Source organism: Bubalus bubalis, chromosome 5, assembly GCF_019923935.1.
Source record: "Bubalus bubalis isolate 160015118507 breed Murrah chromosome 5, NDDB_SH_1, whole genome shotgun sequence".
Lineage (NCBI taxonomy): Eukaryota > Metazoa > Chordata > Mammalia > Artiodactyla > Bovidae > Bubalus > Bubalus bubalis.
In genome coordinates this window covers 89,742,411-89,814,499 of record NC_059161.1, presented here as the reverse complement: position 1 = coordinate 89,814,499, position 72,089 = coordinate 89,742,411, and the positions used below count along the sequence as shown (strand labels likewise).

The 72,089-nt window shown below is 39.4% G+C and overlaps 1 protein-coding gene and 2 pseudogenes across 4 annotated transcripts; all 3 read left to right on the top strand.

The window, feature by feature from the left end:
• The first annotated feature begins 16,214 nt into the window (after positions 1–16,214).
• Positions 16,215–17,232, top strand: LOC102415610 (annotated as a pseudogene).
• Positions 17,233–26,142: 8,910 nt separating this feature from the next.
• Positions 26,143–57,320, top strand: EED (embryonic ectoderm development). Of its 4 annotated transcripts, none has more exons than XM_025286193.3 (13): positions 26,143–26,653; positions 31,413–31,565; positions 33,237–33,329; positions 36,937–37,002; positions 38,309–38,434; positions 39,070–39,151; positions 42,015–42,106; positions 43,856–43,989; positions 45,988–46,093; positions 47,236–47,310; positions 55,746–55,904; positions 56,644–56,717; positions 56,986–57,320. In XM_025286193.3, exons 1-13 carry the CDS (start codon positions 26,540–26,542, stop codon positions 57,110–57,112), a joined length of 1,401 nt encoding a protein of 466 aa, XP_025141978.1. In that variant the 5' UTR covers positions 26,143–26,539; the 3' UTR covers positions 57,113–57,320. The 4 variants fall into 4 exon arrangements, with proteins under 4 accessions (XP_025141978.1, XP_006067390.1, XP_025141979.1 ...); XM_025286192.3 differs by lacking the exon at positions 26,143–26,653 and adding an exon at positions 26,801–29,335; XM_006067328.4 differs by lacking the exon at positions 47,236–47,310.
• LOC112585005 lies at positions 40,712–42,094 on the top strand (annotated as a pseudogene).
• Positions 57,321–72,089: the final 14,769 nt, after the last annotated feature.

The following is a 72,089-nucleotide window of genomic DNA, read 5'->3' as shown; positions in this document are numbered from 1 at the left end:
TCCACTTTCACTTTTATCAAAACTCTCTTTAGTTCTTCTTCACGTTCTGCCATAAGGGTGGTGTCATCTGCATATCTGAGGTTATTGATATTACTCCTGGCAATCTTGATTCCAGCTTGTGCTTCTTCCAGCCCAGCGTTTCTCATGATGTATTCTGCATATAAGTTAAATAAACAGGATGACAATATACAGCCTTGACATAGTCCTTTTCCTATTTGGAACTAGTCTGTTGTTCCATGTCCAGTTCTAACTGTTGCTTTTTGACCTGCATACAGATTTCTCAGGAGACAGATCAGGTGGTCTGGTATTCCCATCTCTTTCAGAATTTTCCACAGTTTATTGTGAGCCACACAGTCAAAGGCTTTGACATAGTCAATAAAGCAGAAATAGATGTTTTTCTGGAACTCCCTTGCTTTTTCTATGATCCAGCAGATGTTGGCAATTTGATCTCTGGTTCCTCTGCCTTTTCTAAAACCAGCTTGAACACCTGGAAGTTCACAGTTCACATATTGCTGAAGTCTGGCTTGGAGAATATTGAGCACTACTTTACTAGTGTGTGAGATGAGTGCTTTGCTTTGCGATGAGAATTTTGAGCATTACCTTACTAGTGTGTGAGATGAGTGCTTTTGCTTTGCGAAAAGCAAAGGAGAAAAGGAAAGATATAAACATCTGAATGCAGAGTTCCAAAGACTAGCAAGAAGAGATAAGAAAGCCTTCTTCAGTGATCAATGCAAAGAAATAGAGGAAAACAAAAGAATGGGAAAGACTAGGGATCTCTTCAAGAAAATCAGAGATACCAAAGGAACATTTCATGCAAAGATGAGCTCGATAAAGGACAGAAATGGTATGGACCTAACAGAAGCAGAAATATTAAGAAGAGATGGCAAGAATACACGGAAGAACTGTACAAAAAAGATCTTCACAACCCAGATAATCATGATGGTGTGATCACTCACCTAGAGCCAGACATCCTGGAATGTGAAGTCAAGTGGGCCTTAGAAAGCATCACTACGAACAAAGCTAGTGGAGGTGATGGAATTCCAGTTGAGCTATTTCAAATCCTGAAAGATGATGCTGTGAAAGTGCTGCACTCAATATGCCAGCAAATTTGGAAAACTCAGCAGTGGCCACAGGACTGGAAAAGGTCAGTTTTCATTCCAATCCCAAAGAAAGGCAATGCCAAAGAATGCTCCAACTACCGCACAATGGCACTCATCTCACATGCTAGCAATGTAATGCTCAAAATTCTCCAAGCCAGGCTTCAGCAATACGTGAACCGTGAACTTCCTGATGTTCAAGCTGGTTTTAGAAAAGGCAGAGGAACCAGAGATCAAATTGCCAACATCCTCTGGATCATAGAAAAAGCAAGTGAGTTCCAGAAAAACATCTATTTATGCTTTATTGACTATGTCAAAGCCTTTGACTGTGTGGATCACAATAAACTGTGAAAAATTCTGAAAGAGATGGGAATACCAGACCACTTGATCTGCCTCTTGAGAAATCTGTATGCAGGTCAGGAAGCAACAGTTAGAACTGGACATGGAACAACAGACTGGTTAGAAATAGGAAAAGGAGTTCATCAAGGCTGCATATTGTCACCCTGTTTATTTAACTTATATGCAGAGTACATCATGAGAAACGCTGGGCTGGAAGAAGCACAAGCTGGAATCAAGATTGCCGGAGAAATATCAATAACCTCAGATATGCAGATGACACCACCCTTATGGCAGAAAGTGAAGAGGAACTCAAAAGCCTCTTGATGAAAGTGAAAGTGGAGAGTGAAAAAGTTGACTTAAAGCTCAACATTCAGGAAACGAAGATCATGGCATCCGGTCCCACCACTTCATGGGAAATAGACGGGGAAACAGTGGAAACTGTGTCAGACTTTATTTTTCTGGGCTCCAAAATCACTACAGATGGTGACTGCAGCCATGAAATTAAAAGACGCTTACTCCTTGGAAGGAAAGTTATGACCAACCTAGATAGCATATTCAAAAGCAGAGACATTACTTTGCCAACAAAGGTCCGTCTAGTCAAGGCTATGGTTTTTCCTGTGGTCACGTATGGATGTGAGAGTTGGACTGTGAAGAAGGCTGAACCCCGAAGAATTGATGCTTTTGAACTGTGGTGTTGGAGAAGACTCTTGAGAGTCCCTTGGACTGCAAGGAGATCCAACCAGTCCATTCTGAAGGAGATCAGCCCTGGGATTTCTTTGGAAGGAATGATGCTAAAGCTGAAACTCCAGTACTTTGGCCACCTCATGCGAAGAGTTGACTCATTGGAAAAGACTCTGATGCTGGGAGGGATTGGGGGCAGGAGGAGAAGGTGACGACAGAGGATGAGATGGCTGGATGGCATCGCTGACTTGATGGACGTGAATTTGAGTGAACTCCGGGAGTTGGTAATGGACAGGGAGGCCTGGTGTGCTGTGATTCATGGGGTCACAGAGAGTCGGACACGACTGAGCAACTGATCTGATCTGAGATGAGTGCAATTGTGTGGTAGTTTGAGCATTCTTTGGCATTGCCTTTCTTTGGGATTGGAATGAAAACTGACCTTTTCCAGTCCTGTGGATACTGCTAAGTTTTCCAAATTTGCTGGCATATTGAGTGCAGCACTTTCACAGCATCATCTTTTAGGATTTGAAATAGCTCAACTGGAATTCCATCACCTCCACTAGCTTTGTTCGTAGTGATGCTTTCTAAGGCCCACTTGACTTCACATTCCAGGATGTCTGGCTCTAGGTGAGTGATCACACCATCGTGATTATCTGGGTCATGAAGCTCTTTTTTGTACAGTTCTTCTGTGTATTCTTACCACCTCTTCTTAATAATTTCTGCTTCTGTTAGGTCCATACCATTTCTGTCCCTTATCGAGCCCATCTTTGCATGAAATGTTCCCTTGCTATCTCAGATTTTCTTGAAGAGATCTCTAGTCTTTCCCATTCTATTGTTTTCCTTTATTTCTTTGCACTGATCACTGAGGAAGGCTTTCTTATCTCTCCTTGCTATTCTTTGGAACTCTGCATTCAAATGGGAATATCTTTCCTTTTCTCTTTTGCTTTTCACTTCTCTTCTTTTCACAGCTATTTGTAAGACCTCCTCAGACAGACATTTTGCTTTTTTGCATTTCTTTTTCTTGGGGATGGTCTTGATCCCTCTCTCCTGTACAATGTCACGAACCTCCATTCATAGTTCATCAGGCACTCTGTCTATCAGATCTAGTCCCTTAAGCTATTTCTCACTTCCACTGTATAATCACAAGGGATTTGATTTAGGTCATACCTGAATGGTCTAGTTGTTTTCCCTACTTGCTTCAATTTAAGTCTGAATTTGGCAATAAGGAATTCATGATCTGAGCCACAGTCAGCTCCTGGTTTTGTTTTTGCTGACTGTATAGAGCTTCTCCATCATACATATTCTTTTTCAGATTTTTTCCATTGTAGATTATTACAAAATATTGAATATAGTTCCCTGTGCTGCATAGTAGGTCCCTGTTATTTATCTCTTTTATATATAGTACTGTACATTGCTAATCTCATATTCCAAGTTTATCCCTCTCCTTCAGAGTTTATAGGTTAAACTTCATTTTGTGTAGTTTAATTATAGCTTTACACATTATTTGCAGTGACATAATCTGATACAATTAATTACCCTGTAAAGTCAGAATTAAAAAGAGAGAAAGCAATAGTCTTCATATAAGACATGGCAAAAGGAACCTTATTGAATCTATTTCCTCCTCTAAGAGAGAGTAGGGGTGTTTCTTAATGAAGAGGGTTAACCCTATGCTAGGGTGTCTGGAGGTTCATGACATTGTACAGGAGACAGGGATCAAGACCATCCCCATGGAAAAGAAATGCAATCAAGCAAATGTCTGTCTGAGGAGGCCTTACAAATAGATATGAAAAGAAGAGAAGCAAAAAGCAAAGGAGAAAAGGAAAGATATAAGCATCTGAATGCAGAGTTTCAAAGAATAGCAAGGAGAGATAAGAAAGCCTTCCTCAGAGATAAATGCAAAGAAATAGAGGAAAACAATAGAATGGGAAAGACTAGAGATCTCTTCAGGAAAATTAGAGATACCAAGGGAACATTTCATGCAAAGATGGGCTCGATAAAGGACAGAAATGGTATGGACCCAACAGAAGCAGAAAATATTAAGAAGAGGTGGCAAGAATACACAGAACTGTACAAAAAAGAGCTTCATGACCCAGATAATCATGATGATGTGATCACTCACCTAGAGCCAGACATCCTGGAATGTGAAGTCAAGTGGGCCTTAGAAAGCATCACTACGAACAAAGCTAGTGGAGGTGATGGAATTCCAGTTGAGCTATTTCAAATCCTAAAAGATGATGCTGTGAAAGTGCTGCACTCAATATGCCAGCAAATTTGGAAAACTCAGCAGTGGCCACAGGACTAGAAAAGGTCAGTTTTCATTCCAATCCCAAAGAAAGGCAATGCCAAAGAATGCTCAAACTACCACACAATTGCACTCATCTCACACATTAGTAAAGTAATGCTCAAAATTCTCCAAGCCAGGCTTCAGCAATACATGAACCATGAACTTCCAGATGTTCAAGCTGGATTTAGAAAAAGCAGAGGAACCAGAGATCAAATTGCCAACATCCGCTGGAGCATTGAAAAAGCAAGAGAGTTCCATAAAAACATCTATTTCTGCTTTATTGACTACACAAAAACCTTTGACTGTGTGGATCACAATAAACTGTGGAAAATTCTTCAAGAGATAGGAATACTAGACCACCTGACCTGCCTCTTGAGAAACCTATATGCAGGTCAGGAAGCAACAGTTGGAACTGGACATGGAGCAGACTGGTTCCAAATAGGAAAAGGAATACATCAAGGCTGTTTATTTTCACTCTGCTTATTTAACTTGTATGCAGACTACATCATGAGAAACGCTGGGCTGGAAGAAGCACAAGTTGGAATCAAGATTGCTGGGAGAAGTATCAATAACCTCAGATATGCAGATGACACCACCCTTATGCCATAAAGTGAAGAAGAACTAAAGAGCCTTTTGATGAAAGTGAAAGAGGAGAGTGAAAAAGTTGACTTAAAGCTCAACATTCAGAAAACGAAGATCATGGCATCTGGTCCCATCCCTTCATGGCAAATAGTTGGGGAAACAGTGGAAACAGTGTCAAACTTTATTTTTGGGGCCTTCAAAATCACTGCAGATAGTGATTGCAGCCATGAAGTTAAAAGATGCTTACTCCTTGGAAGGAAAGTTATGACCAACCTAGATAGCATATTGAAAATCAGAGACATTAGTTTGCCAACAAAAGTCCATCTAGTCAAGGCTATGGTTTTTCCAGTAGTCATGTATGGATGTGAGAGTTGGACTGTAAAGAAAAGTTGAGCACCGAAGAATTGATGCTTTTGAACTGTGGTGTTGGAGAAGACTCTTGAGAGTCCCTTGGACTGCAAGGAGATCCAACCAGTCCATTCTGAAGAAGATCAGCCCTGGGTGTTCTTTGGAAGGAATGATGCTAAAGCTGAAACTCCAGTACTTTGGCCACCTCGTGCAAAGAGTCGACTCACTGGAAAAGACTGTGGTGCTGGGAGGGATTGGGGGCAGGAGGAGAAGGGGATGACAGAGGATGAGATGGCTGGATGGCATCACCGACTCGATGGACAAGAGTTTGTGTGAACTCCAGGAGTTGGTAATGGACAGGGAGGCCTGGTGTGCTGCACTTCATGGGGTCGCAAAGAGTAGGACACAAGTGAGTGACTGAACTGAGGGTGTCTGAAAAACTGAGGGATAGTTTTGTGGTTGTCACAAAGATTGGGAGAGCTATTTTCATTCAGGAGTTAAAGCCAGGGATGCCAAATGCCCTTCAGTACTCATGACAATCCCCCACATACAAAATTACTTGCCTTCATTGCTAACAGCATCCACCCTGAGAAAGGCCATTAGAAGATCTCCAATGGCCTTTCCAGATCTAAAAGTCTGTTAGTGAATTCTAGGCACTCATTTGAACTAGTATTGCTTTACTATTCTAAATGTCAAATATAATAAGCAGACGATATCAGCCAACTAGGCATCTGTGATGGTTGATTTTATGTGTCTATTTGGCCCAGCAATGGTACTAACATTAACAGTCAAACATTATTCTTAATTAAACCTGTGATGGTTTTGGGGTGAGAAAGTGAAAGTGAAGTCGCTCAGCCGTGTCCGACTCTTTGTGACCCCATGGACTGTAGCCCACCAGGCTCCTCCATCCATGGAATTCTCCAGGCAAGAGTACTGGAGTGGGTTGCCATTACCTTTGGATGAGATTAACATTTAAATCAGTGGACTGAAAAAAAAAACTTTTTCTTTTACATTGGAGTATAGCTAGCTGATTAACAATTCTGTGATAGTTTAAGGTGGAGCATGAAGGGGCTCAGCCATACATATACATGTATGTGTTCTTCCCCAAACACCCCTCCCACCCAAGCCCCAACATAACACTGAGCAGAGTTGCCTGTGCTATACAGTAGGAACTTGTTGGTTATCCATTTTCAATATAGCGGTGTGTACATGTAGATTCCAGACCCCCTAACTATCCCTTCCCCCATCTTTTCTCCCTGGCAACCATAAGTTCATTCTCTAAGGCTGTGAGTCCGTTTCTGTTTTGCAAATAAGTTCATTTGTATCATTTCTTTTTATATTCCACATATAAGGAATGTCATTATGTAAATCAGTGGACTTTGAGTAAAGCAGATTGTCCTCGATAATGCAGGTGGGCTTCATCCAATCAGTTGAAGGCCTGAATAGAACAAAAAAATGACTGCCCACAAGCAAGAGAGAATTCTGCCAGCAGATGGGCTTTGAACCTGAACTGCAGATTTTGAACTTTCTAGACTTCATAACTGAGTGAGCGAATTCCTTTAAACCTGCCCCCCACCCCCACACACACTTCCTATTGCTCCCATTTCTCTGGAGAACTCTCACTAATATAGCCTCCTTGAACTTTGACAGAAGATTTAGAAAATGTGCAATGGATAAATGAAGTTAAAGGAAATTATCATGTTTACCCTAGCTATGGATAGCCATGGTCTCATTAAGTACACATCTCAAATCTTAAACATTTCAAGTATTTGAATTTTAGAATGTCCCTGAGCATTTTACTAAGCATGTTTTCCTGTGCACTTTTAAATTCAAGTACATTGTGAGGGCTTACCTGATAGCTCAGCTGGTAAAGAATCTGCCTGCAGTGCAGAAGACGCTGGTTGGATTCCTGGGTCAGGAAGATCTGCTGGAGAAGGGATAGACTACCCACTCCAGTATTCTTGGGATTCCCTTGTGGCTCAGCTGGCAAAGAATCAGTCTGCAGTGTGGGAGACCTGGGTTTGATTCTTGGGTTGGGAAGATCCCCTGGAGGAGGGAAAGACCACCCACTCCAGTGTTCTGGCCTGGAGAATTCCATGGGCTGTATAGTCCATGGTGTCGCAAAGAGTTGGACACTACTGAGCGACTTTCACTTTCACACTTTGAGGAGTGTGTGTGTGTGTGTGTGTGTGTGTGTGTTAGTTGCTCAGTTGTGTCCGACTCTTGGTAACCCCATGGACTATAGCCCATCAGGCTCCTCTGTCCATGGATTTCTCCAGGCAAGAATACTGGAGTGGGTTGCCATTTCCTTCTCCAGGGGATCTTCCTGACCCAGGGATTGAACCTGGGTCTCCTGCATTGCAGGCAGATGCTTTACTATCTGAGGTACTGTAATCCATATGTTTCTAATTATTTATACTTAACTGATCAAAATCTCTTTCCTCAGTTGTCACTCTGAGCCTTCTGAATGCTTTAGCTCTACCAAGTCTTTGTTCTAAGAATCTGAAGTCACTTTTTGCTCAACTCAAAGAAATGAAATACAGTAAAAACCCAAGTTGGAGTAAATTTGAAATGTATAATTTTTTAATTTAGTTCTTACTCCCCTTCTAGAGGCACATTTATTTTTACTTATCACATTTTCATTAGGAAAAGACTGCCTTGGACCTAAAATCTATTGAAGGTTTTAAAAACCTATTGACATATTTTTAAATATAGATCTTCAAAGGCAGCAAATCATTTTTGTATCAAGCTTATTTACATTAAGTATATTTCTTTTCTTGCCTTGGTTATATATACTTATGATGGACTACTATCAAGTTGAGTGAATCCAAGTGTATTAGAGGTTGGTTTTCTTTTCCCCTTTAAGTGCCTCAGGTAGTACTGCAAAGTCCATGTAATTTAATCTATGTAATTACCTTTTCAACACAAAAAACTTTCGTGGTGTTGCCTTGCTGCTGCTGCTGTTGCTAAGTCACTTCAGTCGTGTCTGACTCTGTGCAACCCCATAGATGGCAGCCCACCAGCCTTCCCGGACCCTGGGATCCTCCAGGCAAGAACACTGGAGTGGGTTGCCATTTCCTTATCCATTCCAACAAAACTAGCCCTATCTGATCCAACAGATGAATATTCCTGAGACACCATACAACAATAATCCAATACTGACACAAGAAATAGGAAAAGTAGATACTGACAAAGAAATTAGAAATGCAACTTTGCACCTCTAAGGTGCTAACTCACATTTTTAATTTAAATATGAGATCTCAGGACTTTTACCTTAGTTTTTACTCCCCTTCTAGAGGCACATTGAGAGAAGGACATGAGGGACACATTTAGTCAGGGCGCTGACTTTAACTTATAGATAGTAGTGAATTTCTTAGGGCTATTTAATAGTCTTTTAAACAATTTAAAGATTATAAATATTTTTTAAAAACCTCCTGTTTCTCTGTCTTTGATAGCTAAACTTTATTTTCAGAATTGTTCATTTATCTCTATTATTCCAGACTCTAAAATAGTAACAGTTAATTAACCTGGCAATGATTGTCATCTGTTTTTCGGAGAACTAAGCATACAATGTGAACCATGCCCCAGACAAAAGTTGGTCTTCAAACAGCTAGGTACTTAATGCTTAAAATTATCAAGTTAGATACAGAGATGCTTTTTAAGGGAATGAAAGAGAACTAAGCAATTTTTAAAAATTCATTTATTTGATTGCTTTTCAAATTAAAATAAACTTTTTCCTCAATCCCAAAGTAATACATGCTTATTAACAAAAATACAGAGAAGCAGAAAGAAAGAAATAAAGGATATACTCAGGTCCACTACCCACCCAGAGATAAACATGTTGACAATTCAGTGCAAAGCTATCTGGTACAGAGATGAACTCAGATCCCAGAGTAAGGCCGTATACTTTCAAATTTGGCTCCACCATTTACCCCTATTTATATCTGTGAGCTAGTGATTTAATTTCTCTGTCTCTTCTTCTTCATCTGTAAAATAGAGGTGCAAGGATGTGGTGAAGATTATGAGACAAATCATGCAAGGTCCCAGGCACATAGCAAACCTTCAGTGAACATTAACTCTTTGTTCAAATTTCTAGATCCTTTTGTCTTAGCATTTTCATCTAAGGACAATGCTGAGTTTGATTTACATTTGAACAGAGCACTGAGTGTTTCAGAAGATAATCACTGAAGATAGTTCAGTTCAGTTCAGCTGCTCAGTCGTGTCCGACTCTTTGTGACCCCATGAATTGCAGCACACCAGGCCTCCCTGTCCATCACCAACTCCCGGAGTTCACTCAGACTCACGTCCATCAAGTCAGTGATGCCATCCAGCCATCTCATCCTCTGTCATCCCCTTCTCCTCCTGCCCCCAATCCCTCCCAGCTTCAGAGTCTTTTCCAATGAGTCAACTCTTTGCATAAGGTGGCCAAAGTACTGGAGTTTCAGCTTTAGCATCATTCCTTCCAAAGAACACCCAGGGCTGATCTCCTTCAGAATGGACTGGTTAGATCTCCTTGCAGTCCAAGGGACTCTCAAGAGTCTTCTCCAACACCACAGTTCAAAAGCATCAATTCTTCGGCGCTCAGCTTTCTTCACAGTCCGACTCTCACATCCATACATGACCACAGGAAAAACCATAGCTTTGACTAGATGGACCTTTGTTGGCAAAGTAATGTCTCTGCTTTTGAATATGCTATCTAGGTTGGTCATAACTTTCCTTCCAAGGAGTAAGTGTCTTTTAATTTCATGGCTGCAGCCACCATCTGCAGTGATTTTGGAGCCCCCTAAAATAAAGTCTGACACTGTTTCCACTGTTTCCCCAACTATTTGCCATGACGTGATGGGACCAGATGCCATGATCTTCGTCTTCTGAATGTTGAGCTTTAAGCCAACTTTTTCACTCTACTCTTTCAGCTTCATCAAGAGGCTTTTTAGTTCCTCTTCACTTTCTGCCATAAGGGTGGTGTCATCTGCATATCTGAGGTTATTGATATTTCTCCCGGCAATCTTGATTCCAGCTTGTGCTGCTTCCCAGCGTTTCTCATGATGTATTCTGCATATAAGTTAAATAAGCAGGGTGACATTATACAGCCTTGACGTACTCCTTTTCCTATTTGGAACCAGTCTGTTGTTCCATGTCCAGTTCTAACTGTTGCTTCCTGACCTGCATACAGATTTCTCAAGAGGCAGGTCAGGTGGTCTGGTATTCCCATCTCTTTCAGAATTTTTCACAGTTTATTGTGATCCACACAGTCAAAGGTTTTGGCATAGTCAATAAAGCAGAAATAGATGTTTTTCTGGAACTCTCTTGCTTTTTCCATGATCCAGAGGATGTTGGCAATTTGATCTCTGGTTCCTCTGCCTTTTCTAAAACCAGCTTGAACATCAGGAAGTTCATGGTTCACGTATTGCTGAAGCCTGGCTTGGAGAATTTTGAGCATTACATCGCTAGCGTGTGAGATGAGTGCAATTGTGTGGTAGTTTGAGCATTCTTTACCATTGCCTTTCTTTGGGATCGGAATGAAAACTGACCTTTTCCAGTCCTGTGGCCACTGCTGAGTTTTCCAGATTTGCTGGCATATTGAGTGCAGCACTTTCACAGCATCATCTTTCAGGATTTGAAATAGCTCAACTGGAATTCCATCACCCCCACTAGCTTTGTTCGTAGTGATTCTTTCTAAGGCCCACTTGACTTCACATTCCAGGATATCTGGCTCTAGGTGAGTGATCACACCATCATGATTATCTGGGTTGTGAAGATCTTTTTTGTACAGTTCTTCTGTGTATTCTTGCCACCTCTTCTTAATATCTTCTGCTTCTGTTAGGTCCATACCATTTCTGTCCTTTATCGAGCCCATCTTTGCATGAAATGTTCCCTTGGTATCTCCAATTTTCTCGAAGAGATCTCTAGTCTTTCCCATTCTGTTGTTTTCCTCTATTTCTTTGCATTGATCTCTGAGGAAGGCTTTCTTATCTCTTCTTACTATTCTTTGGAACTCTGCATTCAAGATGCTTATATCTTTCCTTTTCTCCTTTGCTTTTCGCTTCTCTTCTTTTCACAGCTGTTTGTAAGGCCTCCCCAGACAGCCAATTTGCTTTTTTGCATTTCTTTTCCATGGGGATGGTCTTGATTCCTGTCTCCTGTACAATGTCATGAACCTCAGTCTATGGTTCATCAGGCACTCTATCTATAAGATCTAGTCCCTTAAATCCATTTCTCACTTTCACTGTATAATCATAAGGGATTTGATTTAGGTTATACCTGAATGGTCTGGTGGTTTTCCCTACTTTCTTCAATTTCAGTCTGAATTTGGCAATAAGGAGTTCATGATCTGAGCCACAGTCAGCTCCTGGTCTTGTTTTTGTTGACTGTATAGAGCTTCTCCATCTTTGGCTGCAAAGAATATAATCAATCTGATTTCGGTGTTGACCATCTGGTGATGTCCATGTGTAGAGTCTTCTCTTGTGTTGTTGGAAGAGGGTGTTTGCTATGACCAGTGCATTTTCTTGGCAAAACTCTATTAGTCTTTGCCCTGCTTCATTCCGTATTCCAAGGCCAAATTTGCCTGTTACTCCAGGTGTTTCTTGACTTCCTACTTTTGCATTCCAGTCCCCTATAATGAAAAGGACATCTTTTTTGGGTGTTAGTTCTAAAAGGTCTTGTAGGTCTTCATAGAATCGTTCAACTTCAGCTTCTTCAGCATTACTGGTTGGGGCATAGACTTGGATTACTGTGATATTGAATGGTTTGCCTTGGAAACGAACAGAGATCATTCTGTCGTTTTTGAGATTGCATCCAAGTACTGCATTTTGAACTCTTTTGTTGACCATGATGGCTATTCCATTTCTTCTGAGGGATTCCTGCCCACAGTAGTAGATAAAATGGTCATCTGAGTTAAATTCACCCATTCCAGTCCATTTTAGTTTGCTGATTCCTAGAATGTCGACATTCACTCTTGCCATCTCCTGTTTGACCACTTCCAATTTGCCTTGATTCATGGACCTGACATTCCAGGTTCCTATGCAATATTGCTCTTTATAGCATTGGACCTTGCTTCTATCACCAGTCACTTCCACAAATGGGTATTGTTTTTCCTTTGGCTCCATCCCTTCATTCTTTCTGGAGTTATTTCTCCACTGATCTCCAGTAGCATATTGGGCACCTACTGACCTGGGGAGTTCCTCTTTCAGTATCCTATCATTTTGCCTTTTCATACTGCTCATGGGGTTCTCAAGGCAAGAATACTGAAGTGGTTTGCCATTCCCTTCTCCAGTGGACCACATTCTGTCAGCCCTCTCCACCATGACCCGCCCGTCTTGGGTTGCCCCACGGGCATGGCTTAGTTTCATTGAGTTAGACAAGGCTGTGGTCCTAGTGTGATTAGATTGACTAGTTTTCTGTGAGTATTGTTTCAGTGTGTCTACCCTCTGATGCCCTCTTGCAACACCTACCGTCTTACTTGGGTTTCTCTTACCTTGGATGTGGGGTATCTCTTCACGGCTGCTCCAGCAAAGTGCAGCCGCTGCTCCTTACCTTAAGATAGTTATAATCAGATAATGTCTCAGAAGATCAAGTCAGTTCGGTTGCTCAGTTGTGTCCAACTCTTTGCGACCCCATGGACTGCAGCACTCCAGGCTTCCCTGTCCATCACCAACTCCTGGAACCTACTCAAACTCATGTCCATCGCATTGGTGATGCCATCCAATCATCTCATCCTCTATCTTCCCCTTCTCCTTCTGCCTTTGATCTTTTCCAGCATCGGGGAAAGAACAATGAGTAGTTCTTTGCATCAGGTAGCCAAAGTACTGGAGTTTCAGCTTCAGCATCAGTCCTTCCAATAAATATTCAGGACTTATTTCCTTTAGGATGGACTGGTTGGATCTCCTTGCAGTCCAAGGGACTCTCAAGAGTCTTCTCCAACACCTTCAAAAGCATAAATTCTTTGGCACTCAGCTTTCTTTATAGTCCAACTTTGACATCCATACATGACTACTGGAAAAACCATAGCTTTGATTAGATGGACATTTGTCGGTAGAGTAATGTCTCTGCTTTTTAATATGCTGTCTAGGTTTGTCATAGCGCTTCTTCCAAAAAGCAAGTGTCTTTTAATTTCATGGCTGCAGTCACCATCTGCAGTTATTTTGGAGCCCCCCAAAACAAAGTCTCTCACTATTTCCATTCTTTCCCCATCTATTTGCCATGAAGTGATGGGATAGGATGCCATGATCTTAGTTTTCTGAATGTTGAGCTTTAAGCCAACTTTTTCACTCTCTTCTTTCACTTTCATCAAGAGGCTCTTTAGTTCTTCTTCACTTTCTGCCATAAGGGTGCTGCCATCTGCATATCTGAGGTTATTGATATTTCTCCTGGCAATCTTGATTCCAGCTAGTGCTTCATCCAGCCTGGCATTTCGCATGATGTACTCTGCATATAAGTTAAATAAGCAGGGTGACAATATACAGCCTGACGTACGCCTTTCCAGAACTGTTGGAACCAGTCTGTTGTTCCATGTCCAGTTCTAACTGTTGCTTCTTGACCTGCAAACAGATTTCTCAGCAGGCAGGTCAGGTGGTCTGGTATTCCCATCTCTTTCAGAATTTTCCCCAGTTTATTGTGATCCACACAGTCAAAGGCTTTGGTGTAGTCAATAAAGCAAAAGTAGATGTTTTTCTGGAACTCTCTTGCTTTTTCCATGATCCAGTGGATGTTGGCAATTTGATTTCTGGTCCCTGTGCCTTTTCTAAATCCAGCTTGAACATCTGGAAGTTCACAGTTCACATACTGTTGAAGCCTGGCTTGGAGAATTTTGAGCATTACTTTTTCTAGCATATGAGATGAGTGCAACTGTGCGGTAGTTTGAACATTCTTTGGCATTGCCTTTCTGTAGGATTATAATCAAAATATGTTTTTCTTCTTGCTGTTGTTTAGTCGCTAAGTCGTGTCCTTCTCTTTGGCAGCCTTCCAGGCTTCTCTGTCCATGGGATTTTCCAGGAAGAATACTGGAGAGGGTTGCCATTTCCTTCTCCAGGGAATCTTCCTGAGCCAGGGACCAAACCTGCATCTCTTGCATCTCCTGCATGAGCAGGTGGGTTCTTTATTGCTGTACCACTATCAAAACCCAATTTCATCCTAACTTTTTTAAACTTTTATTTTATAAGAAGGACATTGTGGATAAAATCTTATTATTCCTAAAATCAAGGCTGGTGATTTTAAAGCCCAAGCAAGCTCTTCTTCCAAAAAACAAAATATATTTATCATTCAACAACTTTTCATGCAGTAACAAATGTTTCAGTCTCTCCTACACAGATTGTCTCATTTAATGCTCACACAAAACTCTTTTGACAGCATAAAACATTAGAATTAACTCTATTTTTTTTAGCTAACTCTTCCCTTAGATAAAGGACAGATTATTATCATTTCCACTGGCTCTTAAAGACCATATTTAGATTCGGGGAGAAGTAAAATCACACATCTCTCTGCTCAACACTGAAAGTTAAAAATTCCACTTGCTTCTCCTCCTATTTTTTCTTATCTTATTTAGAGATACCACCACCCAGGAATTCAGGCATACTATTAACCTGAGTCACTCTATGCCCCTCTCTGTTCATCCCTCACATTCCATGAATTACCGAGTCCAGTTGATTATGTCTCTTAAATGCCTTTGGAAACAACTCTTTACCTCCCATCTTCTTTGGCACTGACTTCAGATCTGCAGCAGTGGCCTTGGAGTTCATCTCCCTGCCTCCAGTCGTACCCACTGACGTCTGCCAAAGGGAGAACTCTTCTTTGACCACCCATTATTTACAGACTAATGGCAGAAGGCTTTTCATAATCTGGCCCCTTCCCAACTAACAAGACACCCATTTATAAACGATATGCCCAAGTATTAACGTCATGCTGTAAAATATACCTCTCCAGTGACAAAAACACGAATGTCTACTCTTTAGAGCACTGTCTTCTTGTTATCAAGGAAACCAGAAAGTCAAACTAATGATTATAAGGTAGTATTTGGTAAGCAAAGTCACTGCATAATCACGACAGAGATTTTATTCAGGCTATCCCTGATCCCAATAAACTTTCCTTTATTCACAATGGAGTGTGCTTTTCCTGTGATTGGAATACAGTATTTGCATCCACTGAGTTGTCTTTGCCTCTCAGATTCTGTTAGAAAAGACTGATAAAAATGTATTTTCCAAGATAATTGCCACCTCTTTATGAAGACATCTCATATGTCCACTCAATTAGTATTATATATCCCCCTACCCATCCTATTCTAGTTCTGTATTCAGTGTTGGGAATTTCTATTATAGGACTCATTTGTATTTAATCACTATAATAATTCATGAAGGCTATTTTCTTCTAGAAAGCTGAATGTTAGTGATAAAAAGGACTAGCATATGGGTCAGCCAGATGTGGGTTTGAATTCTGATTCTCCCACTCACTTTTTGAGTGGCCTTTCTCTGTGCCTTAACCTCTCCAGCTACTCTTCCCTCATCCATAAGAAGCAGATAATACGGTACTGGCTTCACAGAGTTATTGAGAGAATTAAAGGGCAAGCTGCATGGAAAACACTTTCCACAGTACTGGACGCACTCAATAAAGAAAACACTCGGTAAAGTCATCTAAGGGATCGTCTTTTTATTCAGCCATGGCAGTGAGGAGCCCTGTGTGTAGGATGGGAATGATTAGACAGTCTTGCTTTACTCTTAGTGGTTTATCGATTTTGGAAAGCAAGAGCACTTTCTCTTTTAAAATATTTTGTCCATTATTGAGTGAAGAGACTTTCTCAGACAGCTGGAAATATGCATTTGGTTTACCTGTCTTCTTACCAGACTGTCAGTTACTCGAGGAGAAGCATAATATTTTAGTTAGCCTTTTTCCCCTCCGGAGCCATGCTGGTTCTGCAGCTCTGTGGCAAGCCGCGGAGTCGGGGTTCTGTTCCGCAGGATGGGGTTTGTTAAAGTTGTCAAGAACAAGGCCTACTTCAAGAGATACCAAGTGAAATTCAGAAGAAGGCGAGAGGGCAAAACTGACTACTATGCTTGGAAACGATTGGTAATCCAAGATAAAAATAAGTACAACACACCTAAATACAGAATGATTGCTCGTGTAACGAACAGAGATATCATTTGTCAGATTGCTTATGCCCGTATAGAAGGAGATATGATAGCTTGTGCAGCTTATGCTCACGAACTCCCAAAATATGGTGTGAAGGTTGGCCTGACAAATTATGCTGCAGTATATTGTAACTGGCCTGCTGCTGGCCTGCAGGCTTCTTAATAGGTTTGGTATGGACAAAATTTATGAAGGCCAAGTTGAGATGACTGGAGATGAATACAATGTGGAAAGCATTGATGGTCAACCTGGTGCCTTCACCTGTTACTTGGATGCAGGACTTGCCAGAACTACTGCCGGGAATAAAGTTTTTGGGGCCCTAAAGGGAACTGTCGATGGAGGCTTGTCTATCCCTCACAGTACCAAACGGTTCCCTGGTTATGATTCAGAAAGCAAAGACTTCAGTGCTGAGGTACACCGAAAGCACATCATGGGGCAAAACGTTGCAGATTACATACGTTACCTGATTGAAGAAGATGAAGATGCTCACAAGAAACAATTCTCAGTACATAAAGAACAACGTAACTCCAGACATGATGGAGGAAATGTATAAGAAAGCTCATGTTGCAATACTAGAGAACCCAGTGTATGAGAAGAAACCTAAGAAAGAAGTTAAAAAGAAGAGGTGGAACTGTCCCAAAATGTCACTTGCCCAGAAGAAAGATCGGGTAGCTCAGAAGAAGGCAAGCTTCCTTAGAGCTCAGGAACGAGCTGCTGAGAGTTAAACCAAACCACAGTTTTCTATCAAGATTTTTCAGATAAGACAATAATAAACTTATTGAACAAGAAACAAAATAATAATAATATTTTAGTTAATTTTGAATCCCCAGGACCTAGAAAGTGCCTGGCACATGAAGTAAAGTGAAGTGAAGTGAAGTTGCTCAGTCGTGTCCGACTCTTTGCAACCCCATGGACTGTAGTCCACCAGCCTCCTCCATCCAGGAGATTCTCCAGGCAAGAATACTGGAGTGGGTTTCCATTTCCTTCTCCAGGGGATCTTCCCGACCCAGGGATCAAACCCGGGTCTCCTGCATTGTAGGCAGACACTTTACCATAAAAATATGTTTACTAAGTGAATAGCTAAATTTCTAGAAACTGTTCATAAGACATTTCTGAATTTATCATCTAGGCCAGTGGTTCTGAAAGTGTGGTTCTTGAATCAGCAGCTCAGGCATATCCTTAAGTTTATTGGAAATGTACACGAAAGGGCCCTTTCCCAACACAGTGCATCAGAGGTTCCGGGGTGGAGTCTGTTAAACTGTGACTTAACAAGATATTCAGCTGACTTAAAAGCCTCTTATAGTTTGGGACCCACTGATCCAGATAACTGGGCTTCCCTGGTGGCTCAGTGGTAAAGAATCCATCTGCCAATGCAGGAGATGTGGGTCTGATCCCTGGGTCGGGTAGATCCTCTGAAGAAGGAAATGGCAACCCACTCCAGTATTATTGCCCAGAGAATCCTGGACAGAGGAAACTGGAGGGCTACAGTCCGTGGGGTCACAAAGAATCAGACACGACTTAGCAACTAAACAACAACAACGATCCAGGTAATTAACACCATTTTATAAATCTCAAAAACATTATGCCGAGCAAAAGAAGTCAGAGACAGGACTTTGCTGGTGGTTCAGTGGTTAAGAATCCACATGCCAGTGCAGGGGACAAGGGTTCAATCCCTGGTCTGGGATGATTCTACAGTCTTGGAGCAACTAAGCCTGTGTACCACAACTACTAACTCTGCTGTGCTGTAGAGCCCAGGAGCCGTGACTCCTGAAGCCCTTGTGCCCTGGAGCCCGTGCTGTGCAACAGGAGAAGCCGCTGCAGTGAGCAGTCCATACGCTGTAACTACAGAGTAGCCCCACTTGCTGCAACTAGAGAAAAGTCTGCACAGCAACAAAGACCCAGTACAGTCAAATATAAATAAATTAAAAAAATAAAAAGCAGTCAGAGACAAAAGAATTGTTCCTTTTACATGAAGTTCTAGAATAGGCAAAACTAATAGAAGGCGCACAAATCCATAATAGTGTTTTCCCTGGAGGGTGGGGTGGGGGTTCGAACAGAAAGAGGCAGGAGGAAAGCAGACAGCGTGGGTATATGCTTGTGTTAAAACCCACCAATCTGTGTACTGAAGATCTGTGAATTTTGCTGCACTTAAATGCAATGCCAACAAAAAATTAAGATGAAATAAATTAATGCCCTTTGAGTTCTTTCTGTGTGAGTCTTATCAGCAGGAGATCTATTTTCACATTGCAGTCTTAAGCTGGTCTACAAGGCTCCACATGATCTGACCCCTACCTGCTTTCTCTAACCTTATCTGTCAGCACTCCTCCTGTCACTGTTTCAGTCCTTCTCCAGCAGCGACCTTTCAGTTTTTCAATGGTATACATTCCTATCCTGCCCCAGGGCCTTTGCACATGTTGCTACCACTCCCTGGAATGTTTCTTGCTCTTTCTTTTCACCTGGTTAACTCCCATTCTCCTTTGGTTCTTATTCCCTGTTTTGCAGGGAAACCGTACCAAATCCTACTTAACTGTGTGTCCACGGAACCTTCTGTAGGGCTGCTGTGTACACTCGTGCAGGTTATTCATCTAAAGAACGGTTCCCAGCTGAGGTAACGGTGGCTGATATCCGCTCTAGTCCACTTACAATGCCTTGCACAAAGATCAAGGCTGTGTCACCCGGCCAAAGGGCTGCCTTTTTCTAATTCATCGAAGGCACAGTCTGCTTGTCAAGCTGGGTTGTTTCTGCCTATGGAGGTGCCTCTTGAAAAATAGCACAAAGACACTATATGGACTAACAGCAGTCCCGGTTTTGTACTTTCTCTTCATAATACTTCACAGTTGTAGTTTTACCTTTATCTGCGTGAATCTTTGGTTACTGTTTATTTCCCCCACGACACAGTAAGCTCTATGTCACTAGGAAACTGTCTAGTTTTATTATCAAGTATTTCTAACACCTAGAACAGCGCCTGGCACACAGCGGTGGTGGTAGTGGTTTAGTCGTTCAGTCGTGTCCAACTCTGGCGATCACATGGACTGTAGCCTGCCAGGCTCCTCTGACCATGGGATTCTCCAGGCAAGCATACTGGAGTGGGTTGCCATTGCCTTCTCCAGGGGATCTTCCTGACCCAGGAATCAAACCCGGGTCTCCTGCGTTGCAGGCAGATTCTTTATGGACTGAGCTATGAGGGAGCACTCATTAAATATTTCTGAAACGCATGAGACATTTTTCACTGCAGGAAGACTAGGTTGCTGCTGCTGCTGCTAAGTCGCTTCAGTCGTATTCGACTCTGTGCGACCCCATAGACGGCAGCCCACTAGGCTCCCCTGTCCTTGGGATTCTCCAGGCAAGAACACTGGAGTGGGTTGCCATATCCTTCTCCAATGCATGAAAGTGAAAAGTGAAAGTGAAGTCGCTCAGTCGTGTCTGACTCTTAGCGACCCCATAGACTGCAGCCTACCAGGCTCCTCCGTCCATGGGATTTTCCAGGCAAGAGTACTGGAGTGGGGTGCCATTGCCTTCTCCAGGAAGACTAGGTAGATCCTCTTATTTTCCCTCTTTCCCTCCCCCACCCTCCCCCACAATTACCACACTGCTTTGCACATAAATGACATTCAGTAAATTCCTCCTGATTGACTTTAAAATGTTCAAAGAAGCCATATGATGTTCTTTTCCGAGAAAAATGGATCTGCAAGCATCTGATTACACACTGCCTGAGCGATGATGAACAGCTGCTATTTATGAAGCAGAAGAGACAAAAAAATGTTGAATGAATGAGAAATAGACTTCAATTGAAATGGTAAGGATTTAATTTAGCTTTTGAAATTCATTTCCTGATATGAAGCTTACAAAATACTAAAAGGCAACACAAAGTAGACTGTGAAAAAATTTCATTCTTTATAAATAGATTATCTTTGAACGTTTCCCAAAATAGATCAAGTACTTATTTGAAGGTTAACGGGTATTTCTGACCTGAGTTCTCAACAGTCTGATATGAGACAGATATTTTTTTTTAAATAAAGTTTTTCATAGGGGATAATTTTACAGGAAAGTTGGAAAGTTTTTCTCATTAACATCTTACATTACCATGGTACACTTACCAAAATTAAGAAATTGGAACATATAATTGTTAAAAAAACTTCAAACTTTATTTGAATTTCCTGTTTCTCCAGTTATCTCCTCTTTCTGACCCAAGTGAGACAGCCTTCTGATATTCTTCAGTGGTGTGTAAAAGACTGTGTATTCTAGACATCAAGCTCTGTAAGTAGAAATACACATGTCTAGAGTTGCCTCGGGTCCTTCATCTTGACGCAGAAGTACTTTCCGATCAACCAGACTTGATTAGGATCCTTAGCTCTATCACTTGGAAGAGCTGTGTGCTTGTGGGCAACTTGTTTAATCACACTGAACCATGCTTTCCACAGGGTTTCCCTGGTGGTTCAGAGGGAAAGAATCTGCCTGCAATTTAGGAGACCCAGGTTTGATCCCTAAGTTGGGAAGATCCCCTGGAGAATAATCTCCATTATTCTTGCCTGGAGAATTTCATGGACAGAGTAAACTGGCGAGCTACAGTCCATGGGGTTGCAAAGAATCAGACATGAATGAGCAACTAACACACACATGTTCTACACATCTGTTTTGTTTTTGGCCACCGCATGGCTTCCTGGATCTTTGTTCCCCGACCAGGGACTGAATCCAGGGCCCTCAGTAGATTGGAGTCCTAACCACCAGATCACCAGGGAATTACCTCCACATTTGTAAAATGTAGGTAGTAAGACCTCTCCAACTGTGATGGTTTCTGAAATCTTTCACAGTAAGAGAATTCAGTATTGAAAAACTTGATTTTTAATAGGTAGTCTTTCGTATTTATTAAACTAGTATCATAAGAATGGCACTCTAAATAGCATACCTGTGATATTTTACATGTTAAATTAAAAGAGGGTTCAGAGGAGCCTGACTAAAGACCCTTTAACTAAACATTAGTCAGGCTCTTCTGAGCCCTGTCCTCAACTTGACCTTATCCTAGGACTTGCCTAATTCAGTTTTCACAAGAATTCTGCTAAGTTGGTTTGGAAAGAATTTTCCAGGTTTGATATCTTATAACCCTGGCATAAAGCTCAACATTCAGAAAACTAAGATCATGGCATCTGGTCCCATCACTTCATGGCAAATAGATGGGGAAACAGTGTCAGACTTTATTTTTGGGGGCTCCAAAATCACTGCAGATGGTGGCTGCAGCCATGAAATTAAAAGACGCTTACTCCTTGGAAGCAAAGTTATGACCAACCTAGACAGCATATTCAAAAGCAGAGACATTACTTTGCCAACAAAGGTCCATCTAGTCAAGGTTATGGTTTTTCCAGTGGTCATGTATGGATGTGAGAGTTGGACTGTGAAGAAAGCTGAGCGCCGAAGAATTGATGCTTTTGAACTGTGGTGTTGGAGAAGACTCTTGAGAGTCCCTTGGACTGCAAGGAGATCCAGCCAGTCCATCCTAAAGGAGATCAGCCCTGGGTGTTCTTTGGAAGGACTGATGCTGAAGCTGAAACTCCAATACTTTGGCCTCCTCATGGGAAGAGTCGACTCATTGGAAAAGACTCTGATTCTGGGAGGGATTGGGGGCAGGAGGAGAAGGGGACGACAGAGGATGAGATGGCTGAATGGTATCACTGACTCAATGGACGACAGAGGATGAGATGGCTGAATGGTATCACTGACTCAATGGACATGGGTTTGGGTGAACTCCGGGAGTTGGTGATGGACAGGGAGGCCTGATGTGCTGCAGTCCATGGGGTCGCAAAGAGTCAGACACGACTGAGCCACTGAACTGAACTGAACTGAACTGAACCCTGGAGAGTTGGATTAGGAAGAATTCCCCTACTCTTGATGTCTCCTTTAGCAAATTTCCACCCACCAACTTCCCTGAAGGGGAGACAAGACTTTCCCTCTAACCTTCTAGGTTTGATAGCTATGCCTAAGAAACAAACTAAAAGCAAGCAAGTTACCAAAATAAAAGGTATATAAATCTACTAATTTTTAATAACACATGCACAGGGGCATCATGGGGGGAAAATTGAATATCTAAAAAAGCAGTGATCTTTGACAGTTTATACCAATCTCAGTAGGGGAAGGGGAAGGGGAAGGAGATGTATGCCACTTCGGCAACAGTAATGTTTTAGAAAGATGAATGGGCTCAGAATAGAGGGGAGGTAATGACAGTGTGTTGAAAAATTTCTCTGGGTGTGGTGTTGAGTCCTGACTTCTAGTCTCTTCTTTGGTGATTAGAGTTAATCTTCCCCGATTGCCGAAACTAATGGGGAGGGAATTTATGACAGTTCAGTTCCTTTTGGAGGACTATCTTTAGGCAGAAAAGTGGAGCTCAAAGAAGTCTGTTTTTCAAAGTGTCTTCACCTCAGAATTATTACTTCCCTGGTGGTCCAGTGGCTAAGACTTCAAGCTCCCAATGCCAGGGACTGGGGTTCAAATCCCTGTTTGGAGAATTAGATACCATATACCCCAACTAGTTCACAGGCACCACGAAGACTGAAGGTCCTGCATCAACATGCAGGACCAAGACCCAGCTCAGCCAAATAAATATATAGATATATATGTTAAAAAATTAATATACCAAAGCAACATATTGCAAGCGACAAGCCTAACTCCTTCACGCCTCACTGTTCTCCTTGGTTATACATCCCCACCTACCCTTGCTGTATTCAGAGCTGAGCCCTATCTCTCTCTACTGTGACAGTCTTGACATTTATCATGATAGTACTGTTTTAACAAGCGTCAGAATAATTTTTTAACATTAGCAACAACAAGTATTAACTAATTTCTATTTATCTCTGATTCATTGTGCAAAACTTTAAAACTATCCCTCCAAGTTTTAACAAAACTCTTTAAAAATATTTTTGTTTTGTTATGGGTCTTACGAATGCTGAAAGACATCTTCCTTCCGTATGTGTCCTTTATCCAAATGAAAGGGACAGAGTAAAGGGACAAAGTAGGTGATTAAATAGCTAGTCCTACTAGGGGATTGTAAGTAGGAAAAAATACGGGAGATCCCACAAATTAATGATTACTCAGGAGAGCTCATTTACTTAACCACGCAGGCTTGCTTAGCAACAAAACCATGTACTAGAAGCACAGGACACAACCCCAAACAATAAAACAATGGTGGCATGAGACCGAAATCCTGCCCAGTGAGCTCAATAGGTTAGTGATGCTTAGGACATACTCTGCACACATAAAAAACAATAACTCTGAACTTAGCTTGACCATGTAAGGACATGAAAACTTCCCTGTCCGACCTGGAGGAGAAACTGATGATGGAAGCATGAGGTCTACTCAAGAAAGACAAAGAAGGTCTTCGCCTCTTCCCCTCTCTACCTCTGACTATAAAAATGTAACCCACTAAGTACTCAGGGCACAGTACCCCCTCGCCCACCTGCTTGTAAACATCACAAGCACCCTATTCTAACAAATCGTTTACCTGTCACTTTCAGTGCGGTTCAGTTCAGTCGCTCAGTCATGTCTGACTCTTTGCAACCCCATGAATTGCAGCACTCAGGCCTCCCTGTCCATCACCAACTTCCGGAGTTCATCCAAACCCATGTCCATCGAGTCAGTGATGCCATCCAGCCATTTCATCCTCTGTCGTCCCCTTTTCCTCCTGCCCCCAATCCCTCCCAGGGCTGATCTCCTTTAGAATGGACTGGTTGGATCTCCTTGCAGTCCAAGGGACTCTCAAGAATCTTCTCCAACACCACAGTTCAAAAGCATCAATTCTTCAGCGCTCAGCTTTCTTCACAGTCCAACTCTCACATCCATACATGACCACTGGAAAAACCATAGCCTTGACTAGACGGACCTTTGTTGGCAAAGTAATGTCTCTGCTTTTGAATATGCTATCTAGGTTGGTCATAACTTTCCTTCCAAGGAGTAAGCGTCTTTTAATTTCATGGCTGCAAATTCTTCCTTTGCTTAGAGATAAACGACTGTGGTACTGAGCTCTTTGGAGCCCCCTGAAAGGACACCATTGAGTTTCACAGTCATTCAGCACTTTTTAAATTTTATGAGTAGAAGTTGATGCCCACTTCCCAGCTGCCACTGATCCCAGATACAAAGAGTAATTTGGATTAGAATTGCTTTAGTTGATTACCCTTTTAGTTGTAGGACTATATTTCACAAACATCCTTCTCAACAGGTAAGTGGGGGATGTTTGTCTCTGCCCATGAACATGTCAAAGACACATCTTACTTTCTCACTGGAGACTCCATACTAGTCTCATCTCTCTCTAGCCAACTAACTGGTTAGCAGTGCCTGGCACTTTAGAGGTTCAACAAATAAGGGCAATTACTATACTAAATCCAAACTTTTTTTTCAGCTTCCTTATTTTTTCTTGAATCTTCATTACAAAAACATGTAAATTCTGCCCTGCCTCTGCCTTACTTTTCTTATTCTCAAGAGTTCTCTCCTTGTCTCCAAAAGAAGTGACTTGCAATCTGCAATATGTTAAGGCATCTAGTTCAAGGACACTAGAATTTTATGGATGGGGCATTCTTCTACTGTTGTATCCAAAGGGTGATGTAATGAACTCTAGAACACACAAAAAAGTAGATACCATCCAGTAGTGCTCAAGAAATGTTAGGTCCCTTCTTTAATCGTCATTTTTACAGATGAGGACAATGACGGCAAGAAATTTAAGTAGTCACAGCTAAGTTGCCAAAGAGGCAGGTAAGAGAGGGCTGCCTTTTATTTATCATAGTTCCCCTTTTCTGGGCTACTCCTTTGGTTATGTGGCTTAACGACCCATCTAACAAATCCACGAGGCTCACCAATGCGCTTAGCACCTGTCAAGAGCCCAGACGTAACACAAACATTTTTGTAAAACATCACAGTTTTTGTTGACTTCCCCTAAAATTTTATTGTCAAAATCATGCCAAAAAAATATTGTCCGTCATTTAAGTCTCACAGTCTCATACATATTTGGAGGTGAACATTGCTTTTCAGGCCTTGGCATTGTTCAGGGCCATTAACATTCTTTAAGACATAAAGGAAGCACTTTGGGATGTAATTCAAGGGAGTCTAGAATTATGCTTTTAGGGTATTTCTACTTAAGTCCTATCCAATATTGGGACTAATTGGACGAGGATAATCATCCCTTGCGACCAATATTCACTAGAATAAATATTCATCAAGAAATTAGGACGCACTCAGGAGACTACAATTGGGTAGCGCCTTGAGATCCATCCTTGGCCACGGAAACCCGGTGGAAGACTACCTGGTTGGAAAACAAGATTTCCAAGAGGAGGGGCCTGGAGGAGGCGGGCCCGGACAACCAAGCGCGAGCACACGCCCCAGCGCATGCGCACCTGTTAGCGGGCACCTTCCATTCGCTGGGCAGGGGAGACAGGCGCGAGGCTCGCTAGTTTTTGAATTTCTGTTCTCAACTGCAAGTGAGGTGGCGACTAGTTCCGCGCATAACGTGACACCGTTACTCCTCGAGTTCAAGATGAAGAACACTCGGCACAGACGCCCGAACCGTGAGGCGACTTCTCGTCTGGTTCCCCCCGTCCCCCGGGACCCGAGTCGGCCCGTCCATTCCACAGACTTTCGAGTCCTCGCAGCGGGGTCGGGGGATCGAAGGATTGGGCCAATTGCGGCTGAACCGTCTCTGGAAGGAGGAAGGGGGTGAGGGGGCACCCCCTCTTCAGAGTTCCGCCTCTCCCTTTACAGGGCGGTCGCGGGGAAGGGGGACGTTGGAAATAACTGCCCTCGGAAGCCGACGGATCCCACACCCGCTCCGTGCAAACTGCCGGGAGGGCGGCGGGAAGAGGGCAAGACGGGAGCGGGGACAGGGAAGGACCCGGGAAGCCGCGCGGGAGGGCGCGCGCGCGCGCGCCCCTTTTTCAGCAGTGTGGCGGGGTCGCACGCACGCCCGCCTCGGCGGCTGGGCGCGGTTTGCGACAGTGGGGGGAGCGGCGGCGGTGGCGGCGGCGGCAGCTTTGCGGCAAGCTCCGGCCGGGCTTGCTTGACGGCGGTGTGGCGGAGGCCCCGCCCCCGGCGGCAGGAACCTGGAGGGAGGCGGAGGAATATGTCCGAGAGGGAAGTGTCGACAGTGCCGGCGGGAACAGACATGCCTGCGGCCAAGAAGCAGAAGCTGAGCAGCGACGAGAATAGCAACCCGGACCTCTCTGGAGACGAGAATGTGAGCGCAGCCCCCCAGGGCAGTCCGGACGGGACTTGGCCGTCAAAGTTTTCAATTCTTTTTAAACTGGGCGCGGGGGCGGGCGGACGGCTGTGGTAAGGTGGAGTGGGGGGGAGGGAGAGGTGTCACCGCTCTGCTGAGGAAAACGCGGGCGTGGAGGAGAAAATCGAACTCGTCTCTGAGGGGATTTTTTTGAGCTGGGGCGCCTAGAGCGAAAGGAAACTTCGCGAAGGAGAGTGTGGCTGGGGCCAGAGCGTGGTGGCGGAGGGTCGGAGGGGGTCTGCCCCGAGAGCGTTTTGCGTGGAGGGGGAGAGTTTGGGCCTTTGGGGGGCAAAGTGCGGATCTGAGATTCCAGTAGTTTAAAAGGCAAGTTAGAGGTGTTTTTTTTTTTTTTTTCTAAGACAGTTGGAAGGAGGGGCCAGCGTGTGTTACGGACTTTTAAAAAAGGGATTTAGGGACCGTGTCCTTCTTAGACCCTTCCAGGCAGTCCACGATGGGAAGAGCAGATCTCGGACGTCAGGGGTTTCGGTGACTCTCTTAAAGGGGCTTTTGTGTTTGCTCCCGTCTAGTTGGTGAAGGGGTGCCCCTGACAGTCGGCCTCACTTCTGGAGGAGGAGAACTGCAAGAGTCGTCTCCAGAGTTGGAGGGGGAGCGACTCTTGAGGAAAGGATGAGAAGGGACAGTTAGTCTTTCGTCGGTTTTCACTAGGATAACGGGCACAACCTAGAAGACACTAGGCAACTGTGGTAAAGGTAGATGGCTTTAGGTGTAGGCTCGTGGGCTCGCATGTGTAAAGGTGCTCTGAAATCAGATTTTTAAACTTTTTTAAAATAGTCATAACTCTAGTCCGTCCCAACAGTTGACCCCACTGTGTTTAGGTGAGACGCCAGTGATAACCGAATTGACGTTAATTTGCCGTTTCATGTTTTAAGTTTATTCCAATAAGTTCAGGAAAAAATGTCTCGAGGGTTCATTCAAAGGTGATACTCTAAAATGTGAACGCTCCGAGGGAATGTCTTCTGAAGTGTTACAGAAGGGTGGTGTAAGTTCTTTTTCTCAGTTTGCCTAGTTTTCAGAGTAAATGGTGTATCTTACACACCAACTGAAGCACATGTATGGCATGGTATCAAGACCAAAATTTTCACTGAACACATGGGAAAGAATTCTTTTTGCAGATAGAGGAAAGATATTTGGGGGGTTGTCAGTTTGTGGGATTTGGACTTGAAATATCTGAAAGGCTTAGTAAGTGTTGATTGTTACTTTAAATCTTTTTATTTTCCTGTTTGTGCTTTCCAATCTTATATATTGGGATCTAACATTTTTGACCCTCTTCACTCCAGCCATTGGAATCTGTTTTATTTCCACCTTCTCTTAAATTTCTCTTGGCAGATTAGATTAGTGACTAGAAGCACAAACTGGATCCAGGTGATAGGTTAAAATCCGCCACTCTACTGCTTTACCCGGTTGCTTGATCTAGGTACTTTACCTAGTTTCCTTGGATTCTTATCTTAAAAATGGGGATAATAACAGTATTTACCTCTTGGGATGTTTATGAGGATTAAATGAGATAATATAGGTAAAGTGCTGAACCGAATGCCCCGTTCATAAATACCATGCAAGTGTTATTTAAATATTATTCCTTATTTTGTAATCATATTATCTAGACTTGTGTTTCTGGCCCTTCCAGATACTCATCAGGCAGAAATGTAATGAAGATGTCAATACCCAATTTAGACTGAGGAAAATTTCAGGGAACTAAGTAAATTGAAAAGTTATTTTCTTTTTACAGACCCTTAAGAGGAATGTATTCTTTGATGCATTCTGAAGCTATTCAGAGCTACATGGTTGGACTAAGCCTTTGTTTTGGTTCCTTCCTTTAGATGGCGACTTTTAACCTTTTCTCTGCCTTGGACACTTTAATGAATCCTGTGAAACTTCAGAGTAATATTTTCAAATGTATAAAATACAATATAAGATTACAAACAAAATCAATGATAAAATTATAAGGAAGTTATAAAATTGTTTAAAACAAATTTCAGGTTTGTTTTAATAAAGTACTTCTTTATTACATTAAGTAACTAGACCTCACAATGACTGATAGTACTGATGGGTATAGACAGCTTTTGAGATCTGCAACAACTATAATGGAATATAAAAATTCATGATTTCCATTGCTGAGAAGGTTACAGCTACAGTAACATTAGCACATATACTGCCTGTGATTATAATAGAAGGAAGTAATAGATTTCAGTTAAAAATGTAAAAATTAAGATGCAGTCTTAAATTTATTTATGAATTTATTCAACTGCATAAGTTCACAGGCCCTCTGAATTCCATCCAGGGACCCAGATATAGGACATAGGTTAAGAGAAGCAGTAAAGAAAGGGAGTAGAGAACTTTGTATAAAAATGAATTCAGAAAAAGCTAATAAGGGCAGTGGTTTAACTCTTGAGGGAGCCAAATAATGACAGGAAGGCCAAAGGCAAGTGGAGGAAAGAATGTGGTATTTGTAAGTTGGAGTTATGGTAATCTGAGCAGTTGATACTGTTAAAGTGAATCAAAGAACTGATAGGACATTAAACTTTTTAAAAATTTAGATATAATTGACCAATAACATTGTGTTATTAGTTTTAGGTGCACAATATAATGATTCAGTATTTGCATTGCTGAATGATCAGCACAGTAAGTATAGTTAATGTCGGACCTATTTTAAGTTCATTGTATGTGTATCTGCCATTTTATTAACTTTTTCATAAAAGTGCAGCATAATTGGCTTCTGAAAGAATACTGATTGATTGTTGCCTGGTAATAAGATCAGAAGGCTGAATCTGAAGACTTGACTTGCTTAAGGAACCTGTGGCAAGATCAAGGGACAAATTACTATCCCCGTTTCCTTGTGGAGCAGATGAAGGTGGTAGTGCCATGTCTGTTATACAGTACCATTCTGTACTTTGAGGAGGAGGAGTCAAGGTGGATATCAGCTTGTGCACATACTAGATGCTCAGGAAAGGTTTGAATTTGCAAATAAAATGAAAGCATTGTGAGTGTATTGCGTTTCCATTTGATTCTGTCTTGATTTGACTATTTGAGGAGACGGGTAAATTAAATAGGTAAAAGGTGTGTGTGTAAATTAAATAGTTAAAGGTGTGTGTGTGTAATGTTCTCCAGTTATTTACTATGTTTTGTGTGGCTTCTTGATTAGCAGTTGACTCTTTAGCCAGAGTGGAAAGAAGCTGGTGAATAAATGTCTGACCATTGTATTGTTTCATTTCTCTAGTGTTTAAAGATAATTTTCAGAAACATTTTACTCAGGTAAGGGAACTGGTTAAGTTTAAGTCACACAGTACAAACTATACAGATGAAAGGAATGTAGAGATGAAATTGCAAATGGAGACAAAAACTTTTCTTCAGAATGAAAGGGAAGACATTTTGAACCTCTGCCTTTGGCTGTCCACAGTGTAAGAGATGTAAGATTGTTCAAAGGCATTGAAGCAGACTAGAATCTGATAACATGGAAGAAAAGTGCAGTAGACATGAGGTTTTCCGATGAAACACAAAATTGTTTTCTACACTAAATTTTAATTAACTTTGTAAATTCAACTGAAAGGTAGGAAGAAATAGAGATTAAAAAGCAGTGATTTCGACCTAGGAACTAATCTCTATAAATATAGTTTTGTATTTTCTGTATCTAAAAGCTGATTGTGTTTACATTAAGTTACAATCTAGATATTTTTTGATATTCTAGTGGATTTTTAACTTTCTGTAATATCATAAAACTAACTTTAGAAAGCAGTACTTTAAAAATAGCTCTTAGGGCAATGGTTTCTAGTCTGTATTCTCATTGATGTTAGTGGGCACTCCATGAAAAAAGCTTCCTCTGTAATGAATTTAGTAACTACTGCCCTAAGGTGATACAGGTTTAAATAAATCTCTTTATTCCAGAGAACACTTTGGAATGTGTAATTGGAAGAGGTAGTGAAATCCTCTTCTGAGAGTAGAGGACCATTAATATATCTTGCGGACTGGAGACAGGTTATAAATTAGGTGAAATTTTAAGGTTTATAGTCACTTCTGCATTTGGAAAGATTTTACTTTATAGTGAGCTTCTGGAGTTCTGAATCATGAGTATTTTAGAGCCATGAGTCAGATTTCACCGGTAAATAGCACATAATAAGTAGAACCTAAAAAGGTTTCTAAATGGTTTAAGTGTTATAAATAAGCAGAGTTTGAATGATAATCAGGATTTTCATCTAAAATAGGAAATACTAACACACTGGCATCAAACAGCCACCCATTGCCATGCTCCAAACTGAGCAGCAAGCAGTCAAATAAACTATGAGGACATGTCAGTCAGTCAGATTTAGGAGTCACAGCTCTGGTTTTCAATCCCAGCAACCCTAACCAGCAAGACACCACCTTAGGCTCTCTAAGCAACACTTTCTTATATGACAGTATCTTGTATGAAGAGCAGTAAAGATGAAGTGAGGCAATGTAGTGTCAAGGCTGGCACAAACCAGTGCTTTATTATTTAAAGGCAGTATTATTCTTACCATTAGCATCATCAGGATTAGTTTTTTGTTTAAATTTTTGCTGAAATAGCAAATATCCACAAATGTAATGCATTTGCAGGAATACATTTTTTCATTTCTTGCAGGATTTATTACTTCTTTTACGTTGGTCAGCGGCTGTCCAGTTTGAAGTCATTTCCTAAGTACATTATTGCTGTTTCATATAGTTTTTTCTGATTTGCTGCTTATAGGATGATGCTGTCAGTATAGAAAGCGGTACCAACACAGAACGCCCTGATACGCCTACAAATACGCCAAATGCACCTGGAAGGAAGAGTTGGGGGAAGGGAAAATGGAAATCAAAGAAATGCAAATATTCTTTCAAATGTGTAAATAGTCTCAAGGTATGTGGAGAAAGACACAATCTATGGGCTGAATGCAGGGTTTCAGGATTGCAGGTTTCTCAATGGCAGACATTTTATGCTCAAGGTTCTCTGTCAAGTTAAAATTTTAAAGTTATAATAGTTGGAAGTCAGTCTTTAAAAATTTAAGTCTTACTTGTAATTGTTTTCAAGAAAAAAGGTATAAATTAAAATTTGTTTTGCGTAGTTAATATTTGGGAGAAATAATAGGTTGGAGTTATTTAGATTACTGTCTTTCTCAATAGTCTTTTTATTTTTAAAAAATGTTTACTGATATTTATTTTAAGTGTCTTATATATTCATTTCCTGTTTTTTTAATTTGGGGATATTTTTCCTATACTGAGCAAAAATATACATTATAGTGTCTTGTGCATATGTTAGATTCTTTTTAAAATATCTAAATATCCTTTTAAAGTCTTTGAAAAGCATAAGAAACTATGGCCATATGGAAATTATTTTCCTATCTAGGTAGCAAAATTCATTGTTGTGTGTGTCAAATTATACTCTCTTAAAAGAAGAGAAATTAATTTCAGTGTTTTTGTGTGTGTGTGTTTTCTTCTAAAGCAAAGTGTCCCTTTGTAGTTTCATGTTAATATTTAGGTATATTAACCTATTTTTACGTAGTATATTTGGAAAATGGTTTGAACTGTGTTATTTTTATTAAATATTTCCAAAGCCTAAAACTGTGGCTTTTTAAAGGATAAGAAATGAAAGTTGTCAGACTTTAAAGTGCCTTAAAGTGAGTATGAAAGTTACTGTTAAACATCAGGAAATTGCCAGTAAAATCCTAAGGCTAAAAAATAACTTTATGAACAAAACTGAATACTTTTAGCAGAGGGAACTCTGCTCAGTACTCTGTGGTAACCTAGATGGCAAAAGAGTTTAAAAAAGAATGGGTGTGGGTGTGTGTGTGTGTGTGGGGCTGAATCACGTTGCTGTGCACCTGAGACTGACACCACATTGTTCATCAGCTTTGCTCCAATTAAAAAACAAAAAACGGAATGCTTGTTTTTTATGTACTTCCTTATAACCTCCTGATAACTGTGGAGCTACAGCCCACTGCCTCCCCAGCCCCCACTTCCAAGTGTTCTTGTTCATTATAAAACTTCTTAGGTGGTTTTCTTTTAGGATCCAAATTCAAAGTAATTTAAAATTGTTTCTATAGAACTAATAGAGAGCAGTGATTTGAATGGAATCAATTTTCTTCACTTCACAAGGGAAGAATTCAACCAGAAAACGTTTAATGAGTACTGGAGAAACTGTATTAACTCTCAGGTTATTTGTTATTTCAGAAAAATAAATTGGGTCCTAAGAGATTAAATGCATTTGTCACAATTATCCATTATATTTTGATTCAAAAGCATGCCATTTGGGTTTAAGAAGATAGAGAGCAACTATTAAAGTATTTTCATTGATGAGTACTTGTTACCTAACCTCTAAGTCTTTAATTGTTACATAGTTTTATCATGCACCAGTATTTTAAAATGTGAAAACTGGACTAACATATTTTTAAGTGTCATAAGTCAGTTTATGTATGATAAAATTGCAGCTTGCATTTTGTGGAGGGGAAGGTTTTTAATGGGAATGATCAGTTTACTACCTTTCTGGTTTTTAAAATATATTGATTTTTCTATTTTCTTGGTTATTTTATAGGAAGATCATAATCAACCATTGTTTGGAGTTCAGTTTAACTGGCACAGTAAAGAAGGAGATCCATTAGTGTTTGCAACTGTAGGAAGCAACAGAGTGAGTGTTAAGGGGCTGTTTGGCATTTGACTCATCAGTCTCTGGTATTAGTGTAACACTGAAGTGTAATGATTTTGAAGTAAACTTTGTATAGCCAATTTGACAGTATCATTCCTTTATGTAAAAATGAAACATTCTAGAAATTGTCGAAAATTAAAACTAATATTCATGACTGAAAATACATCTTTTTTCATATATACTCATAAAATTGTTCATGAAACAAGTCTCTATTTATATTTTGTTTCATAAATATTGTTCTGAGTGGCTGAAAAAATTGACTTTGCTTTTTCCAAGTGACTGTGATAGTTGTTTGTCAACTTGGAGTAACAGGTCTGTGATTTCTTAAAAATAATAAATGTAATTAGTTGCTCTCTATAAATGCAAAGCATAAATCCAATGGATTTGTATAATAGTTACTGAAAATATTTTAATTATACACAGTAAACATTTGTTTTGAATTATTTTTATTTAAGGAAGCCAGAATATCTTGAACTGAGAGAATGCATGGAAAAAAACCGTAGTGGACATGTTTTGATGTAAACTGTTATTTAACTTTTTAGTTGAACCTGGGGCTGAAAAAGTGGATTGCAAAGACTTATTTCCATTCACTTCTAAATGAATGGGAAAAAGGAAGATTACTAGTGCCTACCGGGGAGTCTCAGGAGTCTGTTAAATTAAAATCATTTTGGAAAAGTTGTCTTCCTAATAATAAGTCTTTTAATTAACTTACATTCTGGTTATTCATTAATAATGTACTAGGAGTTATGAGGAATAATGGAGAAACAGATTGGTGTATTTGGAAATAGAAAGATGGGGGAAATTGACTAACTGGTATGGGTTGCCAGTAAAGTCACTTGTTTTACCTTTAGCCCAAGAGGGGAAGGGAAGGAGGTGAATCTGGGAGGTATTCTGTAACTTTATTTTAATTGAGTGAAATTCAATCTTATGCTTCTTTAGTAATTGTGCTAAGCTTGTTAGAGAAATAAAAGACCATGATTTTGAATGCACTGGTTTCCTATATCTATGTTTTTAGTGTTAGTGTTCTGTTATCAGTCAAAACCAACCTGGGAGTTGTCAGCTGAGTATTTTCCAAATGTCAGCATATTTCCAAGCTTTTTTCTTTTTCTTTTCTGAAAGTTTGAAAATCTTACAAACATGCATGCATCTATTCTGGGCTAAATCCTTCCTATTCCTATTTTCCGAAAAGTAAAATTTGGCTTTAAATAATTCCCTGGAAGTCTTCAAAGAAGTTTTTATATATATATAACTTTATTATTGGCTCTGCTGGGTGTTTGTTGCTGTGTGGGCTTTTCTCTACCGCAAGCATAGATTACTCCCTAGTTGAGGTACACAGGATTCTTCCTGAGGTGGCTTCTCGTGTTGCGGAGCACAGGCTCTGGAACGTTAGGGCCTCAGTAGCTGTGACACGTGGGCTCAGCATTGTGGCTCCTAGGCTGTAGAGCATAGGCTCAGTAGTTGTGGCACACAGGCTTAGTTAGTTGCCCTACATTCAGAGAAGACGCTTTTATTGGTTGTTAAAGTTCTGAAAATTTGAAACTCACTACTTAAGTTGATAACCTGGATAACAGCCCTTTTATGTTTAGCCAAGTGTATGTTATGATATGTAGCTCGAAAACAGTGATTCAGAGGGAACGTGATGCAGTTCAAAGAAAAAATTAAGGTTATTTTTTTCCGAGAATTGGGAATATAATCCATTAATTGGTTTGAATTCACTTTTAAGACATCACTATAAGCATACTTCACTAACTTTACCATCATTATTATTAATTGGCATGTTGGTGTAATTAGAATTAATACAACTTGTGCTTCAGAATGCCTCTTGTAATGTTGCAGGCTTTGTAACAAATCCCTAGTTTCACTTAAAATGACATTGAATTATAGGTTATTGAATTATAAGAAAGTCTGCTATTTGGACCTCTTTTTTTTTTGTTTTTAATCAAAATACTTTCTAAAGACATGACCTAGTTAATGTCCATATAAAGAATATGCTTTTAGAATATTAATGTAGAGATTATCTTATTAATAGGTGATTTAAAGGATTTTTATAGAGTTCTTATAGACTTATTAAAATTAGTAACAGTATTACTAACATGACTAAACTGTAAGAAAAATGGAAAGAGGTTTTTAAAAATGTAATATTACAGGGACTTCCTTAGCGAACCAGTGGTTAAGACTTTGCCTTCTAATGCAGAGGGTGCAAGTTCTATCCCTGGTTGGGGAGCTAAGATCCCACATGCTTTGGGGCCAAAAAACCAAAACATAAAACAAGCAATATTGTAAAAAAAATTCAATAAAGACAATGGTCCACATCAAAAAGTGTTTAAAAAAATTTTAGTGTTACAGAGTAAGCCCTCTGTATCCTTGGGGTTCCACATCCACAGATTCAGCCAACTATGGATTGAGAACATTCAGAAAAGAAAATTCCAGAAAGTTCCAAAAAAGCAAAACTTGAATTTGCTTTGTGCTGGCACCTTTATTTGCATAGCATTTGCATTGTATTAGGAGAAGGCAATGGCAACCCACTCTAGTACTCTTGCCTGGAAAATCCCATGGACGGAGGAGCCTGGTAGGCTGCAGTCCATGGGGTCACTAAGAATTGGATACCACTGAGCGTCTTCACTTTCACTTTTCAGTTTCATGCATTGGAGAAGGAAATGGCAACCCACTCCAGTGTTCTTGCCTGGAGAATCCCAGGGATGGGGAAGCCTCGTGGGCTGCCGTCTATGGGGTCGCACAGAGTTGGACACAGCTGAAGCGACTTAGCAGCAGCAGGAGCAGCAGCAATGGTCTAAAGATAAAGTATACTGGAGGATGTGTGAGGTTATAGGCAAATACTATGCCATTTTATATGAGGAACTTGAGCCTTCTCAGATTTTGGTATCTGTGAGTGTCCTGGAACCTATCCCCTTGCAGATACTGAGGGACAACTGTACATAATTGAGTAAAGTGAATATGTTATTAATTTTAGAAAATGATAAATGGAAAGGGCCACTGTACAACAGAAAGTTAATATTTGATGAGCAATGTTCATGAGGCAAATTTTAGATTTTCTTTTATGTTATTAATAAATGCTCTAAAACTACCCAAAGACTTTAAAGAGGATAAGCCACAGGAATTCCCTGGAGGTCCAGTGGTTGGAACTCTGCACCTTGACTGCCATGGGCCTAAGTTCAGTCTCTGGTCAGGTAACTGGGATCTTGCAAGCCGTATGGCACTACCGAAAAAAAAAAAAAAAAACAGAGGATAAACCACAGTTTTAGGAAGTAGTTATACTTTACTGTGAGGTACTCAACTCTATTTACTTGGAAGAATTGGTCCAGTTATATGAATAAGTTGAAAACATTGGAAATAGAAACCATTATTATTACTACAGTGTTTAATATACTCTGGAAATTATGTAATGTATGAGAGTTTATAATGGTTTCCTTAAATTTAAAGGAGTTCTCCTTTTTTAATAGTTTTCTGTATTATTTATTTAAAAAAAGTTTTTTTGACTGTACTGCACAGTAAAATAAAGTATGTTCAAAAGCTGAAGAGTGTGTTTCTGTATTTGAGATAGACTTTTCTGTATTTTTGTTTTCATTAGGTTACCTTATATGAATGTCATTCACAAGGAGAAATCCGGTTGTTGCAGTCTTACGTGGATGCTGATGTATCCTTTCCTGGGTTTTCGGTATCATTGGCTAAAGAAATTGACTTTGAATAAGTACCCCAAAGCTTTTGTACCTTACTTTCTTAACTTTATCCAATGCTATTCCTTCATTGTTACCCAAGAGATTCTTGGTATCTAGTTTTCCTGATCCCGCGAAGCCACTGTCAGGGTGGATATGAGGGCGGACAGTACAGGTGGCTAGAGATGAGTGCTGGAAATCCAGTAATAGAAAGTGATAGCAGAACATAGTTAAAACTTGCTGTTTCTTTGACCTTGCTTAGATTTTTATCATTTCAGGGCAGGGATATTGGTGAATTTGGGTTGATCAGAAGTTGTGCCTGACAGTCATATCAAGTATTTGGTCAGCAGAGCCTACAGGGAAAAAAAAGCGTGTTTGTTTAGGAAATGAAATATTGTAAAACATGGGTTTATAAAGAAAAAGAAAGCTTTAAAAAGCCAGAGGATACAACAGTCAAAGCTTGGTGATAAGATTTCTTCCAGATTCATTTGAAAAACCTAGCAAGTAAGAAAAAGAACATTTTAGTCTTCCCTTAGGTGATAAGGAAGGAGGTGACCTTTGGCAGTATTGAGAAAGTCTCACACAGGAGAAGGTGGAAAACTGAATAGTTAACTGATTTTTATCTAGAGGCACGTAGAGTTATTGACATAGAGCCAGGGTCAGCAAATTACAGCCTGTGGAACTGGACACCTGGTTTTGTTTTGTTTTGTTTTTTAATTTTAATTATTTATTCTTAATACCAAAAACATTTTGTATTGGGGAATAGCCAGTTAACAATGTTGTGATAGTTTCAGGTGAACAGTGAAGGGACTCAGCCGTACATATACATGTATCCATTGTCTCCCAAACGTTACTCGCATCCAGGCTGGCACATAATGTTGAGCAGAGTTCCATGTGCTACACAAGGGTTTTAGTTGGTTATGCATTTTAAATACGGCAGTGTATACATGATCTTCCCAAAGTCCTTGACTGTCCCTTCCTCCGGAAATCTGTTTTTATAGATAAATTTTGGGGAGGATACAACCTATGCCTATTCATTTACATATTGGCTGTGGCTGCTTTCAAAAGACAGGTAAATAGTTGTGCAAACAGCAAAATAGTAATCAAAATTGAGTGGAAAGATTGGGTTTGTTTGATCACTTGGTATAGATTTTAGACCTAAAATCTTCATTGTTTCAACCCTGATGGTATAAAGAAAAATGGGAACTTCTTCTTTGGACATTATTGTGATCATTGATGTATTTCCTTTTCAAAAACAAATTATATTTCTTAACTGGGATTTCTTAGGCTGATGAAAACTTTTACACTTGTGCGTGGACATATGATAGCAATACAAGCCATCCCCTGCTGGCTGTTGCTGGATCTAGAGGCATAATTAGGATAATTAATCCCATAACAATGCAGTGCATAAAGGTGGGTTTTCTTGTTAAATTGTAGATCTGCTTTTTTTGTATGCACACCTGTGAAAACTTGCATGTTGAATTTAAAATGGAGTCAATTTCTGTGCAGTTTTTAATTTGGTTTGTACTTTGCCTGTTGCTTCCTTTAGACAAGTCTTTTGAGACCTTTGTCACATTTGAATAATGCAAATTAAGGAATAAATGGGAAATTTTTATCATTTGCACTGTTTTCTGTTAAAATCATTTCTGTTCTTTTGCTTTATCCTGAGAAGCTCTAAATGAACAATAACTAACGAGTGAGGTCATTTTTCAAGAACCCCTAAATAGGAGTATGGAGTCAAGGATACTTTGTAAAGAATTAAAAAGTGAAGCCTTGGAAGCTGATACTAAAAGAAATTTTACAAATCACTTTAACCCTGGGGGCACATTAGAATTACCTGAGACTCTTAAATCCTTGCTGTGCCTCAGAATATCTGCAAATGGGACTTGAACATCTTTTACTTTTCCTTCAAGCTAGGTGATTTTAATATGCAGCCAAGGTTGAGAACCACTGCTTCAAGTGAAATTATTTTTCCATTCATTTAAGATTAATGAAAATGAATTTATTTATTTTTATATGAAAGTTGAAGTATCTTAAATTTATTATAGCACTATGTTGGCCATGGAAATGCTATCAATGAGCTGAAATTCCACCCAAGAGATCCAAATCTTCTCCTGTCAGTAAGTAAAGGTAAGAGAAACAAATATTTCCTTGTATAGTTGTATTTATTTGGCAGTGAGTTGGGTTTTGTTTGTTTTGTTTTGTTTAACTTAGGGACAAACTAATCTAAGGGAAAATTCCAAATTTAAAAAGAAAGAAGTTTTAGAAAAATTTGGGCTACATTAGCATCCCCAAACCAAGAACTGGAGAATGGGACCATGAAATACACTGTTCCTGTAAGATGTAGATAAAATAATTGACACTGAGGATTAGGTGTGTGTTACCCTTCTTTACCATATTGCATTATGATAGTTCTAGAACTTTATCCTCAATTGAATTATCATAGTAAACTATTAATTTTAATGGCAGATCACTGAAGTTGCAACATTTTTAATAGTTTGAAGGTAGTCTAGCAAATCATCTGATGCTTTCCAACCATGTAATAAGAAATAGTGTATCTGAAAATCCATAATGCTGTTTTTTGCCTCTCTCTATAAAGCTTCTATTTTATAAAAGATTCCCTACAGGATTCCTTAAAATGCTAAGTTATCCAGCGTAAGCTCTTCCTTATTTTCCTTCCTTACAAAGAGAAAGCATTGTCTTGCTCTGTATGCCCATGTTGGCATTAGAAGTTTATTTTGGGTTCAGACAGGCCTCTGAATCATTCTTAATCATTTCTGAGCTCTCTAAAGTGATTTGAATTGTTCTTATTTCTACATTTTGTTTTTTATTGCCCTTTCTCTTTTCATATTTTTACATTATTATTCTAGTCAAATGTATTCTTTTCTTAACAGCTATCACACATATAACCTAACCCCCATATTAAAAGATATCCTCAAATTAAAACTCTTACATGAAAAAAATTTCAGTGTGATATTTCAACTATAAAGGCTTGTTTGGAAATAGACACCTAAGAAGAGAGCTGATAACTTTTTCTCTTCTGTTAATAACAGTAACTGGGCTTAGATATTCTTTTACAAGTAACATAGACCATAATGCCTTACTTGTTCTTAATATCACAGTTTCTTAATCTTGCTCTTCCCCCATTGTGTTAGAGCATTTTTTCAAACAGCTTTTCACAATGAACAGGAATTTTTCTGCAAGTAAAACTCTCAAGAAAGGAAAAGACAACTTACAGGGAAAAAAAAAAATGCAAAGTGTGTATCTAATAAGGGACTTAAATCAAGAGGTCATACAGTTCAGTAATAAAAAGACAACCAAATAAAAAGCAAACAAAGGCTTTAAGTAGACATCTTTCCAAAGAATAGGCAAGAATGTCCAATAAGCACATGGAAAAGCACTCACTGTTAATCATTCAGTTCAGTTCAGTTGCTCAGTTGTGTCCGACTCTTTGCGACCCCATGAATCACAGCACGCTAGGCCTCCCTGTCCATCACCAACTCCCAGAGTTCACCCAAACTCAGGTCCATTGAGTCGGTGATGCCATCCAGTCATCTCATCCTCTGTCGTCCCCTTTTCCTCCTGCCCCCAATCCCTCCCAGCATCAGTCTTTTCCAGTGAGTCAACTCTTCGCATGAGGTGGCCAAAGTACTGGAGTTTCATCTTTAGCATCATTCCTTCCAAAGAACACCCAGGGCTTATCTCCTTCAGAATGGACTGGTTGGATCTCCTTGCAGACCAAGGGACTCTCAAGAGTTAGTTGTTAGGGAAATGCAAATCAAAAATACAGTGAGATACCACTTCACACCTTCTAGGATGACTGCAGTCAAAAAGACAGTAAAATATGGAACCCCTTCATCCATTGTTGGTGGGAATGTAAAATGTGTAAGCACATTGAAAAACAATCTGGCAGTTCCTTAAAAAAATAAACAGAATTACACTCCTCAGCATGGCGTACCGGGGCCAGGGCCAGAAGGTGATGGTGCAGCCCATCAATCTCATCTTCAGATACTTGCAAAATAGATCGCGGATTCAGGTGTGGCTTTATGAGCAAGTGAATATGCGGATAGAGGGCTGTATCATTGGTTTTGATGAGTATATGAACCTCGTATTAGATGATGCAGAAGAGATGCATTCTAAAACAAAGTCAAGAAAATAACTGGGTTGGATCATGTTAAAAGGAGATAACATTACTCTGCTCCAAAGTGTCTCCAACTAGAAGTGACAGATGAAGTGAGAAACTGTTTGGCAATACCGTTGGTGTTTTAGGTGTCCTTTATTAGAGATGTAGTTCTAAAACATGTATTCATATTGTTCTGCTCATCCTTATGTTATTACCAGATGACAATAAATGCTGTGGGACTGTTAAAAAAAAAAAAAAAAAGAATTACACTCCTAGGTACATGTATCTTCAAGAGAAATGTAAATGTCTGCACAAAAACTTGGATGCAGATTGAAATCATTGCTACAAAAAGAAGTCATTTTTGTAGCAATGTTTATTTCCACTACTAACAATATATTATATAATGTTAATATTATACAATATAGACATTGTTATATTTCAAACTCTGCTTGGTATTATATTTATGAATATTGCTTTCTATTTATTTTGTTGCTGATGTTCAGTGGAAAATGAGATTGCTCAGATTACAGTTATAGAATTTTTGAAAGGTCCATAATACTCTATATGTGTATGTTTCAATTGTATTTTTAGATTTACTATAGAGATCTTATAAATCTACTTTGTTCTCTTCAATTTGTAAATGTGGGTATGGTAGAGGGAAAAACTAGTACCCTTGAAAGTTTGAACTCATACCTAGTTAAATCTACAAGTAATATAAATATTTTAAGTTCCTATATGATATGGATTCCTTCTTAGTCATTACTGTGAATGAGTTAAGTCCAGACTTTGGTAGTTTTTTCTTTAAAGACATATTAAATGTCCACAGTAAATGAATGATAAAAGTTTGTTATTTTTTTGTGTCTGTACTAGATCATGCTTTACGATTATGGAATATCCAGACGGACACTCTGGTGGCAATATTTGGAGGTGTAGAAGGGCACAGAGATGAAGTTCTAAGTGCTGTAAGTTGAAAGCTGCAGGGCAGTGACCTTCAGGCTACAAAGCTGGGAGCACTCCCGATAAGAAAGCGTGTGGTTTGTTTCATGTAGCTTGGCAGGCAGGTATTTCATTGACTGTGACAGACAAGGTTTTAACTTAAAGATGAAGAAATAAAGCAAGTAGGCTCTTTGTGTTTTATCTGTACTCTTGCACATGTTTTACCAGCGCCTGGATTCTCATGAAAGAATTCTGTGAACTTGTTCTTTTCCTTTTTTCATCTAAAATCACGAAGTGACCTTTTGTTGTTTCTCAGTTATTAAAGGAAAAGGTTAACCTATTTGGCAATTAAGAAATTTTTTCACCTTTTATTTGAAGTTGAAATATAAGTTACTCATTTCTAGGAGGTGTTGTTCACACTGACTTTTAGATAACTCCCTTTGATGGCATGGTGTTGTCTTTATGCTTTGTATTACAATCTGTTGATCTGTTGTAGTGATATTAAGTGTTTTTAGTTAAGTTTCAGATTTTGTGTTTAGGTTTATTTACGTTCTGTGTGTAGCATACTTATTTAGTAGTCTTACAGCTCTTCAGTTTTTGGGTTTTTTTTTTAACTATTTTAAAAGGGCATTATATTTTGAAGCATGTGATATTTTAATTGGAGGTACTAAATATTCCTATATGCTTTCGTGAGAATCATACCTACCTTAAAGGATTTTCTAGAACTTGCAGAACTCCATCTGGCTTTATGTGTGAAAAAACAAAGACTACTGTCCTTCCTTAAAAACTAAATGAGAGCTTCTGGCTCTAGAGGTGTCTTGTTGCTATTGATAGTGAGGTTATTAGGAAAAGTTACAGCTGCCAGACTTCTGAATTCAATAAACACCAAACCTGAAGCTCTCAGGCTTTTGTAAAACTGTGTTCATGATTGATTCAAAGGTTGGATTAACATAGAATATCTAGATTAATGAGGAAAGTACTCTCCTTAAATAGAACTCTCTACTGTTATTTCTTAACATGAAAGTAGGGGGTAGGTTGTATCTCTTTTGTACCAATAGGAGTTCACTGCTAGAAGGATTGATGTGTGAGATTGTCATTGACACATGTATCATGTGCTAAAATAATGATCTCTGAGCCTCAGTGTCTAATCTGTGAGATGAGGTGTGGAATAAGGTTGTTACAACAGATGATCTGTTAGGAGCTCATTAAAAATTAGTAAACAGCAAATGAGGAAACGTTGCTTCCTTTTTAAGACATATTTTTCTTTATTCATTTAAAAAGTGAACTCTAAAACCAAGGTACCCAACTTATCTAAGTGTTTTGGCTTAGATGTACAAGTAAATTTCAGTTGTTTAAAGGACTCCTAATTTCACATGCAGATACCAGTTTCATTGCTTCATCTGGGTTGGACAAAGAAAAATAACAACCATTCAGGTTTTTATGTCATAGAATAATTGTTTTACCTCAGCATTAGATTCAGCCTTCAAAATCAAATTGGCTAAAGATAATTGAATAGATAAAACTAAATTAAAAGAGTTTACTTCTTACCTGCCATATTGCATAAGCTCATATATTGTGGTGATAACAAGTCAGTTAAAAGTAAATCTTGAAAGTGGTAAAAACTTTGTGACTTATGGCCTGTATATATGAAACACAAAATGTTAGTGTTGTGGTTTGAAATACAGTTTTCACAATACTGGACATGAGATGAAAATCAGCATAATTTGGGGAAATAATTTACATATTTAATTTAAGCTTTTCTGTTTTATATACAGGATTATGATCTTTTGGGTGAAAAAATAATGTCTTGTGGTATGGATCACTCTCTTAAACTTTGGAGGATCAATTCAAAGAGAATGATGAATGCGATTAAGGAATCTTATGATTATAACCCAAATAAAACTAACAGGTAACAGCTGTAGTGTTTAAAACAATGTGCTATCTCATGCCTTTGAATAGTGTTTTACTTTTTCAAAAATTGTTATATAAGTCTCCAGTATGGAGTTGAGAACCCCCTCTTTTAATAACTAAGGTATAATTTATATGCCATAAAACTCATTGAATTTAAATGAAAGCCTTTATTTTTATCTAATTATGTTTGTGGCTCATTTTTCAAAATCCCTTTCAGTTATATTTTTCTCTTAATTTAGTAGCCCATTTCACATATTTTATTTAGTTATGCATGTGCTAATGTTATTAGCACTGCTTGTCAACCCTGTAAATTCTAATTAAAGACAGTAAGTCATAATTTTTTCAATGAGGTTCTTAACTTTAATTCATGATAAATGCTTTCCTTTATTTATTTATTTATTTTTTAATGCTTTCCTTTAAATGATACTCATGTCACTAAACAGAGAAAATTCAAAAGCAGGAGCTTTGTTCTTAGGGACTACTTGTGGGAACTTTTCAGTTTTCTTATTTTTGAAAAACCTCAGTTCTTAATTAATTTACTCTCTTTTTCAGAATCTTATCAAGCTATTAACTCTTTCACTATGACTATCCTATGTTTGTAAATGTTAACTTTGTTTGCTCTTTTCATTTTAGCAGTTAATTCCCTGGTTATCGACCCACATTATGAGTAGATTGTTAGTTGAATTTGTAACCATAAGTAAATATTTTAATACAGTGACATTCATCACATCTCAGGCCTCTTAAGAATTGGCACAGCTTTTAAATTCTGTTTTAAAACATCAGGGGTTAGTACAATATTAAATTTATGTTTTTATATTTTCTAGAGCTCTGGAATAAATAGAAGTTGTTGTATTTTACAGCTTACAGAAAGTAACAGTGAATTATGCTGGTCTTCTTGAAAGAGGTTAACCATAGATTATAATACATATTTGGCTAAAAAGCAATTAATAAAGCTATAGTAGTTAAGAATTTATATCAAGTCATTAATAACATTTTAATGTTTTAATAAAGAAAAGATCTGGGAGTTTCCTGGTGGCCGAGGGGTTAGGATTCCAGGCTTTCACTGCTGTGGCCCTAGTTCAGTCCCTGGCTGGGGAACTGAGATCCTGTGAGCCACCCAAAAAAGGTAAAAAAAAGATCCCACAATTTGAATTGGAAAATGTATTTGAAATGATTGAGCCCAACATCCTTTTTATGTATGAGGGAAAAGCCAAAGAGAAGACTTGTGCCCAAGATACAACTAATTCATGGCATGTGATACTTCTTCAGTTACTTCACTTTAAAAACTGAATCACTTACTAGATTAGAAATGTTAGGTATACATTTAATTAACTGAAGAACTGGTAGCAACTTCTCTAGCTTATGGTTTTGTCACAAACATCTTTAAGGAAAAATTGTGCCATATTTTACTTTTCTAAATACAGGAAAAGTTCTAACTAATAAATGTCAAATTCCTGTCAGATGTCATCTTCAGAAATTGTTGTTCTAGGCAGGATTCGCACCTAACTTTATCTTTACCAGACTTTGAAGTGTGTCATTGTTTCTGAAAGATGACTATCTTTTGAAATAAGGTAGGTGTGTTAACTTTCATAGACCATTGTTAATATGAAAGGATTGAGTTGGTAGCTTAGCATCTTCTATGAGAAATTTTCAGCTCTAAGCAGATGTCTTTTGTTATTGGTTAAGATAACCAGAATTGAAATAATTGATTTTGGTCTATATATAGTAAGGCATAAAGTTGCAGTTATTATAAATGAAATTTCATAGGATAAATACAGAATTCAGTTGCGAGCTAATAATGGAGTAAAATGTAGAAACAAAAACGGAATGAGATTTTAGTTGCCGGTAAACAGATCAGAAGGTATTTAGTTTTATAGGAACATAGACGAACTAATACTCATCTGTTTTTCTTTTCAGAGTTTTATAAATCCTAAAAGGAAAATTAGTGAGCTTCTGCTACACATTTTTCTCTTAACTTTTGTTATTTCTATTTCAGGCCATTTATTTCTCAGAAAATTCATTTTCCTGACTTTTCTACCAGAGACATACATAGAAATTATGTCGATTGTGTGCGATGGTTAGGTGATTTGATACTTTCCAAGGTATGGTAACTGTTGTTAAGCTGTATTTCCATTGTTTGTGTGAGTTGGAACTCTGCAGGGAGCACAGTTTTTTATGCAGTTGATAAATTGTGTAACAGATGGGAAATGGCTTTTTTTTTTTTTTAAGTCTCATGATACTTTGAAACTTCAGAAACTTATTTTAGGCATAAAACATCCTGATGAACTATAATTTGTGCTCCAGTAAGAAAAAAAAATGTTAACTTGCAAGATGATATTCTCTGATATCCAGTGTTACTGTAAAATTACCAATATCTAAAGCCAGTAGTGTTTTTTTTGGTTTTTGTTTTGAATGTTTGTGTCCATTTTAGTGAATTTACATGTATAAAAACAAACAGATGGAGTTGGCTCATGGGCTCTAGTTTGCCAGCCCCTGCTCTAGTATGTTGATATATATTTTTTCTACTGATAATTTAGGGAAGTTGGTGGTGATGTCATCTGAACATTTAGGATTGTCAGATTTGAACAAATTGCTATCCAGTTTCTTCTTGGTATAGGTTTCAGGGCATTTCACTTTTTCTTGGGCAGAGCCTGATTATTTATTTTTTCCTTACCAATGAGGGTAAAGAAAAAATTTTACTTTTTTATTTTTTAACCTTTGATTTTGAAATTAAATCCACAGGAAGTTTCAAAGACAGTTTAGAGAGGTTTCACATCGTCCTTCACCCAGTTTCTGCCATTGGTTACACCTTATATATACAGTATCAAATCCAGGAAATTGACATTATAAGTGTATGTGTATGTATAGTTGTATGTTATTTTATCACATGTGATTTTGTCATTTTAAGAATGTTTCTGTATGGGACCTTTTAAGATTATTTTTCACTCAGTATAATGCCATCCAAGTTGTGTATATCATAGGTCTCCCTTTTAGTTGCTAAATAGTACCCCATGGTATGGATGTACCACAGTTTATTTAACCTTATTCATCTATTGTAGGACATTTTGGTCCTTTCCAGTTTTTGGCCTGTTACAAATAAAGCTGCTATTGAACAGTCGTGTGTAGGTTTTTGTGTGGACTTACGTAAGTTTTCACTTCTCTGGGATAAATGCCTAGAAGGGCAATTGCTGGGTCATGGTTACGTTTGTTTAGTTTTTTAAGAACCTGCCAAACTATTTTCCAGAGTGGCCGTGCCATTTTACATTCCCACCAGCAATGTATGAAAGATGCAGTGTCTTCGAATCTTCGCCAGCATTTGGTACTGTCACTATTTTTTATTCTAGCTGTTCTGATAGGTGTGTAGTGATACATCATCATGGTCTTAATTTACATTTCCCTGATGGTTAGTGGTGTTGAACATCTTTTTTATGTGCTTATTTGCCATCCATATATCCTTTCAATGATGTCTCTTCGTATCTTCTGCTCATTTTCTAATTGGATTTGTTTTGTTTTTTTTACTGTTGAGTTTTGAAAGTTCTTCATATATTCTAAATCCTGTGTCAGATAAGTAGTTTGCAAATTTTCTCTTCCAGTCTGTAGCTTGTCTTTTCATTCTCTTAACAGGGTCTTTTGCAGAGCAAATATTTGCAGTTTTGATAAAGTTTAATTTATTTTTTTTTTAATTATTTTTTATGGATAATGCTTTTGCTATTATTTTGAAATGCTCTTCACTAAGCCCTGGATCCTAAAGATTTTCCCCTGTGTTTCCTTCAAAAGTTTTTGTAATGTTTTATATTAAATTTATGGTCCATTTTAAGTTAGTTTTTATATGACATTTAGGTAGAAAGTTCATTTTTGCCTATAGTTTATCCAGTTGTTCCAGTACCATTTGTTGAAAGCCTGTCTTTCCTCCTTTGGATTGCTTTTTGCACTTTTTTCAAAATTGTATGGCCATGCTTGTATGAGGCTGTTTCTGGTTATTCTATTCTGTTCCCTCTACCAGCACTACATACACAGGCTTGATTACTCTAGCTCTGTAATAAGTCTTGGAATTGGTAGAGTGATTTCATCCACTTTATTCTTTTTCAAAATTATTTTCGTCTAGTTCCTTTGCCTTTCTATATAAGGTCTAGAATTATCTTGTCTACATTTACTGAAAATCTTGCTGGAATTTCTTTGAGGGTAAGGAACATTTTAATTGGAATTGTGTTAAACCTGTGTATCAATTTGGTGGTGAATTAATATCTACTCTGCTTAGTTTTCTTGTCCTTGACTGGTATGTCTGTTCATTTATTTAGACCTTCTTTGATTTTTTATTATCAGCATTTTGTAGGTTTTTTTAAATATAATGTTTTTTATTTTGTTTTTTGGGTGTGGTGGGGTTTTTTTGCTGCATAGGCTTTTCTCTAGTTGTGGCGAGTGAGGGCTCCTCTCTAGTTGTGCGTGGACTCCTCGTTGCAGTGGCTTCTCTTGTTGCAGAGGACAGGCTCTGTCCTCTGCAGTGCATGGGCTAAGCTCTGTGGCATGTGGGATCTTCCTCGATCAGGGATCAAACCCATGTCTCCTGCATTGGCAGATGGATTCTTCACCACTGAGCCACCAGGGAATCCCCCAGCATTTTGTAGTTTTGAGCATGCAAGTCCTGTACCTACTTTGTTAGATGTATACCTTAAGTATTTCTCTTTTTTGAGTGACTATAATAAATGGTATTTCTGATTTCCATCTCTTTGTGTTCATTGCTAATATATAGAAATAAATTTATTTTTGTGTATTAATCTTGAGTCCTATCTATTTTAACTACTTATAGTTCAAGAAGGGTAGTTGGAGGGGTTTTTTTTTTGGCTAATTACTTGGGATTTTCTACATAAATCATTTCATCTCTAAATAAGGACAGTTTTTGTATATTCCTTTCTGAACTGAATTTGTAAAGAACTTTCCATTTCTTGTCTCATTTAACTGACAAGATTCTGGCGCTACATTGAATAGCAGTGTTAACTCATTAATGACCGGGGGATTTTTGCAGAAACTAACTCCTGTGGCCGGTGATATTTATTTTGACTGGTCAAAAATTAGTTCTGTTATTTCACTAACACTGTACAGGTACCTGTGGTCAGTTACACCTGACATACCTGTAATTCCTCCAATTTTTGTGAAATGTTGTCTTCAGTCCACTCTGCTGTAGAAGTACAGGAGCAGTCTCCTGCACTGTAGCATTTTCACTTTGTATCAGAATCTATCACTAAGATTTTTTGTTGGTCTGATATTCACATCATCTGAATTAGAACTATATTCTGGAAGAACTATCATCTTCTGAGACACTAGTATATATGTCACTTAGACATAGAACGTATCTGCATAAAATTCACTGAAAAATTCTTCCTCAAATTTCGTGACATGTCAGTTCTGAAAATTTTATGTTTATAATATACACAGAGTTGGAACAAAATGTAAGTGATAATGACAGTCATAAGTTGTATGATGAACCCAAAACATTGATACATCTCCAGTCAATAGCATTCAGGTAACAAAAGATATATTAATATGTCTCTGGTCAGTAATGTGTTAAGAGAAGACTTCCTAGGCTTGTTTCTTATGTTAAAGGGGGAAAGAATTCAGTCTTTTGCAATTACACATATCAGCTGTATGATTCTTTTTTAGTACTTATTTTTGGGCTGTGTCAGGTCTTAGTAGTGGCACTCGGGACCTTCGTCACCTCATTCAGGATCTTTCCTTGTACCACATGGGCTCTCTGGTTGTGGTGCGTGGGCATAGCTGCCCTGTGGCATGAGGGATTTTAGTTCCCCCGCCAGGGATCAAACCAGTGTCCCCTGTATTGCCAGCCACTCTGGACCACCGTGGAAGTCCTAGCTGTATGATTTTTGTAGATGTTCTATATCCAGTTGAGAGTTGTTCTTTTTCCTAATTTTTTCAGAGTTTTATCATGAATAGGTGTTGAAGTTTGTCAAATGCTTTTTCAGCATCAACTGATAGGATCATTGTTTTTTCTATTTTAGCCTGTTAATGCAATGAACTGCACTGATTGTTTTTGAATATTGAATCACTGGAATAAGTTTACTTGGTCATGCTGTATAATTCTTTTTATATGTTGCTGAATTCTGTTTGCTAATATTTGTTAAGAATTTTATGTGTATTAATGAGATATAATATTGGTCTGAAGTTTTGTTAGTTGTCTTTGTCTGGTTTTGATATCGATAATACTGGCATTTGGGCCTAAAAATTTTTGAGGAGGAATTTAAAAATTAAAAACTTGATTTCCTTAAAAGTGAAAAGGTTGTTCTAATGAAGTTTCATATTGGGTGAGTTGTGGTAGTTCGTGCTATTTCAGGAATTGATCCATCCCATCTAATAGAAAATTTATGTGTGGAGAGCTGTTTGAGTATTCCCTTATTACCCTTTTGATATCTGCAAGGTCTTTAGTGATAGCCCCTGTTTCATTCCTGAAATCAGTAATTTATGTCTTCTTCTCTTCTGTCAATCTTTTTAGGAGTTTGTCAAAATTATTTTGTTACCTCCTGTCTCCCTTTTTTTAGTTTCCTATGAGTGTATTTTGTTTTTCTGTTTGCTAGTTTTGGGAGCTTAGATTATTTAGTCAAGACTTTTCTAATGTAAGCTTTTGGTGCTATAAATTTCCCAGTCAGCACTGCTTTAGCTGCTTCTCACAAAAATTTTTTTGATATGCAATGTGCTATTTAGTTTTTGGTAGTGGTTTAGTCACTGAGTCATGTCTGACTCTTTGCAACCCCATGGACTGTATGTAGCCTGCCAGGGTCCTCTGTCCATAGGATTTTCCAGGCAAGAGTACTGGGTTACCATTCTCTTCTTCAGGGGATCTTCCCAACCCAGGGATCAAACCTGGGTCTCCTGCAGTGCAGGCAGATTCTTTACTGACTAAGCTACTAGGGAAGCCCATTTAGTTTTTAGGTGTTGGAAAAGTTTCATTATCTTTCTCTTCTGATTCTAGTTTGATTCCATTTTGGTCAGTCAGTATATATTCTTTATGATTCTGATTCTTTAAAATTTTTCAGATTTGTTTTATGACCCTGTTTTGGGTATGTTCCATGGGAGCTTGAAAAGAACGTGTTCTATTGTTAGGTGGAGTGTTCTGTAAATGTCAGCTAGATCCTATTGGTTGCTGCTGCTGCTAAGTCTCTTCAGTTGTGTCCGACTCTGTGCGACCTCATAGACGGCAGCCCACCAGGCTTCCCAGTCCCTGGGATTCTCCAGGCAAGAACAATGGAGTGGGTTGCCATTTCCTTATCCAAGATCCTATTGGTTGACTGTGGTTGAATTCTTCTGTTTCTTTGTTGATGTCTGTCTGCTCTTAAGTGCTGAAGTCTTCAACTATAATCATGAATTTTTCCCTTTCTCCTTCAGTTCTGTGACATATTGCAGGTCTGTTGGTTAGCATATACACATTTAGTATTGCTTTTTCTTGGTAGCTTGACCCTTTTATCATTGTGGAAGGCCCATCTCTATCTCTGGCAGATTTTTTTGCTTTGATGTCTCCTTTTATCTTATAGTATAGCCGTTCTTTCTTTCCTTTAATTAATGCTTACATGGTATATCTATTTCAAACCCTTTACCTTTAATCTATGTGTATTCTTACATTTGAAGTGAGTTTCTTACAACATACAGTTGGGTCATACTGTTTTTTAATTCACTTTGAGAAACTGTTTTAGCTTGTAAATTTAGACTGTATTTGAGCCTTAAACTTACCGATTGTTACATTGTCTGACATTTAATTTTTTTTTTTTTTTTTTTTTCATTTTTCTGGGTTTTCTCCCCTAAATTCCTGTAGGTTATACGCACATATTTTAAAATTCCAATTTGATTTATCTGTACTACCTCTGAGTGTATTTCTTTGTGTAGTTTGTTTTGTTTTTATATTTGCTCTGGGAGTTGCAATATATGTATGTGATAATCAGTATATCAGCATTTTACCACTTTAAATGCAGTATAGGAAGCTTATCTCCCACTTTGTCCTGCACTTATAATTGTTTTAAATATTTCCTTTACAATTGAGAACTTTGTTAAATAATATTAAAATTTTTGCTTGAACCATCAAGCAGAATTTAAAAACTTGAAGAAAAGGAGAATTTTGTGTTTACTCATTTTGCTTTTTCTGTTGTTCATTCCTCCTTTCTAATATTCCAAGATTCCTTCTTTTATCATTTCCTTTCTGTTCGTAGAACATTCTGTAGCTATTGATTTAGAATGTTGACAGATTCTTTTAGTTTTTCTTAGTTTAGGGATGTCCTCATTTCCAATTTATTCCTGAAGTGTATAGAGGATTCAGTGAATCCCACAGTTCTTTCTTTAAACATTTGAACAATGTTGTTCCCCCTCTTTCTTGTCTCTGTCATTTGTAATGAGACATCTGCCACCATTGGAATTGGTTTTTCCTTATAGCTTAGGTATTCTTTCTGACTTAACTGCTTTGGGAATTTTTTTTTTTCCTTTATTTTTAGTTTTCAGAAGTTTGACTGTGCTCAGCTTGATATTGATGTGTTTGAGGGATTCATTTACTGTCTTGAATCTGTAGGTCTTTAGGGGACATAATTCGTCCCAAATATGGGGATTTTTCAGCCATTACTCAAATTCTTTTTTAATCCCCTTTTTCTCCCCGCTCTCCTCTAATGATACTTTAGATTTTTTGTTTGGTCCCTGAGACTCTGTCATTTAATAAGTCTGTTTTTCTTTTTTCAGTTGGTAACTTCTTTGTTCAAGTCTTGTTCAAATTGGGTAATTTCTACGTTCTGACTTTAAATTTACTGACTCTCATCTCTCTTCTCTGGTGAGCCCTTCAGTTGTTCTTTATTTTGATTATAGTATTTTTAGTTCTAAAATTTCCACATGGTTCTTATCTTTTCTTTTCTTTGCTGAGACTGTATTCTAAGTGTGTTTGTAATTTCTTATTGAACCATCTTTTTTTCCAGATTTTTTACTTTTAATTTTGTATTAGGGTGAAGCATTTTTATGATCAGTTCAGTTCAGTCACTCAGTCGTGTCCGACTCTGCTCTAAAATCCTTGTCAGATAGTTCTAACATCTGTGTCATCTCATTGTTTGTGTCTCTTGTTATAATTTCTCATTAAAGTTGAGATTTTACATTTCTTGGTATGAAAAATGAATTTTGATGGAGATATGGATATTTTGGGTACTGTTAGGAAACTCGGGCTCTTATTTAGCTCTCTTACAGCAGGCTTCCTTTGATAAATTTTCAGCTGTAAAGTGAATGCTGCTTCATGATTGGCAGGTCGCAGGGGACATTCCCCACTTGGTTGACTTGGTGGTGATGTCTCTTTTCTATGGGGCAGGAGTTCAGGCTTTTCTCGGGGACTCCGCTGACACCGCCCTAGCAGAGTGGGGTTTGGAGCCCGCATGACTGCTCCCTGGGTGGTCTCGGCTGACACTGTGGTAGGTGGTTGTGAACATCCTGGTGCTCTGCTCAGTTCAGTCAGTCAGTTCAGTCGCTCAGTCGTACTGACTCTTTGCGACCCATGGACTGCAGCACGCCAGGCCTCCCTGTCCATCACCAATTCTCTGAGCTCGCTCAAACTCATGTCCATTGAGTCAGTGATGCCATCCAACCATCTCATCCTCTGTCGTCCACTTCTCTTGACTCTTTGCTACCCTGCCTCTAATACAACCCCAGCCAGAGAGGAGGAGGAGGAGTCACGTCATTACCATGAGGGGTAGGGAGGAGTCAGCAGGGTATTATGTACTTGAAGTGTTTAGTTACCACCTGTGAGAAGGGATCCCCACTGGGACTTTGCTGGTTCGTATGTGGGCAGGTCCACAGTTTTTTCTGTGGTATTGTTTACCTGAAAATTTTCTCTTATGCTGGGTTGCCACTTTACTGGTCCTTTGGAGAGAGTAGGCTTTGGGGGGTTTGTTTTGTCTTTAGCTTTGTTGAGTCACTACCTTCTCTAGCATGTAGTCTGGGATACAGAAAGGAGGCAAAAGAAAACCAAGGAACTCAGTGTCCCTCATGTCCCAGGGTCCTTAACCAGTCTGCCTCTTCCCTGCCCTTCAGACTCTTAAGTTGTATTTAGTGAGATGAATAGGGAAAAGTACCTCTACTTCATTGGTTGCTGGAAGCAGATGTAAAAAGGCAGTAGGTCTAAAATTTCTGCTCTTAGAACTTAATCAGATGATAGGAAAAGATATCTGCGTTTTAGGTAAGAGGCTGAACTGAGTATTGGTGGTCTCAAATCTGGCTCCACATCAGAACTACTGGGAGGACATTGTAAAAACAGATTCCTAAGCTTCATCCCCATGTATTCTACATCTGGCACAAGGACCTGCGGATTTGTAATTGTTAGGAGCTCTCTGGATGACTTTCAAGTACAGCCATCCATTAGTGTGGGTAGACTCTTTTTACCTCCCTATGCTTTAGCTCTCTGTGAGGGGATTCTACTGACTAAGGGTCCTTTACCAGTACAGTCAGTAAGAAGCACTTGAAGAGCTATGTTACAATTCTGCTGCTTTGGCCTCCTCTCTCAGAAATTGTGATTCAGTGGGGTTGGGACCAAGATGTGTTTTAAAGAAAGCTCTACAGGCTGTCAATCCAACTGTGCACTTAAAAGAGTCACCAGACTGGGTGCTCTCTAAGGTACTTTACAATAAAGAACTTGTATAATGGATCTGTAACCCTGGGATTTTATATAATCTAAAAAAGGCAGAGAAGAAAAAAACATGTTCTTCACTCCCTAATCTCCCTATGACCCCGCTGTTAAACCATTGAAATGCCAGTGAACCCCACAGGGCTACCATATGTGGTTGTGTGGAATGTGTCCTGTAAAATTCCAGTAAGCACCCTTCACCTTCACCAGGATTTCTCAGTCCTGGGTCTGAGATAATGAGGTCAGACAGTTCTTTTTTTGTGGGAGGAGCTGTTCTCTACATGCAGTTTTCAGCATTCTCTGGCCTCTGTTAACTGGAAGCCAGAGACATTGCCAGAGATTCCTTAACTGGCAAACCACTAGCCTACACAGTAATATAAATAGTGCCCTCTGTGTTGCATTTTCTTCTCCCATTGTATTCTCCACCACTTGCTACTAAAGTAGAATGTATGTAAAGATTTCACTGTTGCAGGACAGAGAAGGTGTAACTCAGCCCATTTCACTCCCATCCCCTTACCAGTGTCAGGATATTGAATCACTGCTTTTATTGCCTTCTGTATAATCCGATCTGTAAGGCCCCTTCTATGAATTCATTAGCTTTCCTACAACATCTATTGAGTACCTACCATGTAGTACAGATACTGCAGACGAAGGATTAATAGTTAACTGTATAAAGGGAACCACAGGAGATTGGAACCGCAGGAAATTAGAAGTGAAATAAAGAAAGATGGAATTAGCAGGGGTCATATTGAAGAACCGTGTATTCTAATATGTTTGTAACTTTATCTTTGCTGTAAAATACTTAAGTCTCTGTATGCTGAAGTAGTTAAGGCTAAAACTTGGTTTGGAAGAGAAGTTGTGACTTCAAAAATGAATATTCTAGATAGTGTAATGCTTTTGTATTGTTAAAATCTGTTGATAATCTGTAAGTGTAGATACTGATTCTGCAAATACAAATGAATATGTTTATCATTGGACTCAGTTGAGGGATAACCAGGTTTAAAGAGCTGTGAATTCTGAAATGATAGTTGAGAAAAGCTTTGTTTGTAATGTTTAAAATTCAGTTCTACAATTAACATTTCTTTTTTATCTTGTGTCTTTTTTTTAAGTCTTGTGAAAATGCCATTGTGTGCTGGAAACCTGGCAAAATGGAAGATGATATAGATAAAATTAAACCCAGTGAGTCTAATGTGACTATTCTTGGGCGATTTGATTACAGCCAGTGTGACATTTGGTACATGAGGTTTTCTATGGATTTCTGGCAAAAGGTAGCAGCATATTTTACATTTTGAAATTATTTGACTTAAAACCATGCAATTTTAGTTTTCTCTGAGTGCATCTGTGTTCTCTTTCCTCTTTAAGTGTAATCTACCTTGATTTTTTGTATTATTTGCTTTGGCCTTTGATGTTATTTATTCTCCCCTTGTGGCTCTGCACACCATCTGCAGTGCTTATTATAGATGAAATTGACAGGTGTCAATGGTGGCAGTTAGGTGTTTACTTTCCATAACATCTGTTAGTAAGATTTAATGTTTTGGTGATTAGAATTTTCATCTTCTTATATAGAAAACCAGCATGGAAGATAGAGACAAAATATTAGTTATCTAAAATTTTACAGAAGTTTGGTATTAGAATTTTATGGTAACAAATTACTTGGTTATTTCTTTCTATATAAAAGCTTTGGAAATTTTCTGTGGCTTTTATTATAGTTCTTTAGGGCAGAATGAAGAATATATGCTAATTGTGTACATTGTATAGTTCTTCAAAAATTTGCAGAATGGTTTAATTTATTCAAGACACCTTTGTGAAGCATTAGTTGCTCTTATCTTCATTTACAAATCAGAAATATAAGATGCAAAGAAATAACCAAGAGCATTGCCATAGGGTGGAGCTGTTTGTGCAATAAGAAAGATATCTAAGGATTGCTTGAAATTTTTACAGCTTATATTAATAATTTGATAGGTTTTTGTTTTGTTTTTGATGGGTTTTTAAAATATGTTTATACAGATGCTTGCATTGGGCAATCAGGTTGGCAAACTTTATGTTTGGGATTTAGAAGTAGAGGATCCTCATAAAGCCAAGTAAGTATTTAGAAATTCCTCTTCATAATTTCTAACTTGTCCTTCAGAGTGTTGTCACTATAGAGTAAGTAAGTGATACTTACAATGCCATCCTTAACATCATTTGTAACATTTACATTCTCAGCATATTGTAAAGTATTTCTTTTTTATTCTAATAATTGTTTTTCCTGAGTACTTTGGTACTAAGTTACATTCACTGGTTTTAAGTTTGATACTGACAGCATTGTGTATGTGTGATATTTAACCTGTTGTCATGTTTTCTCCCTAGATGCACGACGCTGACTCATCACAAATGCGGGGCTGCTATTCGACAAACCAGTTTCAGCAGGGACAGCAGCATTCTTATAGCTGTTTGTGATGATGCCAGCATTTGGCGCTGGGACCGACTGCGATAAAGTACTTTTCCCAATCAAAATTAGCGTGTGTTTTCTGTGTACAATAGAACTAATGTATCCTGCTAGTAAGGGCACATAGAGCATTTAGAGTTGTCTTTGAGCATTCAATCAGGCTGAGCTGAATGTAGTGATGTTTACATTGTTTACACTCTTTGTACTGTCTCCTGCTCAGACTCTACTGCTTTTAATAAAAATTTATTTTTGTAAAGCTGTGTGTTACTTTAGTTTGTTTCTATTCATTGTGATGCAGTGTTGAAAGTAATAAAATTACACCTTATCTTTTTTCAGTGATGATTTATTGTTTTATTTGCCTAATGGAAAAAGCTATAAAACATAGTGATTAAGTATAAGTTCTGAAACTAAACTGAATTTTAATCTTGGCTCTGCCATTAACTGACCTTGGATAATTAAAAGGATCACGTGATTTAATACATGTGAAGCAATTTGAACAGAATTTGACTCACCAAACCCTTAGCTTTATTGGAAATTGTATTTCCTATGGTTTTATATTTCTTAATGATTTCTTCTATACTAACTTTGTAATAAGCAGTCTATAAGAGTTATATAATATTTTATCTTTACAGTTAGGAAACATTGCCATTTGATTTACAACTTCATCATTAGTAATCTTAGTGGAAATATTATCATCACAGCAAGGGAGGAGAGGACACAGCAGCTTAAATGCAAATGAAGGAAATGGAGAATGTGTTTGTATAGTGAGTTCTTGTCCCCTTTTCTAGAAGAGTATTGGTTAAAACAAACAAATTGATATCATAGGGTTGAAATACTTAGTGATTTTGTCCCAAACATAGGGTACTTTGGTTATATTTACAGAAAAGAATAGAATTAAAATACAAAGCAAGAATAGGATTAAAATACAAAGGCCAGAAAAATCCTCCAAAGAGGACCAAGATGACATACGGAGCATTTAACCAGAAGCAGAAGAAAACCTGAGCAATCATACAGATAAGGTAGGTGAAATGAAGGGAACCAGGGTAAAATACAAAAGAATGAATTTTGTCCAGCCCAGTACAGAAGTACTGTACAGTCCAGTACAGAAGTCTTTGTCTACATCTCTGATTATTTCCTTAGGCTCATTTGTCAGAATTAATAGGTGAAAGGGCATTTTTGTTAAGGAACCAAATTATTTGCTCCAACAGCGTAGATTAGTGCTTCCTGAGGTTTTTGTTTTTAGTTGCTTTGTATATCTCTGTAGATGAGAGGTCAGCTAACTTTTTTCTGACCTCTGTAACAGCCAGATGTAAATATTTTAGTACAGTCTCCATGACGTGTACTCAGCTCTGCTGCTGTAGCATGAATGCAGCCTTAGACATTACATAAACGAGGCTCACTGGTGCCAGAAACACTAGTTAACAGAAATAGGCAGTGGGCCATATTCAGCTCACAAGCCATTCATTGTTATGGATGTTAGCTATTAAAACAAGAAACCTCAACAAGGCCCCTAAGATTGCTAAAAATTGAGGTTAACTAGCTTACAATCAAAGATCACCAGACAGAAAAGGAAACAAGCTGCTGTGACAGGTTAAACAATTTGCAATATACTGAGACCACTAAAGATTTTAGAATTATCAGAATACAAAGTCATTTAAAATCAAATTCTTGTGTCCTCTTCCTTATTTTCCATCAGTTTACCTACTTGGTTTGTTGTATTTCTCCCACTAGGATGTGGGCTTTCTGAGAGTAGATGGGTTTTTTTCCCTTACGTTTCATTTCACTGGTATAACTGTAGTACTTATAACTTGCATTTGGTGGGTGCTCAATAAATACTTGTTAAATGAATGAACATTTAAATAAAAGATGCAGTCACAAAAATAAGCAGTAAGAGACTCCCAAGATGAACCAAGAGGAATTGAAAAGTAGAATTTTCTGAAAATGAATGAAAAGTATGATTATTGAGATAAACTCAGTGGATGGGTTAGACAGTAGATTAGACACAACTTGAATAGAGATTAATGAACTGAAAGCCTAATTACTTAGAATGTGGTATAGTAGAGAATCAAAATGGGGAATACAGAGTTAAAACTGTAGAGGATAAAATGAAAAGATCTAATGATACTTTTAATTGGAGATCCAGGGAAAAAAAATGAAGGATAATAATTTGAGATGATTCTTTTACTTGCTTCCAAATCCTGCAAGCCAGGCTTCAGCAGTACATGAACTGTGAACCTCCAGATGTTCAAGCTGGTTTTAGAAAAGGCAGAGGAATCAGAGGTCAAATTGCCAACATCCGCTGGATCATCGAAAAAGCAAGAGAGTTCCAGAGAAACATCTATTTCTGCTTTATTGACTATGCCAAAGCCTTTGACTGTGTGGATCACAATAAGCTGTGGAAGATGAAATCTTCAAGAGATGGGAATACCAGACCACCTGATCTGCCTCTTGAAAAACCTGTATGCAGGTCAGGAAGCAACAGTTAGAACTGGACATGGAACAACAGACTGGTTCCAAATAGGAAGAGGAGTACGTCAAGGCTGTATATTGTCACCCTGCTTATTTAACTTCTATGCAGAGTACGTCATGAGAAACGCTGGGCTGGAAGAAGTACAAGCTGGAATCAAGATTGCCGGGAGAAATATCAACAACCTCAGATATGCGGATGACACTACCCTTATAGCAGAAAGTGAAGAGGAACTAAAAAGCCTCTTGGTGAAAGAGGAGAGTGAAAAAGCTCAACATTCAGAAAACTCAGATGATGGCATCTGGTCCCATCACTTCATGGCAAATAGATGGGGAAACAGTGTCAGACTTTATTTTTGGGGGCTCCAAAATCACTGCAGATGATGATTGCAGCCATGAAACTAAAAGAAGCTTACTCCTTGGAAGGAAAGTTATGACCAACCTAGATAGCATATTCAAAAGCAGAGACATTACTTTGCCAGCAAAGGTCCATCTAGTCAAGGCTATGGTTTTTTTAGTGGTCATGTATGGATGTGAGAGTTGGACTGTGAAGAAAGCTGAGCACCAAAGAATTGATGCTTTTGAACTGTGGTGTTGGAGAAGACTCTTGAGAGTCCCTTGGACTGCAAGGAGGTCCAACCAGTCCATTCTAAAGGAGATCAGTCCTGGGTATTCTTTGGAAGGAATGATGATAAAGCTGAAACTCCAATATTTTGGCCACCTTGTGCGAAGAGTTGACTCATTGGAAAAGACTCTGATGCTGGGAGGGATTGGGGGCAGGAGGAGAAGGGGATGACAGAGGATAAGATGGTTGGATAGCATCACCAACTCGATGGATGTGAGTTTGAGTGAACTCTGGGAATTGGTGATGGACAGGGAGGCCTGGAGTGCTGTAATTCATGGGGTCACAAAGAGTCTGACACAACTGAGCAACTGAACTGAACTGATGATACCTAAGTGCCAAGTGGGCATGTATGATAGAAAAGGAGAGCGCTGTTGGTCCCGACAGCTTCCATACCATCATGTCTCCTGCTTCTACTGCAGTCATAGCCACTAATGTGCCATCTGCTGAAGTTTCTACCAGACCTAGAACTTCACCCCCATCTGTATCCATGTCCTGAGAAAAGGCTTCCATAGTTAATTTCAAGCTGGATGAGCAGCCAACTGATGCCATATCCCTATTGTAGTTTTTTGGAGTGAGGCAAGGTGCTCACTAGGACAGGTGAGCCTTCTGCAGCATAATTGAACGACAGGAAGACAAAGTCCCTGTGCGGTTTTGTTTCTTGAACAACGGGATCCAAGGACTGGCATTCCTACACTATGCATCTACCCAGGGCTAGATGCTCGATCTAAACTCCCTCTTTTGTCATTCGCCTCAGGTAGTCAGTCCAGTAATATGAAGAGCCACAAATTCTCCCTTTAATTCCACATTGTGGAGCCCATTTTCTTGCTCAATTACACCTACGCTTCAATAGCAAGGGAAGGTGCACATTTAGCTCACCTGGACCTCCAATCCAAAAAGGAACAAGAAACCCTGTTCAGCGGTGATGTTAAGCACTGACACTCTCCATGCACGCCAACATTATGCTCACTGCCCCGAGGGAGCCAAGGTCATGACACACGCGTAGGTAAGGGACACATGATTCTTGTCTTTGGAGATCAGAATGAAGTCTTCCCCGAGCCCATTGTGCTTTGGAATCTGTTGTGCTTTGTGGGCCTCACATACCCAGCTCTTTGAAAGGAAATGTGGAATAATCCAAGAGGGACAGCATGCTATTGATCTTGTTTCTAGTCCTGAAGGCAGGGTCAGCTACATAATTTGCAGGGCCTAGTGCAAAATGAAAATGCAAGCCTCTTGTTTAAGCAGCAGGAAAAATGTAAGATGCTGAAATTCTAAACTTTTCCCCTTCTGTGATTTCTTAACTTGTATTTTAAAAATTTTCAATGCCACTCCAAGTGAAACTTCTGTCAACACAAATTTTATTATTCATCTTTATATTATATAACAACAGTTTTAAGTGCAAACAAAAGCATTTATTTCCTTTGTGGAATCATTGAAATTACACAATTGGTATTTTGTAGCTCATGCATTCATGTGTATTTACTAGTGCAGTGGGAATGTTGGGCAAAAGTAACTCAGCTTTTTATTTCACTTCTTGGTACAATATATTCTACCAACATTCCCTGTGTTTGATGTACTGATGTGTAAGGACAAACTGAAAGGAAGATAAACTGTTGATTGCCCTACCTTTCCATTTTCTTCAATGTCATAAACTTTGGTGTAAGTAGTTGGCTAATAAGGGCTTCCCAGGTGGTGCAGCGGTAAAGAATCTGCATGACAATGCAGGAGACTCTAGAGAGTCTTGAGTCTCTCTTGAGTTGCAGGTGCAACCCCTCAGTCAGGAAGATCCCCTGAAGAAGGAAATGGCAACCCATTCCTGTATTCTAGCCTGGAAAATTCCATGGACAGAGGAACCTGGAGGGCTACACTTCATGGGGTCGTAAAGAATCAGATGCAACTGAGCACGCAGTTGGCTAATGTGAGGAAGTGACAAGCAAGAATAGGGTTTCTTGGTTGTTTGACTTTCCTAAAATGTCTTGTCTTTGTTGAAAACAAATGTCAAGATGGGACAACAGAGCATTATGCTAAGCATCTTCCTAATCTCAGTGTTCTGCATAACTGCATCGGTCACACACCCGTGAAGCTGACCCTGCCGGGGGCTGACCTGAAACCCCGTGCCTCCCTTTTCCCAGCAGCTCCACGTGGTACTGACATCTCTGTTGACAGGTTCTCATTTCTTTTACGAACTATTCAGTCTTGTTACCAGTCTCTTTCTGTTGGCGTCTTTGGTCCATTTAAATAAAATGAATAGGACAGTTATCCATGTCCCTGTGGTCCCACATTTGCCCTGAAGAAAAGCAATTGTGTTTCTTTTAGCAGTAGGAAATCGGGGAGAAGCTGGGAACCATACTGTACTCTGTGGGGAGGAGGCCAGAGTCCCAAGAAACGGGTTAAAAAAGGACTAGGTGTATCATTCTACTACAAAGTAATGATTATAAAGGTTGTTTTTTGTTTTGTTTTTTTAAGCAAATGCCTGAGAAGGGCAGAGGTCTAAAGAATTAATGGTCACCTTGTCCAAACATTCTTAAAGAATTAAAGTGTTCACTTGAGGCAAAGGGGACAGTCATTCTGCTTAATCTCATCTTCAAACTAGGATGAGGTAATCTAGGATGTAATTTTTAAACCTAAAAAAAATTATGCTACCCACAGTAAGACACAGACTATATATAGTATATCCCAATCACACACACACATAACTTCCATGAGTCAATCACACAAAAGTTCCATTAAATGATACACTTTACATGTATTCTGAAATTTTCTTTTTTTCTTGTAATTTTGTTCAGACTCACCACATAGATTTCACAGCTTGATAATGGATCTCAGTCCACAGTTTGAAACACACTGATCTAGAGGAAATGAGTCTAGACGGCTTTTACAAAGGAGGCTGGGAGCAGGACTCACATTTTACAATCAAAAGTAAAAAAATGCTACATGGTCTCTTTAACCACTGAATGTATCTCTAACCCTGTAAAGTTTCTAACTTCCCCTACTTTCATTTATCACCTGTGGGTTTACCCCGTTGTGATTTGCAGAAGATGACTGTCGTTTTGGAATTGAGCTGGTGGATTTCTGAAGAGATTCTTGGTATTTTGTGGTTATTTTCTGAGGTAGACCAAGACTTCGGATGTAAAAGCAGACTCATTTCACCATCCTCACTTCAGTCACCCCAGGCTGATGCGGAATGTGTTGGGTGGGCCAAAAAGTTCATGCGGGTTTTTAAGCCACATGGAGAAACCCGAATGAACGTTTTTGGCTAACCCGATGACAAGTTAGTTGATTTCTGTGACATTTTTGTGTGATGAGTGAGGGAGTGTGTATTTGTGTTTAATTCTAAAACTAATCATGGGTTGTCAGAAAATCCTTGTGAGAAATGTCTAGCACTGTATTGGCCATTATTTGATTTTTTTGGATGCAAAATCACTTTTAAAAAATTATTTATTTTTAGCTACGCTGGGTCTTTGTTGCTGCATACAAGTGTTCTCTAGTTGCGGCAAGCGGGAGCTACTCTTGGTTGCGTTGCGAGGGCTTATTGCAGGGGCTTCTCCTGGTGGAGCCCGGGCTCTAGGCTCTCGACCTTTGGTAGCTTCGGTACACGGGCTCAGTAGTTGCCCTCCAGGCTCTAGAGCACAGGCTCAGTAGTTAACCGTGCACAGGCTTAGCTGCTCTGCAGCACGTGGGATCCTCCCAGACCACGGATGGAACCCATGTCCCCTGCATTGGCAGGCGAGTTCTTAACCACTGGACCACCAGGGAAGTCCACAACGTCACTTTTTAAACTGCTAAAATTTTGCATAAAAAAATTTTATCTTTCTGAAAGACTAATTGCAAACCAAGGTTTCATAATCCCAGCTCTGAGTAGCTTACCTATGTCACTGCATTGTTTGCCTCAAGTCCCGGAATAAAACTGGTTGCCACAGTGGTTGTTAACTCTTGCAAGTCAAAACCCTTTGTGAAGCACCCTCTAAAATGATAATTTATTACCTTTGCCTTAAAGTGTGAACTCCTAGTAGACAGGAGAAAATCACTTATCGATAACTTAATTGGCCAGGTGTGCAAAGCATTTCATTAATCAGGTCACTGTATTAACTTGTGCCCTGCGATGGTTGCCACATGCTGTTCTGTGGAAAGAGTGTGTGCACCAGACTCATTAGAGAGTATATGACTTATGTCTGAGTCTCAACTTGAGAGGGTCAAATTCAGTATTTAAAAAAAAAAAAAAAAAAAACTCACCCAGGTGATCCTGATACACAGATTGTGCTTACCTTAAGCCAGCCCCCCACAACTTTCCATAGTCATCTGAAACTTTCTCATGTGACTAACCAGTACCTCCCAGACGCATGTTCAGGGTTACTGGTGGGAGTGGAGGAGAATTGTTAACAGTTCTGCTGTCTGCCAAGTCACCTCTGTGTCTGGGATTTAGCACTGTTTCTGTCCCAGGTCTCAGACTGGGACCTGACTCGGCTTCCTGCTAGGACTCCCCTCTTTCTATAGCCTTTCTCTCTAGTCTTCTGGGCCACAGCCAAGATCAGGACATCCAAGAAAGCAGCTGTAAATAGGCTGGAAGTTGGCAGGGACAGTTCAAGGCCCCACATAGACAGGTCTCTCTCTTCTCCGGGGCCAGGGTCCCCACTTAGCCAATGCCCTTTCTCTTTTCTTCTGGTGGCCTTGAAAGGCTTGGGCAGAGGCTTTCCAGGAAGTCAAGTTGTTTTCTGCATTCGGTTAAATGTTTATAAAGAATTTCTACTTTCCTGAGTCACTGCCTCTCTTCTACTTCCCTTCATATTATCTCTTGTTGAAGCTCTCATTTTAGCATCCCACAGAAATGCACGCACTGTTGTGTTTCCCTATGTTATGAAATCAGTGCTAGAGAAAAAGCTATTGAAACACACAAGTGTTTCCTTAGTTTTTGAATCTCAATCTCAACACACTGGCTCATAGTAGACATTCAACAAAATTCGAAATGAATGAAAAATGAGCTAAACTTCTCTGGTGATCCAGTGGTAGAGAATCCACCTACCAATGCAGGGCACAGGGGTTTGATCTCTGGTCCAGGAAGACTCCACATGTCATGGGACAACTAAGCCTGCGAGCCACAAATACTGAGCCTATGCACTGCAAGTAATGGAGCTAGTTCACCGAGAGCCCCTGTTTCACAACCAGAGAAGCCACTGCGATGAGAAGCCCACGCACCACAGCTGGAGGGTGGCCCCCCTCACGCCAAGAAAGACCCAGTGCAGCCAAAAAATAAGAAGTAAAAAAATTTTTAATGTTGAAAGAAAAACCAAAACCCAAGAAAAATGAGCTAAGAAATCTTTGCTTAAGTGAATTTCTAATGGATTTCAGGCATATGGGCTACAAATACACACACTCACAAACACACACTCAGTTTATGAACAGAGACATGAATACCACTAAGCCTTTGTAAAGCTGTGCTGGGAAAAAAAAAAAAGATTTGTGCATCATTGGCCTTAATATTCTTAACCCCTAGCACATACAATGCCTGGCTTCTATTTTCTTTAGCAATGTTTTCCAAATTTTAACATGCATCAGAATCATTGGGAAGGTTTGGTAAATCCCACATTGCTGAGCCCCATCCCAGAGTGTCTTATTCGGTAGGTTTGGGGTGGGGGCCAGAGAGTTTGCATTTTTAACGGGATCATGAGTCTGTTGATGCTGTTGGCCCAGGGACCACCCTTTGAAAACCACTGAATTTTCCATCATAGTAGCTGTACTATTAGTTGAGTACTGACCATCTTATTCCCTACCATGGACTATGCTAAGTTCCTTATATGAATTATTTTACTTACCATTCAACAACCTCATGAAGTGTAAATTATTGTCCCAATTTTACAAATGAGGAATCGAAGGAGTAACGTTGTTAAATACTTGGCCGCAGTGTCGTAAGTGGCAGGCAGGGCTGAGATGTGAACTAATTTCTAACTCCGGGGCCCCTGGTTATAGGCATGATGACAGACAACATAGTTTGTATGTTTTAAGTAAATATCTGACAATGTGCAGACCAGTAATTCCTCAGACGGATGCCCAGTCATATCTACCCCTGGACAGCTACCAAACACCAGCTCTACTGGAGCAAGGGGCCTGATCATCCTTGTTCCTTTTTTCCTTTTTTATATCTAGAGCCTAGAAACAAGCTCTCCCATAGTAAGTGCACAATAAATTGATACTTGTTTAAAAATTAGTGCATATTTAAAGCATCTAGTTTTGGCAAAAAATCCTTTTCTGAATAAAGGAGGAACATGTTCACCTGTACAGACTGAGTGTTCAGATTCTTGAGTAGGGGTGGTAGGCATTTACTTCAGCATTAAGACCTTTGAATGGGCTTCCCTGGTGGCTCAGTGGTAAAGAATCTGCCTGAGTGCAGGGAACACGGGTTTGATTCCTGGTGCAGAAAGATCCCACATACCATGAGACAATTAAGCCCACATACCACAACTACTGAGCCAGCACTCTATAGCCCGAGAGCCACAGTTCCTGAAGCCCACATGCCTAGAGCCTGTGCTCTGCAACAAGAGAAACCACTGGAATGAGTTGCGGTGAACCTCACTAAAGAGGAGCCCCTGCTCACTGCAACTGGAGAAGGCCTGAATGTGGCCACAGAGACCCAGCGCAGCCATAAAATAAATACATTTAAAAAGAAATTGTCATTTAAGAAAAAAAAAAAAGACCTGTGAACTAGAAAGCTCTAGTATGTATAAGATTACACGGGTTAGTGTTTCTCAAAGGGCAGTTCCCAGACCAGCAGCATTAGCATCACTTGGGAACTTGCCTAGGGGCTGCCAGACTTAGCAATAAGATACAGGATGCCAAATTAAGTTTGAATTTCAGATAAAACAATAAATAATGCAATACTTAGCAACAAGCCTGTGTGTGTTCAGTTTCTTGGTCATGTCTGACTCTGTGACCCCCGCGGACTGTACAGACCACCAGGCTCCCCTGTCCCTGGGATTCTCCAGGCAAGAATACTGGAGTGGTTGCCATTTCCTCCTCCAGGGGATCTTCCCGACCCAGGGATGGAACCCGCATCTCTTGAGTCTCCTACGTTGGCAGGCGATTCTCTACTACTGCGCCTCCTAGGAAGCCCCACTTACAACATACTTATAATTAAAAGTTATTCACGATTTATCTGAAATTCACATTAAAGATATTGGCAACTCTTAACTGGTTAGAAATTAAAATGGTCTAACTCCAGACCTGCTGAATCAAGTCTGGAAGCCCATCCATCAGTGTTTGAACATACCCTACAGTTGATTCTGTCAAACCTGAGAGTGAAAACCACTGCTTTGTTGACCTAAATCAGGCTCAGCAGAATCTGGCCAGCAGTCCTTGGGGTCAAGTTTTCAGGACACAGCCACACCCTTCATTTTACTTATTTTACTTACTCTCTTATGTATATACTTTTAAGTTTCCTGCCCTCTTGGAACTTATATTCTAGTTGTGGGTGGTTGTGTTAATTCTATCCTCAGCTTTAATTAACAACGAAGTCAGCTAAAATTGGCTTAAACAATAAAGGAATGTATTATCTTGCATAACCAGAAGCGCAGAGGGAGGGTGTTCTCTGGGGCTGCTTGGTTCCACAAATCTTGGTGTTACAAGGGCATGTCAGCACAAAGACCTTCTGGCTCAGGAAACCCAAAACATTTGCTACCTGGCCTTTTACAGAAAAACATTTATTTGACCTTGACCTAAAGAGAACTTTTTCAGTTGACAGAAGCAGGTCCTCAGCCTTCTCTAACAGGTGCTGGAAGCTGAGGCAGCACAGACGCTGAGGTTCTGAATTTATGGAAAAGTCCCTTCTAAGCTCCCACGCAGGCATTGCTGTGGTCTTTAGCTCCTAGTGGGGAAGGTGGCAGAAGAGGGGTGAGAGAGCAGATAAAGGAGAGTGCCTAGTGCCAGAACACCTGGCTGTGTGCACCCTCTGCTGGAGAGTTGGCAGAATATTCTGGAACACAGACCATCTCAACAAACGTGCAGAGAATCTACTATCCGCAAGGTACTGGGGAGCAAACAGTCCTTTTCCTGAAGGGTTCACAGCAGGAGTAGTCAGGCTTGGGGACTTCCCTGGTGGTCCAGTGGCTAAGATCCCACGCTCCCAATGCAAAGTGCTTGGGTTCAATCCCTGGTCAGGGAACTAGATCCCACATGCTGTGACTAAAGAGATTGCTCGTGCCACAACTAAGACCCAGCACAGCCAAACAAATAAATAAATATTCAAAAGTATAGTCTCCCTAATTAGATCTTTATGACATTTAATCAAGTGTCAAATGCAGACATACTCAGTGATTATCAATATACTTCCATTCGTTCAGCAAATGAGATGCTTCAGTTCAGTTCAGTTCAGTCGCTCAGTTGTGTCTGACTCTTTGTGACCCCATGAACTGCAGCACGCCAGGTCTCCCTGTCCATCACCAACTCCCGGAGTCCACCCAAACCCATGTCCATCGAGTTGGTGATGCCACCCAGCCATCTCATCCTCTGTCGTCCCCTTCTCCTCCCACCCTCAATCTTTCCCAGCATCAGGGTCTTTTCAAATGAGTCAGTTCTTCACATCAGGTGGCCAAAGTATTGGAGTTTCGGCTTCAACATCAGTCTTTCCAAAGAACACCCAGGACTGATATCCTTTAGGATGGACTGGTTGGATCTCCTTGCTGTCCAAGGGATTCTCAAGAGTCTTCTCCAACACCACGGTTCAAAAGCATCAATTCTTTGGCGCGTACTAGAGGGTAGATGCTGAGCTTGTCACCGGAGATACAGCAGCAGGCAAACCAGACACGTGCTCTGCCCTCTTGGAGCTTATATCCTAGTGAGAGTTGTGTTCATTAGAACATCAGCTGTAACAACAAAGTTATTTTTATCTCTTTACTCTGCCTTCCTGGTTGTGTTTTTTTCTCAGATTGTTCTCAGGTTGTTTCAAGATGATTGCTCCAACTCCAGGTGTCATTTTCAGATATATCAAACAGAGAGAAAGTGACCAACTTTTCATGTGACTTTCTTAAGACCAAGAAACCTCTCTCAAAAGCTCCCAGCAGACTTCCTCTCAGGTGTCGCTGACCAGAATTGGGTTATAGGATTGACCCTAAAACAGTCACTGCCAAAGAAATGGAAATTTGTCAATTAGATTAAGCAGGATCTTCTTCTGGGGCTCCTGAGTCTTACGGAGGAGGGGTTCCTGAATGAAACTGTGGTTAACAAGGAAGAAGGGGGGAAATGGATGTTAAACAGATAACTACCAGTATTCATTATAGGGAAGGAAAATTAATCAATAAAAGGTGATTACAGATAGTGACAGAACTCCATAGAAGTTAGCTTTTGCTACATAACAAAACATCTCAAATTTATTTATCTTATGATTCTGTTTGGGCTGAGCTCAGCTGAGTGATTCTTCTAGTCTTGACAGGGTTCACTCCTGTGTCTGATGAGCTTCAAGTCAGGTAGCTCTGCTCCTGGGGTTTGACTGGTTGTTGGCTGAGGTAATGAGGCCAGATGTCTCTTGTTATCCAGTGAGCTATCCTTGGGCTGTTCCTGCAGCAGATTGACAAAGTTCCAAGAACTAGAGCATCCGCTTGCAAATATTTTTGAGGTGTGGACATGGAAAGGGCATAACATCACTTCTGTTGTATTCTTTTGCTCAGATCAAGTAAGAAGACTAAGAGGGTAAACAGACAGACTCTATCTCTGGAAAGTCATACTGCAAGATCATGGACACAGGAAGAGGAACAATTTGTGCTAATTTTGCAATCTACTTGGTTTGGGAAGATACGCTGGAGGAGGGCATGGCAACCCACTCCAGCATACTTGCCTGGAGAATCCCATGGTCAGAGGAGCCTGGCAGGCTACAGTCCAGAGCACTGCAAGGAGTCAGACAGAACTGGAGTGACTTAGCATGTACACATGCACAGGTGAGAAGGTGAGTAACAGCAGAAAGCAATTCAGATCTCCCTTCAGGACAGAACTATCACGTGGAAAGTTTCAAACCACCAGTATATCTTTTTCTGAGCTGAACTTCTTGTACCATATGATTGGTATTAATGATTTGTTTTAGGCATCAGAAGTTCAGAGGCTGTGAGGCTGTTACTGAAAACAATAATGTTAAAGAGGTAGAGGCTCACGGAATATTCACTGATGGTAATTTTAAAGATTATATAGTCCACTTCCTTTTCTCAGTTTTATAAAATCAGATTTTGTTATTAATATAATATAGGCATATATACAATTTTAAAAAATCAAACAGGGTAAAAAAGTTTTAAGCAAAATACAGTGGTTTTCTGCTCATGATCTATTCCTCAGAAACAAGCACTTTCAACATTCTTAGCTGTGTCATCTTGTATTTACCCTGTCAGATGATCAGATCAGATCAGTCGCTCAGTCGTGTCCGACTCTTTGTGACCCCATGAATCGCAGCACGCCAGGCCTCCCTGTCCATCACCAACTCCCGGAGTTCACTCAGACTCAAGTCCATTGAGTCAGTGATGCCATCCAGCCATCTCATCCTCTGTCGTCCCCTTCTCCTCCTGCCCCCAATCCCTCCCAGCATCAGAGTCTTTTCCAATGAGTCAGCTCTTCGCATGAGGTGTCCAAAGTACTGGAGTTTCAGCTTTAGCATCATTCATATGTAATTGTTATTCTATCCTGATTCATTCATTAGTTTTGACATATTTTGACTACGTTAGAAGAGGATTTTAGCTATCCACATGTCCTTTCTTTGTCTCTCATCTTTATAAAAAATAAATTTACTAAAGCATAGTTGATTTACAATGTTGTGTTAATTTCTGTTGTATAGTAAAGTGATTAATATTCATATCATTTTTCCATTGTTCTCCCATCTTCTTAATGTTGTCTAGTTAACCCACATTTGGAGTTTTTATTAAGATAGTGGTGACAGGCTAAATAATGCTCTCCCCAAATAGCCAGGTCCTGATCCCTAACCCTAAATAGTCAGAACCTGTGGATGTTACTTTATTTGGCAAAAGAGATTTTGCCAATGTGATTCAGCTAAGGATCTTGAGATGGGAGATTATTCTGAATTATTTCATTGAACGTTAAATGCCATCACGAGTATCTTTTTAAAAGGGAAGCAGAGTGATATCTGACAGAAGAGGCAATGTGAGGGCTGAAGCAAGAAGCCCCTCTGCTGACTCTAAAGATGGAGAAAGCCAAGAACTCAGCTCTAGGATCTGGAAGAGGCAAGAGAACAGCTTCTCCCCTAGAGCCTCTGGACGACAACTGCAGCCTCGGTGGCAAGTTGTTTTCGGCCAGGGGAAACTGATTTCAGCCTCTGACCCCTGGAACAGTAAGAGAATGCTTGCTGCTTTAAGCCACCAAATTTGTGGCGTTTTGTTACAGCAGCCATACAGAACAAATACATTCACGTAAATATTGTTGGGTGCTAAGTCATTTCATTGGCACTGGCCTAGATAACTGCCTCTTTTTCAGCTTTAGTATGCATATCTGACTTAGGCTAAGGTTTCCTCCATCCACCAGCTCCAGGAAACACCTCTCTGTATAACTTTTCATGTTGTCGGACGTGTCAAATAATTGATTCATTTTTTTTCTAACTGAAAAAAAAGTCCCTTTCAAGAAATTCCTGAATTGGGTGCTCCGGGCTTTATCTACTGGGACTTATTTTGCCCTCACTTTTGCAATTCTCTTTATCCTTCTCCTTAGTGGAATCTCTAGTGTTCTGAACCTGGATCTCATCTCATGTCTTCCTCTTTATTGTTTCTTCCCTTGTTTGGGAGGAGCACATCCAGTAACTTACTGAGAAAAGGATATATGGGAGGCAATTTTTTTTTTTTAGATTTTGCAGGTCTGAAAATATCCTTCCTTGCATCCATGCTCAGTCGGCTCAGTCATGTCTGGCTCTTTGTGATTCCATGGACCGTTGCCTGCCAGGCTCCTCTGTCCATCTAATATTTC

Excerpts from the sequence above, each read along its gene's own strand:
- EED (XM_025286193.3), top strand. The coding sequence starts at position 26,540 with ATGTCCGAGAGGGAAGTGTCGACAGTGCCGGCGGGAACAGACATGCCT. Across the intron at positions 43,990-45,987 it reads AACCCAAATAAAACTAACAG|GCCATTTATTTCTCAGAAAA; the intron begins GTAACAGCTGTA and ends TTTCTATTTCAG. Across the intron at positions 47,311-55,745 it reads CGAATCTTCGCCAGCATTTG|TCTTGTGAAAATGCCATTGT; the intron begins GTACTGTCACTA and ends CTTTTTTTTAAG.